General features: G+C 31.0%; 1 protein-coding gene across 3 annotated transcripts; it reads left to right on the forward strand.

The window, feature by feature from the left end:
- Positions 1–5,720: 5,720 nt before the first annotated feature.
- Positions 5,721–57,483, forward strand: LOC134708543 (homeobox protein Hox-B6b-like). Of its 3 annotated transcripts, XM_063569173.1 has the most exons (4): positions 5,773–5,844; positions 32,485–32,547; positions 53,730–54,274; positions 56,285–57,483. In XM_063569173.1, exons 3-4 carry the CDS (start codon positions 53,803–53,805, stop codon positions 56,521–56,523), a joined length of 711 nt encoding a protein of 236 aa, XP_063425243.1. In that variant the 5' UTR covers positions 5,773–5,844; positions 32,485–32,547; positions 53,730–53,802; the 3' UTR covers positions 56,524–57,483. The 3 variants fall into 3 exon arrangements, with proteins under 3 accessions (XP_063425242.1, XP_063425243.1, XP_063425241.1); XM_063569172.1 differs by lacking the exon at positions 32,485–32,547 and having other exon boundaries at positions 5,721–5,844; XM_063569171.1 differs by lacking the exons at positions 5,773–5,844; positions 32,485–32,547 and adding an exon at positions 40,339–40,468.
- The last annotated feature ends 2,930 nt before the right edge of the window (positions 57,484–60,413 follow it).

Genomic DNA, 60,413 nt, shown 5'->3' on the forward strand with positions numbered 1-60,413 from the left:
GTATTATTGTGTATATATGTAACAATATTTTCCTGTGAAAAACTTGTGTAAGGGTGATCAAATAAATGATGACAACTTGATAATAAATCTAATACGTGCTGTTCTTGTTTTTGAGTTAACCCCCTCTATGCACATGACACTTGTTTCTCGAATAAATGTCGAGACGGTTGCGAATATCAATAACAACATGGACCAAATTAATACAACCAAAAACTGTGTATGAAAGTTTCGAAACTTGTTTCTCGAATAAATGTCGAGACGGTGGCGAATATCAATAACAACATGGACCAAATTAATACAACCAAAAACTGTGTATGAAAGTTTTCGAAGCTTTTGTTATTATTTGACTTTCATTAACGGTCTACTCCATGAATCTTCATTTTCTAAGTTGGTTGCTTATCATTCTGTAAATTCTTATTTTTTATTTTTTATTGAGAAACTTTGATAATCATTGATTAAATACTACATTCAAAATATATCTTTCTTGAGTGTGAAGTAACTATAACATTTTTTGACAGTCACTACATCTCAACATTCCATTATAGTTAGTCTATATAGATTTTAAAACTGGTTGCACAATAAAATTAAGAAGAGAAATGGAGAATGTGTCAAAGAGACAACAACCCGACCAAAGATCAGAAAACAGCCGAAGGCCACGAATTGGTCTTCATTACAGCGAGAAAATCCCCAGCTGGTGCCTAAATAAAATTGGGTACTAGTTTAGTGAAAATGGACGTCATATTAAATTCCTATATATACAAAAGAAACTGAAATTAAAAATCATACAAGACTTACAAAGGCTAGAGGCTCCGGACTTTGGACAGGTGCAAAAGAAATGAGGCGGGATTTAACATATTTTTTTGAAATCTTAACCCGACCCTTATACCTCTAGCCGACGAATGCTTTACATCATGAATTCTATCATTTTCAGGGTTTTGGGAACAGTTTTTATTGCTTCATATATTCACTTTTTGCATATAGTAATATTTACTATTTTAAAAATGTGTTAATATATCAAGCTGTAGTCCCAGAGCATTTTCAAATGCAGCTTTTAAAGAAGTGCATATATGTTGGAATGCTTATAGTATGCGAAGAGTTTTGAAAAAAGTCCCTTTTTTAAAACTCCTTGTACTTTAACTGTGCGTGAAAGTCTTCAATTTCAGAGTGCTGATACACCTTATTAAATTTTCACGTATTTAAACATTCAATTAAAAAAAATCATTTGAGTATTTTTTCAATCAAAAATTCGCTTATGAATATTTGACTTTGTAATTAATTTATAGTCTGTGTACTTTACATAGCTGAGATATAACAAGAACACAAATCATTATGAACACCTTTAATTTACTGATTGTATTATTTATAGCCAACATATACTTCCACGTAAATCAAGGAAAGAATACCACAATTTAATTTATGAGTATACAAACAAACCCAAACACTTAATGAAATTACGTAGAACTAGTTGGTTATCATTTGATCAAGTCAAAAGGTATTTTGGAGCGTATTTTTGTGATAATAGGAGATTGCATTGGTGTTTTTCAACGTTTTTCGTCTCAGCAGTATTTGCTTTGATCACAAGCTTACAGGCTCTAACTGGTCTCGTAAATCAGATCAGAACGTCAGATACTAAAACAGGACCAAATGGCTATATCAATTTTATAGCCAGTCAATACGTGTTACATATGCTATTCTTAATGAAATATTTCTGTTTTGCGCTGTTGCACTTGTTTTTATTAACCGTTATCCACAGTTGGTCTATGCTTTCTGTTTGAACATACTTGATAAGAACTTAGATGATTTGTCGGTCTTTAAATGAAGTCCGAACCTGGCAACCTCAATCTGCTGACAGAATCTTGAGCTTACACAGAAAAAAAATATGGGTCGAGTTTCTATGTTTGTGCATGCCTTGTGAGTCATCCTTCGCAGAAAAAAGTAACTTTAACTTAAGTTAACTAAATGGAGTTTCAAGGGGAACATCTTGAATATCTATTTGTACTTTCGATTAAGCACTAAAGGACTGGTCAGGATTTCCGCTGCCTTAACTAATAGATAAACCCATTGGCAAGTCACTGCCATATCCATTCTGGGTATTGTAACATTCAATCGAACGTAGTTTTCTGCTTCAGTTTGCTTCACCACCCTTGATCAGAGAACCACTCTAGATTAAGTTTATGGAAGATGTGTCGATATAATAAGCCGCTTCTTTCATGCCAGCTATCTGTGATTTATGACCTCAAGTCGTACGCAGCATCCTTTAAATCTTGGAATGATCAAATTATAACAAAATTAAATTTGAGTATATATTCAGTTATTTCTACTCAGAGTTTATTTCTGATAAAAAAAAATATAAGAAATACTAACAATTTATAAAATTATCTGTGCTTAAAATTATACAATTATAGCTTAAAATTATACAATTATAATTTTAATGAAATTAATGCTTGGTAAAAGTTCGAAGATGATTCATAACAGTTGTCTTGAACTGACTAAAAAACTTTAAGGCATATTTAATAAAAAAAATTAAGCAAGAATGCAACATCAAAAATTAAAACACAGATAAAAAGTGATAAAAAAAATGAATTAATAGAATCAATAGCCTGCCAATTTATAAGTTTTATTTTATTATTTTTTGTAAGCTATGAGGTGGGTATTTGGACAAGAAAAATACAATGGCATGGTGAAAATAGAAACCAAGAAACAAAGCGTATTGATTGACATAAAATATTATATAGGTTTTATATTTAAATAAATGATCGACAATATTTTATAAAGTGTAAACTTCAACAATTAATTTTACTTAGAATATATTATGATCAAATTACAATCTATGCACCTAAACAGGATTAAAACAATTCATGCGTTATCAATTTCACGTAAAATGTCGTGATTCTACCACTTTTACACTTTAAACATGAGAGAAAATTAAAGCATTTGAAATTGACCTTTAACAACAAAAAGTAACATTTGTTTTGTTCTGTGTTCAAATATTTCAAATAACGTGTCAACGTGGTTATAATTTGACATTTAAGTTAAACAAATGGGTTTCTTCACGAAAATAACATGTTTCTGAAATATTGTCAATGAAACTTTTAGTTCCGGTTGAAAATGAAACTTCGTGTTCGACTATTGCTAAATTAATTAAGCTCAAAATGTATTGAAGCGCGTGATAATTTGTTTGTTTTCAAAATCATGACAGTTTCGTCAACAATGGAAACTTCTATTTTCCCTTTTTCGCAAACCTACTGAATGTAACCGCAATTTGTACATTGATATTTGTTTTCCACTTTGATGACTCTTTAAGTAATAAGTATATTCAACTTTGGGTTTTAGTAGATATTACTGCCCACCTCAGTTTTATGACCTTTAGTACTAAGTTTATTCTAAAATGTATAATAGGTTAATAAAATATCTAATGCTTTAGTTTATTTAACTTTAGGTTTGAAGATAAAGAAGGGTAAATCTAAATGATTGAAAAAATTGGTCCTGCGCTGAAATGCAAATGTTAAAAATAAGCAGAAATATTTTTCCACTATGCATTATGGAAAATATCATTCATTCGATTGTACACAACTTTATCGTTATCTGATGAAATATGCATCAGAGTATGACGTATGGCTTAGATTAATATCAGATGCTGGAAAATTACTTCTCAACGGAAACCTACATAAATTGGAAGCTATATTGTCCGGGTAGTAAAACTGTCGCAATAGACAGCTTTATGACAATTTATGTGATAGGGCTGTAACCAGATGCGTTTTTCAACGTTCTTACACGCAAAACAGTTGCAAGTGATAAATGATGAATATATAATTTTCATCTTCAGCTGAACATCTTTTCAATTTTCTTCATGAGAAAAAGTTTTGATGTTTTTTTCTCTCATCTCAAGAGGCATCAAAGTAATTGCATTATGTATATTCTGAACAATTTTTCTTTGTTTATTTCCGCCAGTAAATTACTGTGTTATAATATTTTCGCTGCACTAGCGTGAGCGCAATTTACTCAAGTGCAAAAGTCCTCAGCTTGAGAAGAAAGGATGCAGCGACCATTCATTGCATTCAACCATACTACAAACTAAATATCTCCAATACCGCACACAATATAACAACTCCATATAAACGGGTATCTTTGTGAAATTATGCAATGTATAACGATATAGGGGGCTTTCTTTCGTTTACTTTCTCATTTACCTCCCCTTTTCATCAGATAAATGAGAAAATAAATGACCATTATTTACAATTTAAATTTGCAAATTGACTGTAATGGCATGTCTATAGCCCTTTTATGTGCCGCTTGAAATATGTCTTCAAAGAAAGCCTTGAATACTGATCAGTTTTAATATTTTCTAGTTGCACAAAACATTGTCAGGTAAATGTGTTTTGCAGTATTTAGTGATCTTAAGTTTTTGCCCGCCCATAAAGTATTATCATTATTTTGTATGACTAGTTATGTCTCCTGGAAATTTTTGTTTGTGCCAGATAAAAGTCAAATAGGAAACACAACTTGCCAGAGAAGGAAAATATAACTAGTTTATTTACTTTCACCAATGTTGTGAAGACGGTCACATTAGAATAGAATCAAACTCATAGAAAACTATCCGTGAAAAAAACCCAGGCTTAATGTGTTGTCCTACACGATTCGATCCGAATCTTGGACGAACATTGAATCGACAATCGTTTAAAAAAACATTGTATCATATAACAATTATTACGAAATTCATCACTAACAATAATTCCATTATGATGGCTAGCTCAAAAGAAGTAATTATTTCACTGTTGAATTTGATATTGCAAAGCAATAAATTTGCCAAGACGCGTAAGAAACGTGAGCATTCGAGACAGATATATACATGAGATAGATTATGAATGGCAGGTTTGAATCTGACTGACGGGATTTATGGATCATCCACCAGGGATATAGTTTCTGCACTGTCTATCTTTTGTACGTTTGCTTTAAAGTTACAAGAGAGGTTCCCAATGCGGACATATACTCCCTCTCCAAAATGATAACAATGTTTTCTATCATATACGAAAATTTACGCAATTAACTCAATTCAAATGTATAATGATTAAGTGAATGGTTTTTTAATATTTGTTCAACGATACCTATGACGATACCTATGACGATACCTATGACGATACTTAAATGAATGGAAAAGAATCCAAGAACAGAATATACATTTTTGATGTAACTTTTCCGGATATGACTATATAAGAAGTGCTCCCCCCAAGAACCACTTAATAGCTATTTACAAAAAGGAGGTGCAATGTATACAACGAAGGTGTTGAAGACAATAAAAGTGATTTATCTTTTTTAATTACTCTTTTAAATCAGTTTTAAACAGGAGAAAAACGGCAACAACAACATTGCAAAAAAATCATCCATTTATGTTTCGCCTGCTCTCCGGTTCTTTGATTTGGATAAGATTGACTATTTCCGGTACTTATGTTACCGTGCATCGTTTTACAAACCTGCTAAATTTACCCTGTATTTATTTTCTTACATGCAGAAATATACGTTATTTTTACCTCTTTTTAATGACCTTGTTATTACATATGCATGCTGCGATATATTTGTATCTTTTCGTTAATATTCAATAAAATCAAGTATTAGTGTCAATAAATTGTGCTTTAAAAAAAAGTAAGCCAGATGGCGTTTTATGTCATTTGAAACCATAATTTTGATTGGTTAAATGCGTGTTTCTTCTGCTTCTTGACCTGGATTGACCCACAACTCTTTAATGAAAAGGGTCAGTGTTTTTTTGATAATATGATCCTGCTTTTAAAATATTTCCTTTCCACTAAAATTTAAGCAGTAAAGAAAAACGGATCTGACAGACTTTAGGTGAGTAGAGTTTATTTTTACACCGGTTTATGGCAATTTTACGACATCTTCTCTTTCCAAAATGATAGCGATAAGCGATTGTATATGAATTATTATTATTGCGTGTTAATGGTTATTACTGAAGAACTTCTTAATTTTATCTTAATTTTATGCTACAACTGTTAAAATTACGTCGACTGTGAAAAAAGTCATAAAACGTAGTTTTATTTTATTTTTATTACAGCAGAAACATATAAATCCCTTGAAATGAGATTGAAGCAATTTCCCGCTTTTTTCACGCATCTAAAAAATATGCAATTCTCGCAGCAAAATGAAATAAAATCTACAAGCTTGTAATTTGTTTAGAATTGAATTGATACGAAATTATGGCACAAATAAATGAATTGAAAATGATAGCTTTAATAAATTAACTGGTTATATATTATTTATTATGCATAATAATTAATTTATAAATACATACCTATCTTAGTGCAAAAACTAATAACATACCTGTAAATAAGATTAAATGAGAAAATAAAAACAACATGAAATATGTTTATTATTCATAAAGGCTATCAAAATCCGATATACCATAGATGTATATAATCTAGAGATAATATACCAATAAATATAAAACAGTGTTTGATTACTTTCGAGTCGAATATTATTCTTTGAATACACACACATATACAAATGTACAGGTTTGGGTAAGTATTAAGAAAAAATGAACAAAATATGTTATATAATTTTCAAATATTAAAATAAGTAATAATAATAATAAATGGAGAAAATATAGTAATGACATTTTCATTAAAACACATATGAAACAAATTAATGATGGAAAGAACAAATAAGTTTCTTGAAGATGTTATTATGATAATTTGTTTATGAATATTATTCAACTACATAAATCAATTTTTTTTATAAGAACATCAATGCGTCTGTGTGGTGTTACTGACCCTGCTTCTTACGACAGACGAAAAACCAACTAAAGCAATGTTCCCTTGATCATTCGTTTGATGTGTTTGAGCTTTTGATTTTGCAATTTGATTAAGGACTTTCCTTTTTGAATATACGTTGGAGTTCAGTATTTTTATAATTTTACCTTTTCCCATGTTGAAAATCTACCCTAACATGTTTTCCCCGCAGTTTTGAATCAGATATTGAATAAACCCTTTTTGTAATGATTATCATTTGTTAAGATGATAAGTTGTTTTAAGATTAAACCTTTTAAAGCCCTGATCAAATGATAAAGTTAATATACAATGACATCTTAGTGTTAGATTATTGTTTGTGTTTATAAAACTGCGAGTACATTTTATTGGTGGGAGATCTCTGTGTATCCTAAAAGGACCATCGACTTTCGGCAGGAAAAGTGGTGAGCCTTATTATATCAATTTAGAAGGGAGGTAAATGCACCTCGCTTCAAGCGGGTGTCGAACTATAGCGGTCGCAATATTGATTAATTGATTGTTGCTTTGTTAAGTTCAGTTGAATTCATTTTCTGCATAATAATTACATTAGATGTATGTTTCATTATAATACTTTTTTCTGATTGGCTAACTGCACACCACGTGTTATTCCGTTAGCAATTGCATCACTCAATAAAACTTTTCATTCATGTTAACACGTGGTCCCACAATCAAGTGCACAGATGAATAATTTGTTTTTTTTATAAAATTCGTGTTTTCATGATCATAGCTAAAAAATGTAATTATAAGTATTGAAAGCTTCTTTTTGTAACTTCATAGGGTTGTAAAAGCGTTGACCGTGCGCACATATTTAGAAAATGTACTTCGGTCAACGCTTTTACACCCCAATGAATTTACAAAAAGAAGCATTCAATTCTTAAGTACATAAATTATTTACGATATTATAATTCTAGTCAATGTTGGACGTAATGGATAAAAGTTGGAGGATCTGTAGTGCCATTAAAAAAAAGTTTGTTGTAATAGGCAATCTTCAGATGACTCAAAGAGTTGTTACAAGGATGCTTCAGAATCAATCCGCCATTTTCTACATGAGAACATGCCTGTACCAAGTCCGGAATATGACAGTTGTTATCCATTCGTTTGATGTGTTTGCAATTTTAAATTCGCCATTTGCATAGAGCATATTGAATTTTCCTCGGAGTGCGATATTTTTTTATTTTTTTTTTTAAATTTATCATATTTTGATGAAATATGTACATTTGTTAGTTTCAAACATCAAGTACCGGTACCTTATCCCGGCCTCGTTAACATTAGTAAATATCATATTTATACAGTTGTTAGTATTTGTTAGTATTATACATTCAATTTTCAATATTTGAAAGAAAAAAACAAAAAAAACTGAACGAAGTTTACTATTGAGATTTTCAAATATAATTATTTGTATAACAAATGCACAGGTTTTGAAAAAATATATATACTGTTTTCTATATTAAATTTCTTTTTTCCTTATTTGCACATGAACATAATAGGTTACACACATTTGTATGCATAATAGTTATATACACTAAAAAGTAGTTTGATACATTGCAGATAATGATTTTAAGACAGAGGCTGTTTGGATATGAAATATATACAATATATGTGGAGTCTATTTTTTTTTTTTTATGATAGTAAAGGAGTCCAGGGGTTCCAGCAGTTTTCAGCCCTACTGAGTAATTTATTTTTATAGAATATATTTTTTTCTATCAATAAGTTTTCCTTCAAATAATTTTTAAGTGCTATTATATTGGTTTGTTCCATAGCTAATTTGCTTCTATAGATGTAGACTTTTGTTAACAGAAGTATTATGTTTCTTATATCATTTTTATCTGTTTTTGTTTAAATACCAAATAAAACCAAATCAATATTTAAAGTTAGTTCTATTTCTGTCTTCTCAAATATTCAGAAGTTAAGGTCTTCCCATAATTTTGATATATATGGGCACGTCCAGAATATATGTTCTATTGTTTCGACCCCTCCGCACCCAAAACTGCAAATATTTGTATCTTTAATTTTTATTTTAAGGAGGAGTTCATTTGTGCCTAAGATTCGATGTATTATTCTGTATTGAAACCACTGCAGTTTTGAATTTTTTGTTATATGAAAGGGAGGTACATCTATTGAACCTTTCTGGGATTAAAAAAAACCCTTTAACACTGAGGGCAAAACAGGACCGTTTTCTCTCTTTAAGTCATTTGGACATATTTGATATTCTTTTAAATACTTTTTGATTGACGAAATTAGGCCTTGATATGTGAGAAAATTAGTTTTAATATTGTATACCTTATTAAAGTGATCAAAAGTCATAAAATTTCCATCGGAGTGTGATATTTTTGTGATTTAACCTTTTTTCTTACATTTTTGGCACTCTTTGTACACGAGGCATCGGATTTAACATCCCCATTCTAATGTACGTATGTGAGAATTATAACCTTCACCCAAACGGCTGCCAAACCTTGTCAAGAGTGAAACTGTCGCGACAGAATTCAAATCAGACTTATATCAATATACCTAAGTCAATTTGGGAAAAAACTCAGCAATCGTGGTTGTTCAATATATAAATTGGGTTCTCTTGTATAGTTTGTAGTAAACGTGTCTTAGAACTTCCTTTCTGGAAATCAAACTATATTTTAGTTTGTTTACATTAATTCAGTGATGGCAATACCGGTGCACCAGTTATACGTAAGCCAGATTTAATCCACAATTTCTTCACAAGGAAATGCTAGTACTAATCGGAAATATGACATTTGTTTTCCAACCGTTTAATGTGTTCATGCATTTGATTTTGCCTTTTGATAAGGGACTCTACGATTTAAGTTGGAGTGCGGTATTTTTGTTTTTCTAATTTTTTCAACACGCCAGTTTTTGAATATTTGTTTACGAATTGGAGTACGTAAAAGTTTCATTTGACTCATGACAAAGAAAAGAATAAATAAAAAAGTTTAAATCAAACAGCTGTATACTAAAAACTGAAATACATAATCTTTCGCTTGATATGTGCTATCTATTTCAAAATCCTCTTTGGATTATAACGTCAAGTGTTTACTGCCGAAGCTAATCTGAAATCAAAGATGCGATACTTTAATCAAAACAATTTTAAACATAAGTATATGATACATCAAATGAATAACAGGAATAACCGAAACTTCGGTCATCCAAACAGACAACATCGACCACCAACAACACGTGACCTGGAATGTAAAAAGTAAAATTACAAAAATACTGAACTTAGAGGAAAATCAATTCGGAAGTCCATAATCCCATGTCAAAATAAAATAAACAAAACGCATAAAAAACGAATGGACAAGAACTTTCATATTCCTGACTTGGAACAGGCATTTTCAAATGTAAAAAATGGTGGATTAAACCTGGTGTTATAGCACCAATCCTCTCACTTTGATGACGCTCTCATAAAATTAAGTGTATACTCATAATCGGTATCAGAAAACATATTATTTTAGCTGTGAATAACTGTTAGTAACTGCTAGTGACTGTAACATATTATTTGTAACATTAACAATATATGGTAAGTTAAAACCGTAGTACCTTTTAGCACGAAGGGGGCACACGTGATGCAGGATCTGCTAAACATTCAGGAACACCCGGGCTAACCACAGCGCATTGGCTCATTTGTTTTCGTACTGTATCTCATTTTGTCTTAATATTAATTTAAGACTTTAGTACTTTTACACATATTAAAAATGTCACATAATAGCATACATTTCAATCTGAGCTTACATCTCATATGTCCAAGATAACTTGAAACTATTGATACTAACGAATGTAGATTGTCTGCTTCATTCAAATCTTGACCTTTTCCTCGATATTGAAATAGACGAGTTAAAAATAAAATGTATAACACGTGATGATTTCAACTTTCCAATTGTTATCTGCCATTTGTCATCAGTAAAATAAATCAATATCTGCTCCATCGTATGGCGTTTACATATCTCATTTAATATGCGACGGTCGTGCTTTAACAGGGATGTTACTTATACAAAACAGTGATCCAACAGAATTATGAGGACGAACTACTGTAATTGAAACTTTTTTTTAACGGATTTATGGTTAATCATTGATAGTTTGACAAATATGATCAGTCGGTGTTGCAACTCACTTGCGGCAAGTTTTCACGGTCTAAGATCTTTAGATACATTTAGAGTAGTCTGACGGATGTTTTCCGATATTGCAATTTTGACTGAGTATAAACAGGAGACGTTTACCAAGTCGATGCACCCGTATTAACGATATTTGAACATCGGTAAATTCTATTCATACATTCATACAAGCGAGGAAATCACTATGTGATCCTTGTAAACTCATCGAACCTTTAAACAAACTTATAAGTAACGGTTATCGTACCAATATTGTAATTAGATCTCTGAATATAGTTCACATTGGCACTAATATTGATTTTGTCATTAGCAAATTAAAACATAATTAAATTTCATTATCGTTTGAGGCGATATGTATAGAGACACAGACACGTTAATTTTTATTTCTATAGAAGTCGCTCTTCACTATACTACTACCTGTCGATACATTTATTTTTGGCATTGCACAAGTCATGTCTTCTTTGACTATTAATGACGTTAAAATACTAAATCCCTGTGATGTGTTTTAATCGATTTTAGTCTCTGATGCATGATTTTTTATTATTAATTGGTTTTGGCTTTTAACTAGCTGTCAGTAACTGCGAGTACTCTCAAATCGTATTTTCTTGTTTATTCGACCTGTTGATACTGTTTATAATGCTTTTTTGTTATTTTTTATTTATATGGATCTTGTTTGTAAACCAGCTTTGATTATTTGTAATATCTTCAATTTTTCACTTATTCTTGAAACATTTGTATAAACTTCAAGATTATAAAAAACCCGTTTTTTTTCTAAAGTGATCATTGATTGGTTAAATATTTCTCAGTGATGTCCTGTGTTTGAATTTGTTTGTTAGCTTTTTGGTCATGAATGTTTGTCTCTAATATTTAATTAACTGTACATTTGTATTTAGATATCGCAGATCAAATTTATTCGTTCATTGTGTAATCATACGTTTTTTGATTGAGTTAAGTCTGCCAATTGATATTTTATCGTATTTTTTTCTATGTTGTGATGTTATGCTATTGTTTCAGGAAAAGGGAGACGGTTTGGATCCATTAAAACGTTAAATCCCGCTACAAATGTTTGCACCTGTCCTAAGTCAGGAATCTGATGTACAGTAGTTGTCGTTTGTTTATGTAATATATACGTGTTTCTCGTTTCTCGTTTTGTTTATATAGATTAGACCGTTGGTTTTCCCGTTTGAATGGTTTTACACTAGTAATTTTGGGGCCCTTTATAGCTTGCTGTTCGGTGTGAGCCAAGGCTCCGTGTTGAAGGCCGTACTTTAACCTATAATGGTTTACTTTTTAATTGTTATTTGGATGGAGAGTTGTCTCATTGGCACTCACACCACATCTTCCTATATATATCGATAATATTCCATGTGTCAAGTTTTCAATTAAATGCTTTCAACTGCATCCACGGTCGGACACGTCTAGAAAACCTTCCTTAAGATTTTATGAACCATTTTAAGTTTAAATATTTATTCAATAAACATTGGTTTATGTGTATTTTGCGATACTACATTTATTTTTGCTGCCCTTTTAAAGTTCTATTGACGGACTGTTCTTTTGTTATTTTTACGCTAACATTTGATATGCAATATTAGATAAAAAAAAATACGACAATAATATATTTATTGTGTACCGTTGTTTCGTGCATTGCTCGTTACAAAAATATCGAGCTTTTTTCTGAAAATGTTTAGGCTTAACCACATCTAAACACATCTTTCTCAACTTAGAGATATCGAAAGGTAATACCGGAATGTTTTTAGGTTTAGTTTCTTTTTAAATTTATTTGGTTTTAATGCAATACATTTCATGTGTTATGTTTATTTTTGTTAATGATGTTATTTTGGTGATAACTTTTTATTTATATTTACTCCGAATATTGGTGTCGTTGGGAAGCTGTCAAATTCACGCATTATATAGTATTTTTCATTTAATTCAAAATTACAATAAATTGATATAAAAATATATTATTAATGTGGTGGATTTTGCTGTTAAACTGATATTTTGTATTTTGGTGATTAAACATTGAATATTTATTCTCATATAACAAACTTTCTCATCTCTGGTTGTTTTCAACTTACTGGAGGTAAGCAAACTCATAAAGTCATGTATTATACATATCAACTAGAACAAAATACAAATGTTCACCGTTTTGGTTCATTGTCTTGTCATGTGATGTATGTACAACAAGCGTAGTTTATCCAGTCGCAGCATTTAGGTTATCAATACCTCTAAAGTCTAATGCAATTTTGATTTCACATTCACGAATTGAAGACTGCATGTGTCACAACTCATGAGAGAGATTTTTTTGTTTTAATACCAGACAATTCGCCTAATTCGTTAATGTTCCTATTGGATCGGGAAGATATTACGCAATATTTATTCTGTCAGTCACTCTATGCCAGTCCGTTTTGGGTTCATACAATTTCCTTACATTTTTGTTCATCTTGCTTGTATCTTCACATTGGACATACAAGAAGTGGCAACATGTAGGGTAACAAAAAAATTGAACCCCAAGGAAAAACGGTCATCGGTAAATTACACTTGCTGCTTATTGCTCTCATATCCTTATCTGTGTATTTATCTGGAATAGTGATATTTAAACCATAATTTGTAGTTCTTCGATTTATTGAAATAAAAATAACTTGACATAATAGGATAATGATCCAGGAAACAACCATACAACGGAGAATTTAATAGCTCATTTTCAGGTTCGAAAGATAGTTGAAGTTTTACTCCTTATACCTATTGTTTTTCCTCTGTTGATCGTTAACTTATACTTCTTTCACTCGAAGAAGGTTTGTAAAGAACTATTCAAATAACCCCCAAAAACGCGCTTGTGAAATCACGCATTTCAGATTTGATTATGGAGTTCAGTATTTTTGTGATTTTATTTTTTCCTGTTTGCTTTCAGTTTTATCCTTGTTTTGTTTTTCTAAAAGCTACTTCAAACAATACTTTTGCTATACTGATTATTTTCCAGACACTATCACCAGTTTGTTTACTGGATAAAGAAATCAAAACAGAGACTTAATTCATATACCAAAAACCCCTAAAAAAGCATGTTATATTTTTTAAGTAATATGAGTAATTGCATGTAAACGTTCTGATACTGCTGTGTTTTACACCTTCAATAACTTTTAACCATTGTTTGATATGTTTTAGCTTTTGTTTTTTTCATTTGATGATGGACTTTCCGTTTTGAATTGTCATCGGAGTTCAGTATTTTTGTGATTTTCTTTTATTTAGGCAAGTATTCCTTATATCCCTGATGTCTTGTTCCTCATTTAAAGATGATTATTTTTGTAGTTTTTCATATATGTGTAGGGTAACTTATCATTATATTTTCCTATATATTTTTTATCTGGTACTGCTTGCTTCCGATAATTATGTTAGGTATCAAATTACCAGTACCCCATTATAGGACACTTATTAATTAAAATATCAAATATATTCACTGAGACGTATCATTCATCTCTGTCAATAAAAAAAGTTAATTTAGTATTGATTTTTAATTGAATATGAACATAAACTATACATGGCATGTACTCCCCTCTGCTTCTCTTCGAGCATGATTGTTAGTTTACAGATTTTGTCAGATATTTTGTCAGATTCAAAGCTAAAGGACGAAAGAAACAAAGAGGCACTAAGATTGCAATTTCAAAAAAAATATTTAATCATAACTGGTCATGGCAATACACCCTGCATATGCAACTCAGTACATAAATAAAAATATATCTTTTTTTAGTGAATAAACAATGCCTTTAATTTAAACACAAAACAAATCTTGTTCATGCATCTCAAATAACGTTTTTTCTACAAGTGATTCAATATACCAATGCTATTATTTGAAATACATGAAAAGCATATTCTTAACACCTTTTTTTAAAATGTAAAACCACTATGGGGATTCATACTTTAAATTCAGTAATCTCATTTTGATCTTATGGGTCCTTAGTCATATATATCTACAAAGTTTCCGTTTCTTATAAAATCATTATCATTGGCTTTTAAGAAGTCGACTTTGAATGTTTCTGTTGACGCTTAATCCCAAAAAATTCGGACACATGCATGTAAGTGTTTTCATTTAATGCTTTTCCTTTTACTTCACTGTGGATGGAATATAAGTCCCCAAGGGTATCAGCAGGTCGGCTGACATTATTTAAAACCAACTTTTAGAAGTTGATATGAAATCTGGAAATGTACAAAAAAATACATTCTGATTAATTCGATTTGGATTTTCCATGTGACATGTATTACTCAAAATTTATCATATCAATAGTTTTCCTGAAAAATACGTCTCTAAACAGAAATGGATTTTTATCATTTTTTTGGCTCTTTGTTTTCAGGCTTAAACGTAAATTCCATTAAATGAAAGTTGGATGCGACGAAAATTTAAATATACCAAACAAATATTAGTGCTTCTTTGATTTAACATTCTTGAACCAGAAAACAATCGATTGCTATGGAAATATTGTACTTCAGGTGTTGGTAAATAAAAAAGACTAGGTTTTATGTGCTTGGATTATCATTTCCTTATTTTTGACGGAATGCTTGGTGCTGAAACTTTTCCCGCCATATTTCAAAACGTTGCACAAATTTGTCGTAAATTGGTACTTTTTACAAGTTATCAAAAAAAAATATGACGTCTCAAATGTTATGTCGTAAGCAGTGCGTTTGGCGTGTTTTATTATACAGAATACTCTTTTTTCTTTACAAAAGCTTTTAAATTCAAGAAGCTGTTTTGATTATGTTAGTGACTCCCCCGAGTGATTTGGGTGCTGATCATTATCATTGCCGCATTTGGCTATACTGTAGGACCTTTTTAGGTATGAACCAATCTTCTACATATGTACTTGTTGTTGGATATTCAAATAATGTGGATCGGGCATCACTGAAGATACCTAAATTGTCAATATGCGCAGTTGGTGCATTTACATTTGTACGTTTATCGTAAGTTTGAACAATGTAGTTATGCATTAAAAAGGAGCGAATTTGCGCGACACTGTCACAAAATTGCTTACCATTCATTCACAGATGAATTATTTACAGAAGCAAGAAATTCAAGTTAAAAGACTCGATTTATTTTCAACGAAAATTTATTAACATAATTTTGATGAAACGGTTGTAACTGCTAGTGGACAAACTGATGATATTCATTCATAATTATTGTGATGACAAGGTTTAACACTATCTATCAAAGTTCCCCCTACTCTTGTCCTGTCTTGACAAATTATGATCTTATTATTATTGTACGTATTTAACTTAAGGTGACTTCACAAGATACTGAAATACGTCTGCACCCAGAAGCATATCACAGTATAAGTTTTCTTCCCTTGTTTGTATTTTCTTCGTTTGTGATTTTTCCCAAGGCGTTCCTCGTTTCAGACTTGTGAGTTTGAAAACACTTTGATATCTTTCGTCCCTCTTTTTCGAATAAAAAACATTTCGCTCTCTCAAAATATTTGTTTCTAAATGCGTTCAGCAAATCGCTCCCGTTGGTTTATAACGTCATAAACAATGACAATTTTACCAATGATGTGATGATATTTTCAAAATTTACGAAACATTTTGAATTTTTGAAATACTAAGGTTTTTCTACCTCAGGCTTAGATTATCTTAGCTAGATTTGGCAAAACTTTGAGGAATGTTTGTCCTACATGCTCTTCAACTTCGTACTTTTTTGGCCTTTTAAACTTTTTGGGATTCGAGTGTCACTGATGAGTTATTTGTAGACGAAACGCGCATCTTGCGTATATACAAAATTTTGTCCTGATATCTATGATGAGTTTATTCATACTTTGGTCAAAAAATAACCCAAATTGTTTTAGATTCCGAAACGACATTTCCTGAATATTAAATATCTTCACAGAACATCATTTATCTCTGTCAATAACAAAACATGAGAAAACATTTGGTGCTTAATTGAATATGAACATAAAATACATATGTCATGTTTTTCCACTCTGATTTAATAGCATTTTTCTTTATCAATTGTGCAAATATTTAAGCAGATTGAATTTTTTATGAAAAAAAATAATAAAACTAGACATTTTCAAGTTGTTAAAAGCATGTGGTGTCCATGAAACGTAACTTAGAAAAAAACGAAATCATGTAAAGAATTTCCTTGAATTATTTCTTTTAGTAAGGGAGAAAAACTAAAATGAAAGTAGAAATCTTTATTTTGTGTGCATCACATATTTTAAACCATGTTCATGACGACCATTTTCTTCGAAATGCTACAGTTTTTCTACACAATGTCTGAGGGTTATTTGTTATTATCCAAGTATTTCTTGGGGTTTAGTGGTTGACTGGGGTAGGTATTTACTACTGTAATCACTTGCCAGTCAACACTGAGGTTGTGAGTCCGAAACCCGCTCGTGCGGATGCACTCGACTCCAATCTTAATTGACTAGGATCGAAGGTCTACTGTTCTCTTCGGCTTACTCAATATTCACTAGATACCTACCGATGTAGATGTCAGTAGGTAACTGTAAGGCCTACATAAAATGAGACAACATCAAAACCACATAGCAAGCTATATAAATGTTTGCATCTGTCCTAAGTCAGGAATCTGATGTACAGTAGTTGTCGTTTGTTTATGTAATATATACGTGTTTCTCGTTTCTCGTTTTGTTTATATAGATTAGACCGTTGGTTTTCCCGTTTGAATGGTTTTACACTAGTAATTTTGGGGCCCTTTATAGCTTGTTGTTCGGTGTGAGCCAAGGCTCCGTGTTGAAGGCCGTACTTTAACCTATAATGGTTTAATTTTTAAATTGTTATTTGGATGGAGAGTTGTCTCATTGGCACTCACACCACATCTTCCTATATCTATATATAGGTCATAAAATTGAAAACAATTCAAACCGAACACACAGCGATCTGATGTATGTACAAAAAAACAAACCAGGAATAAATATGATAAATATTTTATTTTTACAGTTTAATTTCCCTCGTATGTTTTGAAAACCTGTATCAGTAATGTTCGAGACCAAACGTTTTGTAAGACTAAATATAGAAGCCTTTTTATTATACAAAACCAACAAAGAAAGCTCACAACAGCTGGAGCAGAACAGGAAATCGTTTAGTCTGTTTTGCATAAGAGTTCCAATATTATTTTACGTTTAACTTCTGCAGGTACATTTTTATTCGTGGTACCCATTTTCGGAGTTTGGTGGAATTATTATATTTCGTGGTTTTGCATTATCTGCCTATTAACCTATAAACGAATGTTGACTTCGTTGAACATTTAGCGTCGTAGTTCACCTATAAATACGTAATTGTACAACGTATGATCCCACGAGCAATAACGAATTCCCTGTACATTACGAAATAGAATGTAAAAAGAAACAAAGTGTATCGTGTATATTAAGCTAGTGCGACAGCACTCGATTATATCAATAAGATATATATTCAACACCATTAAAGTAATTTTTTCAATAAATGACAGATGATTAATAATCTTAATCTGTGACGTAAACTATTTTTTTATGAATGAGAACTTTTCGGGGTTACCATTTATTTCTAGAAATTGTATACGAATAGAAAACTTAATATTAAAGAAAAAATATGCACGAAGTAACAAAACAAATATCAAAAATATTGGAACAACAATTCAAAACAGCAACTCATCCCTTAGGAACAACACACAGAAAATGATACTCCGACTTAGAACAGGCATATCATATGGAGGAGTTAATCCAGTTTTACGATCCTTTACCTTATATTTTTAAGACACGCATTCAGTGCCTAGTTCATGTATACTTAGTTCATAATTTGGTATTTTAAAATATTTGTGGTAAGAAAAAGATTCTCAGCGATATGTGTGTACGCATTGACTTTTACCTATTGCTTATCACATTCTCACATCATAATGTCCAATATTGTGCTGAATCACAAAGCGATACGGGGATCACGGGGCAGATCAAAGTGACCGCCATTTAAACCTGTCAACCTTTTGACATATTTACAAATTGCTTTTATATATTACAAATACACGAATTTACAAATATTACTTGTCATATCATATCATAACATAAATTAAAGAAAAATGATTTATTTTATATTTTTATCATTATAAAAACGTGTTATATTGATGTTGTTATTGTATTGTGGACGTGTTTAATGTTAGTGAGCCATATTTTTTAAACGCATCAGGAAAAATGAAAAATGGGAAATGTTTGTCTTTACACATAATAGTAACGTAAAACGGAATCATAAGTTTGATCTTAACGTTGTAAAAGCTTTTTTGTCCAACTACAAAAATGAGTGATCGATTTTTTCGTCCAATGAAAACAAAATATTTTAACCTTTATCTAAGTGCAAATTTAAAATCAATGTTTACTCCAATTAAAGAAATGATAAACAAAAAAACAAGAACGAGAACCAATTAAATTGTATTAAAAAATTTCCATAAAATGAAACAATAAAAAAATGTTTAACCAATCACATCTTTTAAAACAAATTGATCAAATGGCAATGCCCATATACGAACAGGAAATATTTACGTTGTTGACAATATACCAAAGACAATGCCCCTTATTAAATGGAGTGAACAAAATCGACATTTTCGGCATGAATTCATAAACCACGAAATTAACTTCTTTGGTAAACTTTAATTGAGTTTAATACTGTCAAATGAAAAATCATTTTATTGGTGTTAAATCTAAATATTGAATTGTTACCAAGACAAACATGACAATATTTACAAACATACAATAATTAAATTTAAACAACATTCATTTTCTATAAGGATATATTTAGATGTTTTGGAGGAAGTGATACTTTTGCAAATTTATGTTGCAGAGCATGGGACCTAAATGTCTTAACAGTTTTGCCAAAATAAACAGCTAAGGTAATGTGTTTGGCGAAAGACAAGCCGTAGTATTTACAAAATGAAAAAAAATGAAAAATAGTTAATTTACAAACCTGATCAATTCATCTCAACTGACTACTGGGCTGGTGATACCCTCGGGGAATAAAAAATCAACCAGCAGTGGAATCGACCCAGCGGTTGTAAATTAACTCATCATAGATATAAAAAAGTATATCCGAGCAAGTTCCAAATTGTCATATTTTTAATGAAGATATCTATATATTTACATTGATTAACTTTCTTTCATTGATTCATTTATCTTTACTATCAGATCAAAAAGAGGCACCACCTGGGCTAAGTGCATTTTTTTAAAGTAAGTTTTCATGATAATGTAGCTTTCGCGTGTACGTGTATCCATGTTTCTGGAGACAAGTCCATTACACTTCTTTTTTTCTCGTATACATTTAGTAGACAATGATCGAATGTATTAAAAACGAAATTTTGGTAATTTTATAAAGTAATTGATGTATTCATATATTAATGGCAAAGAGGGCTGAGTACTGTATACATTTCACAATTTATTCATTGCCTTTCTGGTATCCTTTTCAAAATTTCTACTTTTATCCTGCATATTTTTTTTTTTTTAAAGATTAGATTAAATCCTATTTTGCTTAATATATATCAGTTAACGTTTCGATTCATTCACATTACATTTTACCCTAAATAGTCCTACTGTACACCAAAAAAACATCATAGGTTGATAAAAACAATAGCTGCATACCCATGTGTTGTTTGTTGAATTAATTAAATCAAAAGGTGTTGAGGGTTTGACTTTTTTGAAGGTTGTTACTAAAATGCATTTGTTATTAATTAAAAAAGATTTAAACATATCTGCGAATGGAAAAATATTAAAAGTGTAAGGTTAAGCTAGCTATAAAACCAAGTTTATCACAACATTTACCTTAGAAGTCACGAATGTGACAATTATCTTCTAATTATTCCGTTGGTTAATGACTTGGTTGAATGATTTTGCATGTTTTTAAGGATTTCCCCTTATTGAATTATCTCGTACTTTGGAATTTTTTAAAGAACTTATGTTACTTGTTTGTATTTCCCTTCTTTAGCAATCACTTATGTAGTTTTTTGTATAAAACATTATTTTTATTTCAACACTCTAAACATTTACAACAATACATACAATCATACATTCGTATTATACTAATATATATTTTAGAATAAGTATTATTCAAACAATAGTTAGAGCAATGTTTATTTACTTTAAAGATATATAAAAAAACAACACATTCAACAAATTTGATTTCGAAAGTGAAAAGTGTGATACTTTGAAGCTCATCCATGTCCAGTGTGTTAATTGATGCCTTTTTAATTTTGTTTGACAAAGACTTACAGATATAACACAGTTATCTTTGAGCAGTAATTTGATTATATATAAATGGTTAAGTTCTAACTTCTTGGCCCTCATGTCCAAACACAACAACAATAACAACAACAAAAACGAATATAAATCAAATCTCCGAACCTTCTGACAAATACTAAATTTTTAAGTATCATAGCTAATGTTTTAGGGTCCTTTTACTGAAGATTATCAATAAAAAGTTAATTGTCCGTTTTCGTTTTTTTCCTAACTGGAATAGGTCACCTGGAAATTGTTTCAAATGAATATTCATTAACACATTGATCACCTGATTTTTTTAACTACTAAAAACTGTTGCTTAGTCTTCCTTTTTATGTGGAATATTATTTGCCTTTTCGAGTTTTTCCGCTTCTTGTCATTATATCGTGTCAACCTCCCTTCGGCTTTTGACTTGATATTTTACCTCTTTCATTTTTTTGTAGTGTGTTCTATGTGGAAAAAATGTCAGTTCAGTGAAATGAGAAGCTACTATAGATCACTTTACTTCTGTTGTTAATTTTCTGGATCACCGTTGTTTGGTTGACGGTTGCTCAATCTTTAGCTTTATACGTATTGTTTGTGAACAAATAAGTCTTTTTATTTTTTCCCATGGCGACGTAATTTTTTACGACTTGTGTGTTGTGAAGGTCCCCTTGTTATGTTTTGGCCTTATTACTTTGAATAGCCGTAAGTTCATTATAAAAATTCAACCTTGTAAGAACTTGGCTCTCCAAATCTGCTGTCCAGATTTTCAAAGCTGTTGTCTTCGAAATACAGAAATTTTATCGAAAACACGTGTCACGCATTCTTCAAATCTTATCAAACGTCTCATGATAAGAGAGCGGCTAGTTCGTGTACCTATATTTTGGTGTCAAGTGGTCAGTACTGTTGACCAGGAAGACAGTACAGACAATATATAACATTAACGTTTTTATGACTTTCTTGTGTCTACATTAACATTTGGTTGACAGGTCTGTGTTATAAATGTATGTTTGCTTTAAAAAGTCATGCAAGTACAGTTTAAAATAAACCAACATGATATAGATATATATATTGCAGTCATTGCAAAGAATAAGCTAAACCTTCTATTTTTCAAATTATTGTTTAAATACATGTACTCAAATTGCTCAAACATTCCATTACATTAAGGGGTATAATTAAAATCCTTATGATATGGTTGTCTGTTCATTGATTGAATATGTTTTGTCCTTGTTTAATTTTTTCCCTTATTGAAATGTAATATTATGCATATGTTATGAACAACTGTTATGGTAATGTTCAAATCAACGAAACTCATTAATTACACAGAAAAAGAACTGCAATTTGCCAAAAAATATATTTGAGGGGAAATTCCTTAAATAACTAAGTTTTATTGAACAATATATCAAACAGAATTGCTTACTTTTTTATTTGAGCGTCACTGGTAAGTCTTTTGTAAACAAAACGCGTGTCTGGCGCAAATACAACATCTCAATTCTGGTAAAAATGATGAGTTTATTTATATGACGTTTTTGTTTGTTACCCCGATTTTGTTTTTTGTCCATGGATTTATGAGTTTTGAACAGCGGCATACTACTGTTGCCTTTATTTACAAATTCACTTATAGTTATTATTCAATTCATTAATTTTATATCAGAATAAGCCTACGATATTCCTAACAAATTATAATGTTAATGATGTTTATGTTGTATATATGTTTACATTTTGGTAGAAAATATGCATTTGAAATTAAAACTGCAAACATCATTACAGTAATGTATATATAGTTTACATACACGTTTTTTTGGTCCTCGAACGAGAATGGCACTTAATTCATTATTTCGTGCTTTTGGTGCACTTTTCAGAGACCACCTTTATCACGTACGCACGTTGCCAAACTTGTGAAAGACAAGGATGCATAAATATATTAAAATATGAAGAGCAATATGACAAAAAGGGCTTTACTGTATCATAACTTATTATACCGATGAATGATCCTAGTTAAATCAGAGTAAACATTATGTAGAGAGTAAAAGCAAAAATCTACTCTGAACTCTGACGAAAATTCAAAACTGAAAGTTCTTGGTACAATGGCAAAATCAAAAGCTCAAACACATCAAGCGGACGAATATCAACTTTTAACTAATGACGTGGTATGTGGCACCGTTAAAGTCCACAATTCCTCTAAAGTCCACAACACCGCTAAAGTCCACAACAATTTTCCGCTAAAGTCCACAACGCCGCTAAAGTCCACATACTTTCCGCTAAAGTCCACAAAATGACCTCCGTTAAAGTCCACAATAACAAGTTCCGCTAAAGTCCACAAAAAAGCACCGTTAAAGTCCAAACATTTTTTTTTATTATCAAAAGTTCAATTCGCTGTTTTTTTACTCCCAATAGTATATTTATCTAATAAAAAGCATGAACCCTTGTTTTTTCAAAGTATTTTTTACGAAAGCGTATTAGAGATATAATAAACATAAAATTTGTAATGAAATATTTTTCAAAGTCGAAACTTTGACATTCCAAATTTTAAAACTTCGACTTAATCTCGGATTTTTTACCTTTTCAAATTTTTGAATTCCGACCAAGTAAAAATTCAAAATTTTTTTTTTTTTAAACTCGAACTTTCGACTTTTCGCAAACGCAAAATTTCGACTTTTCTCAAACTCAAAATTTCGACTTTACTTCAAACTAAAAAAAATGACATTATAACGTACACGTGAGTGATTTTGATAAAAAAGCAGACATGCAAGATTTTTCATATATCGTTTTATTTAGTTTAAAAAAAATAATTTCAATATAAGCAAAAGGTAAATTACCAAAAATACTATGTTCAAAGTTAGCCACGCTCATCACTATCTTGAAGACCTCATCACGACAGTGATACGACTTTACTGCGGTCGTGGCCTAGTGGTGTCACAGTGGAAAAATGGACAAAAATTGATTTTGATACTTTTTGGACGTTTTGTTACAAATTTTGTAAACCAATGTTTTTGTTATATTTGCAATATATCACTAGGGATTTTGATATTTTTATTGTGCAAGATTCAAGTCAAGAGTAGAAGATTAAGCTAATCTAATTTCAGGTGTTAATTTGTTTTTCAGTTAGCGACATTTTACTTCAAAATGATCTATTATTCGTAAATGTTTGATCCCATAAATAAGTCCGTATGTTCTATTGTTGATTATTATCTATGTGCTTATTTTTCTGTAATCCCTTAATTGAATTTTCTCACTCATTTAGAGAAATATTTGTCAAGTCTATTCTAGTAATTTTAAGTTTGTTATATAAACTATGTTATTATTTTGATGTGGCAGATTGGATTTAGTATTACACTGAGCAGTTCCAACTCTGTACAATTGTATTCCATGCTGAACTAATTAAATTATACATCGCGCTAACCAGAGTCGTCTTTTGTTACAAGAGCTAGTCCCAGAGTCAGAGTCCGTGCTGACTTGTCGTACTGTTTATTGTGTGTGTTTGGTTCCAGGCCAACACATTTCCCAGTCACAGATAAACCCAGAATTTATTTGTGACAGTGGGACTGTGGTATTAAATTTTTTTTTAGGTCGAGGTGAGCGTGGTGCAATCGTGCTCAAGTGGGCCTGGGGCTTTACGTTCACGTTTTTGTACTGCCGTCTCAGTTTGACAGGACCATTCCCGATTACAATTTGTCAAAAGTCTGATCAAGATCCTGTGAATCGTGGAAGGAAATTAAAACTTTAATTAAAATTTGTAAAACAAATAATTTTGAGAGAAATTTTTGTGAGAAAAGTCGAAATTTTGCGTTTGAGAAAAGTCGAAATTTCTAGTTTTGAATTTTTACTTAGTGGGAATGCAAAAGTTTGAGATGGTCAAAAATTCGAGATTAAGTCGAAATTTTAAAATTTGGAATGTCAAAGTTTCGACTTTGAAAAATATTTCATTACAAATTTTATGTTTACTATGTCCTTAATACGATTTCGGAAGAAATACTTTGAACAAACAAGGGTTCATGCTTTTTATTAGATATATATATACTATTGGGAGAGAAAAAACTAGCCAATTGATCTTTTGATAATAAAAAAAAATGTTTGGACTTTAACAGTGCTTTTTTGTGGACTTTAGCGGAACTTGTTATTGTGGACTTTAACGGCGTTTTCTTGTGGACTTTAGCGGGGGTCATTTTGTGGACTTTAGCGGAAAGTGTGTGGACTTTAGCGGCGTTTTGGACTTTAGCGGAAAATTGTTGTGGACTTTAGCGGTGTTGTGGACTTTAGAGGAATTGTGGACTTTAACGGTGCCACATATATGTAGAAAATGATGAATTACTAATAAATTTAACGGTACCAATTTTCTTGCACTAGATGCGCATTTCGACAATACATGTCTCTTCAGTGATGCTCGTGGCCAAGTTACGTAGTTGCAGATATTTTTATACTCTAAAAAAAACTTATATTTTCCGTCGAAACAGACTTCTTGAAATCATTTATCTTATTATTTAACTCTAAGGTCGTAAATGCCTGGTCTATAGTTCGATATGGATCAAAGAAACCGTTAACCTCTGTTTCATTATGTTGGCATTCTTCCCGTTCGATCAAGAAGAAAAGAGAAAGGAACATACATTAGCTGACCATATGGCCAGTTAGCACGAACTTTCAATCCTACTTTATCTTATAACTATTTTATTGAAATTAGGTATGTAGATATTTATTTGTTCATTAAGAGATCACTTGAGATAAGTCTGACAATCCAGTATGACCCAAAATACGGACATAAACTAAATGAACCAGCATTATAAAAGTTGGAATAAATAGCATATCAAGAATAGGCAATTTTACGAATGCACGTTCCAATTTTAATTTCTGAATCTGAATGCAATCATACGAATATTTGAACATTTGTAAAAAATATTTATATAATTAAAAGTGAAAACCGACATTTCAGACGAAACCAAATTCTAAAAGTTTTAAATATATGCAGTACCTTTAAAAATTCATTAATCATTAAGTTTCAATTGTTTGTTTCGATTACTTTTATTAAAATGTATTTTACAATTTATCTTCAGCAATGCATAGCCCTGAATAAAATATTTTTAATCTTGATGCATGTTAGCTTTTGAAAAAGTCTGTCAGTTAATATTTTGTGATCTTGATATACAAACTGTAATTGGTTGCTATCGGTTATAATTATGTGTCGATTATTGTTCTTAAAATAAGCTGTATCTGTGGTATCATTAGTTAGTTTGCTTTGTATTCCAATTGGTTTATATTTTGCCACAGCAACCTAATAAAACTATCGTTACGGTATGCGTTTTCCTTATTGGCGCAAGCCGAACAGTTACATGTAGTCATGTTCCTCATTGGTGCAAGCCAAACAGATGGTCATTTCCTTGTTCAGTAATGTATTATTGGCAAATACCATATTTTAGTGTTCAAATTTATATCATCTTTTGGGTTTTTAGTCTCTGTATGAAATAGAACAGGGATATTTATCTTTCAAAGCTCAAATTTATACTAGCATTCCAATATTTATATTTTCTTTTTATATATCTATCCATGCAAGCGGGTTATGATAGTTACGAAGATACATGATTATAATTCAGTACGCCAGACGCGCTTTTCGTCTACATAAGACTCATTATGAAACCTTACAATGACCACGATATTTAAACTGACAGAGGTTACAAACGCAACTGACATTTTGTGTTTTTTCCTATGGGAATGTGACGAATGCTGTTCATTTTTTTGATGTGTTTGAGCTTTTGATTTTGTTGTGTGATTAGGGAATTTCCGTTTTGAATTTTCCTCGGAATTCAGCACTTGTTTGTGATTTTACTTATTTTTTTAAACTGACAAAAATATAAGTTAAAAGACATTCTAATATCAAAGCCAATAGTTACAAGAGCAGACACACAACAGTTTTAACAAAACACCATACAGCAATTTAAATAAAATACAGATCTGGTTTCCAGTTTCGCGTGTTCCTATGTTTATTGTGACAGTTATTATCGGATTATATGAAGGTTTATAATGACGATGCAAGAGCCGTTTTCCCTGTCTTATCGCCTTTTTCTAACTTTCTTCTTTTTGTATACTCTATTTGGCATAAATAATGAAACGTAATTTGTAGTAACGTTGATGTTTTAAAGTTTCAGTCTTTTATCAAATTGTAATTTACATGTTTTTACTCTGCTACACATAAGAAGTGAACATACAATGTCTATTAACTAGTACAAATATGTTAAAAATCAATTTTAACCTTTGAACACCTGAGCACCAGTATACTACTATTGCCTTTGTTCATGCATTCATGTTTAATGTCAATTAATTAGGCCAAGAAATTTAAAACAAAACAATTAGGAGGTGTCTTATAACCATTAAGATGATTGGAATTTCTGATTTTGACCCAAAAGAGATGATTCATTAGTTTCAAGTAGGTGAAGGCCGATTAGTTTTTTTCATATTTCCTGCTGCATTATACAAATTATGCAAATTTGTGGATTCATATACATATGCAGATGATGTATATTTTGACAGCCATCAAACATTTTGACAAACGGTGATAAGCAGATGTCTTAGGGAATATGATGAATTAGTTTATATTCGGCTTAAATATGTAGATTGAAATCGTTGAATGTTTAGAGCCTTTCAAGTTGAATATTTTTCCTCATTAATATGCAAAATGCGTAGTGCAATTAATGTCAAAATTTATCAAATTTGTTATTTATCATATACACAAGGTTATACATGACATGAATTGTGTCATTTGCAATAAATTATTTCTTAACCAGACACTGTCAATGATAAGTTATATTACTTCATTTCATAATTTTACACACACTATACATGTACAGATATACGTATGATATTCTGAATATTCAACTATGTCTCCAAGTTATACAATAAGTCACCCTTTAGCTTGTTTAAATTAATAATGATAAATTGTTTTCAGAAGTTGTATCTCATACAAATATTTTTGGTAAAAGAGTTTCAGACAAAGGTGTATGCTTTCAAGACAATCATTGTGACATAGTTCCATACATCTTTATGATACAAGCAACACAAAAGTCTATCCCAAAAAGTGTCCTGTTCATACTATATCCCGTATCTCATCACCATTTGGTGTTATTTTCATTGCATCTCTACATTCCTTTCAGTTTGTTTTTATTTTTGTATTTATTTACAGCAATAGCTTTCAGTTTGAATATTGGAATAATGCATTCATTAAACAAATAGTACACCAATAATGATATTGGCATACTTGTAGTAATAAAGAGATACTAGGATGTCTTGCGGATATCTGAGAATACAGGTGAGAGGTTTAGCTAGCTATAAAACCAGATTTTATCCACCATGTCCTACATAAGAAAAGCCTTTACCAAGTCAGGCATGCGAAATGGTTATCTATTCTTTTGATGTGTTTCAATATATGATTATGCCTTTTCAATGTGAAAATTCTATTTGAATTGCCCGTGGAGTTCGGTATTTTTGCGATTTCTTTTTTACTATGCTGTATAGACATTTTGAATCTTTAGCAGCCCCGGTGGATATATGCTTATTATTGATTTTTCATTATTTGAGTTTTACTTTCATTGCAGTGTACTTTCTTTCAATCGTATCGATCTTGTATTATTCGCATGACCTTTTGATTTTTGACTCTCTGAGTGTATCATTATAGATGCATTTCATTTATAATCTTACATATATGGTTCCTTTCTTCGCGATGATAGATAGCCATTGAGTTTTCACTTATTGTTCTTGTCGGGGATCTTTTTTAGTCGACATTACGGTCAGGTGGTTATTTATGTCAAAGGCCATAGGGATGCCTATAATTGCTTACATCCAGATCATTTGAACTGTGGTGAATAGTTGTCTCATTGGAAATAACACCATAACCCCCCTTTATATAGACATATTTACCTACGTGTTCTCGCTGTTGTATCGGTTTAAACCTTTACACATTTGGACAATTTCTATCTGACACCTTTATTTGTTACTTCTTAATCAATTGTTTTTTTTTAACATTGGAAAATAACTCTTTAATATACTTTGATTGCATCATATATACGTTGTATTCGTCACGTATACCTTTATTTTTGATAAACATCAAAGGTACCAAGCTTGTAAAAAACATAATGACATAGCCAAAAAAGTACAAATTTGAAGAGTTGAGAACCCACAATTCCTAAAAGTTGTACTAAATACGGCTTATGTAACATATGCCTGGGATAAGAAACAGAGGACAAACAATGAGAAATATTTGAATATAAAACAAATAATACTATATCCAGGTTCCAGGTATACCGTAGAATATTTTTTTATTACTGTTTTACCATCGTTTTACCTGTGAATTTGGTTTACTTCTTATTTATACTTTTGTAACTTAATGAAGTGGAAAAATGTTGACTCTTTATAGACTCTTCTCCGAAATGTGAATAAAGGCAATGGTAGTGTATCGCTGTTCAATGTTTATATATTAATTTTACTGAAACAAATCAAGATCACAAAACAAAACAAAAACTGAGGGAAACACATCAACTATAAGAAGAAAAAAACCGAAACAACAGTCACTGCTCCAACATGTAAATCCTCTAAACCTGATAAACACTCGATAGCAACAGCAGTGCCATATGGTCATATTTCTGTCCAACTTGTACGGTTCAGAATATATGTCATTTATAAAGTATTATGATATTGATGATAAATTAACAAACAAAGATCGTCTGAAATTATCATCCTGAAAAAAAAGTTTTTATTAAAAAAATCGTTTATGTGTTAAGAATTGTTTCAACTTTGACCCATTGACCTTACTATATAGATTATATTATACATGAACTACAATAACGGTATAATTTCTTAATTGTGAAAATATTCGAAGTCGCATCATGAAACATGTCAAGTTCTGCTTATAAGTGTTACGTTCACACTAAGTGTAGATCCTTTTGACCTTAACCTTGCATACATTATGTGTAGAAACTATCAGGGTTTGGACAACTGGAATACATTCAATAGATCTGACCCATTTTTCTGTAATATTTGTCAGATTCATTACGTAGGAACAGTATTCATCAATCACCTTTCCTAATTATTACATCTCCTTTGTCATCATCGTTTCAAACAGGTGTATGTTCGTCTTTCTAGGTCATTGGCTTGACAATCCTTTGTAACATTTATACATTGCTTTCATGTATACTCTGTTTGTGTAATCTTTTAAAAAACATGTTTAATATTTAAAGCCACTAATAGGGAAATACAGCCGGTATTGGTTTATAATACAATGTTAAGTATCTTATTTTTTTTTAATTTTCAATTAAGGCCACACCAATTTGATTCCTTGTTCGACGGACCCGCCCGCACCTATTTTTTTCAAAACAGATTTTTTTTATTTTTATTATATTCCCGCTTCCCGCATCCGGAAATGAAATCATGCCCATTTCCCGCACCGTTTTTTGTAAATATTATATAAAGATCTCAACATTTGTTTTTTTTTAAATCACAGTCTAGCCTTTATATAACGATTTAAAACCTATCAGCACCCTACAACACTGTAAATATCTGTGAGCATATTTGTTTCAGCTTCATACCAATTTATGCCAAGCGGGAGTGCTCCGATATAAATAGAAATACCAGTACAGAACAAAAAGTTGGTTTCTTTACCCCCTAACTTATATTCCCATTAAAAAAAATGTTCGTTGTTAAAATAAAGTACAAAGAACTTCTGAAGGATTTGCCTTCAACTGCAATTATAATTTATGGTGACAGTCATACCCGCTGCAGGTTTGTGCACCTGTCCTGGTTGATTCAGAGACCTGTCGTTCAGCAGTTATCGTTTGTTGATGTGGTTCATTGGTATTTTCCCGTTTGGAAATATAAATTAGATCGTTGGTTTTCCTTGTTCGATTTGTGTACAATACTAAGCTGTGGTCCCTTATAGCTTGCTGGTTGGTCTTGATCAAAGCACTGTGTAAAAGGCCGTACTTTGACCGATGTTTGTTATTATCAGGTTGGGACCAACCCTCCCTAAGACAAGGGCCTTGAAGGGGTCATTTTACCATGTTAACTGATCTTTACTAATACTGTTCAGTCTGTTGTAGAAAAGAAAATAGAAATATTAAGGATTTGTACAGTGCTACTATACAAAACCTTTGACAACTTAAGAATTTTTTACTCAAGAAGAGGAGAAATACTTTATATTTTAATCAACTTTTCTAAAAGAGGGATGGGTCCACTTATTTTGAATGATATCAAACTGTTAAAGTTAATGTGTTAACATAGTTAAAGTCCAGGAATATTACAAAATTCTTGGACATGTTTTGACCATTTAATACCAAATATTATAGTTCTTTGGGAAAATATAAGCCCTTTTGTACTTAAAGTGTTTTTACAAAAAAAATATATTATAACTTTAATATTTTGACCCCTCATAAAAGGGATATTCATAACATTAAGGCGTTGTTCTGAACCTGATTATGAGTGTGATGGAGAATTGTCTCATTGTCAGTCACACATACATAGACCAGATTTAAATATTCAATTATTTCTTGTTGAACAGGGAAAAAATACTTCATAAATTAAAGAAATGTCAAGGTACAAGTGATAAATCAAGTTTTAATATAGTCAAAACCTACTATTTTAGGTTTACAAAAAAAAATTATAATCGCTCGCCTTTGCTTTTTAAGCTTCGCCTTAAAAATTTGCAAATTAAATATTTTTTTATTAAAATTTTCAAATCGCTCGCTCGCCCCAATTTTTGGAGTCCAAAAATCCGTAGAACAAGAAATTAAAGAGTTTTCAAAAACTAGATTTTCCCTTCAAATCATGAGTTCATTCACTCCAATTATTTTATCGTTTTGTTTACCTAGAATAAACCAACGATAAGTCAATTTGATATTGAAAGGGGGAAATTAGACCCAAAATCTGCAGTCAGTGTCCATAGGTTCGATTGCAGTGAGCTTCTGCTGTCAGGATCAGCCTAAACATAAAGCACTTGTGGTTTTGAATGTGGTTCATGTTGCTCAGTGGTTATGTTTTCTATATATGTTTTGTATTCTGCTGTTTGTCTTTGGGTCGTTTATCATTTTTGTCATTGTGGTGTCGGTTTGTCATCGACTTATGAGTTTGAATATCCTTTTTGTATCTGTAATTTTCATTTTCATTTTCTGCCTAGTACACTTCGATGGCAAATAGCAGATTTTAACTAATCATTCTTTCCTTTAGAAAGGCTAACATTTGCAGTTTTATTTCTTGCATATAATAAGTTAGTATGAAATAGATACACCATAGAATTTTTATAGAATTTATTACGCATTGGAATTTGTTATAATGATAGGCCTGGAAGGTCAAGATATTAACCTGGGGATACCGTTTTTTTTGTTGTAAAAACAGGTAGCTACCCTGCGGATCATTATACAGATGTGCTTTAACCAATAGATTGACATACTTTTGCAGGTAAATATAGTAAACTTGAAAGTAATCCGCGCAAGAGCAGGTATGACGGATACTATATATATTTACGAAACAGCTGAGTCATTCTTAACATTTTTCTTCATTTCAATTTCAAATGAGTTAAACAATATATTTGATACTCTCAAGATATGAATTTTTGTCTATCGTTTGACCATCTGACATATTGCAAGTAATTCCTTTTTTCCATGATAAAATTAACGGTACCAATTTTCTTGCACCAGATGCGCATTTCGACAATACAAGTCTCTTCAGTGATGCTCGTTGCCAAAATAATTGTTATCCAAAGCTTATATAAAAGATGAAGAGCTATAATCCAAAAGGTCCAAAAAGTATAGCCAAATCCGTGAAAGGATTTGCATGAGGGAGATACATTCCTTAATTTATAATAATTTCTAATATTTTGTAACAGCAAATTTAAATAACACAAAAAAATCCGTGTTTTCATGCCAGTACCGAAGTACTGGCTACTGGACTGGTGATAACTTCGGGGACTAATAGTCCACCAGCAGAGACTGCATAAGAAATATGAGCTATATAGGTTAATTGGTATATATGTAAAAAGTAAGTTACCTTTTAGTACTAATCTGGTTGATATAGTGTTTTTGTTAATGATGACGTATTTCTGTTCATGTATTTAATTGTTGCCTAAGTTGATCTATAGAAGAACTACTTAATGTACGACCTTTAAACATTGCGAATTGATGAAAAGGTGAGTTTCTCCACTACTTTTCAGGTCTCGGGTCATGTATCATATCCAGTATCAAAGTCATTATATAAGTTTTAAATTCTGCTGCCCTCATTGTACTTCAGGGAAATCCATATTCTTTGTTCTGGGAGAGGATCCATATCAGGTTCTTTCCGATAAATTGACCTCTAAGTTTCCGAAACAAGTAGAATTGATGACATACGCTTTATAAGCAGCAGTATATTGGGAGAATGGATAACTTACCGCCTCAACCATTATATGAGTATAAGGTTTGCCTGTGTACAGTGCATCAAAATGGAATACCAAAATGTTGTTTATCATTGCGAACAGTTAAATTATTAAAGTTAATGTGAAATACTTTTTTTTCAATATGTTTTAAAATAGCTTTCTTCAATTCATCCCTCAAGAACAGTAACGTACGTGAGAAACGGGAGACTTCAGTCCATGAATAGTCTATTTGCCAATTATCGTAGTTTACCTTATCCATTTTAGTTGTCTCCCTTAGGAAGGACATAAACTTTCATTAACAATGGAGGGCTAATGGAAAGAGAAAATCTATCTCTGTGTATTGTGTGTAACCTTTTAGGTTTTTAAACTTTTTAATTGAATTTAATATTTAATTTTTTATGGAGCTAACATGTTTTGTTACCAGTAGCTATTGTTCACTAAAAAGGGTTAAAAATCCGATATATCACATTCAATTATCATGCTTTGCGTGAAAAAAAAGCTAATTGTGTCAGGAATAGATCCAACTTACGATTGAAAAGTGGCATCAATTTGTGTTAAACGTTTGTAACAATATAACTCAAGTCGGTAATTGACAAATGGACTTTTGGGCAATGAATTGGCCTAAAACGAAATGCATTCCCTTTTAATTCCATGTACTCATTTGTTATATTTACGTACTTCATCTGTCGTCCTTACGTAATATATTTTGTATTTATATATGGGCTATTCTTAAAAGAAATAAAAATTACATTAGGTATGACCGATTTATTTTTTAATGTCAATCTAAGTAAATTCAGAACTTTTAAGGCACTGTAAGTTTCAATTTTTGTTCACCTGAAATTGAAGTTTGGTACGGATAAGCCTAATTTGTAACTGAAAGACGATTTCAGATATAGGTTTGTTTAAGAAAAAAAATGCCCGAGACATCAATTGACTTTGGAAATATTTTACTTAAAATTTGTAAAAATATATATAAAACTGCAGCCTTGAAGCACTTGTAATTTGAATCAGAAAGAGTTAATTATGTGGTAAGATTTCAAAATGCACATGAAACTGTTTTACTGTAATTTACAGTGAAGAGTGGAAGTTATTTTTGGCACTTCTTTGGACTGAATTCAGGGAAAATAACTCCTACACCTATATTGTATACTTGTTTGAATCAAAGGGAGAAAACCCCTTTAATTATTAATATATGAAATGTGATGTGTCTATCCTGTCTTTTTGTCTTGTCCTTTCAATCATTTTAATTTGGGGAGGTGCTTTGTGCTTTTTCTTTTCGTTAGGAGAAAAACTACCTTATTACATACGTACATAAATTTATTATGTCTTTATGTTCAACCATAGCCCGGACTGTGCAAGTGCTTATAGAACATCTTGTTTGTATCTGAGATTTGAAAAATACAATTATATGTCATAAAAATAAAACCTTAAACTTAAGTCAAAAAAAATGCTTGCATCGGTTGGAGCAGTATTCGTTAAAAGATGTCGATCATGTTATAACTGCAATCGGCAATCTTCGGTAGATTCCGCTACTGTAGAATGTTAAATAAGCCGAGATGAACCGAATGTCTACAACTGTGCATGGAAGAACACAGCTGCGAGATCAACAGATCTACCATAAATTTGCATAAACGTGTTCGAATTATGTGTTACAATAATTTTTCAGTAGCAAACATTTTTTTTTTCATAAAAAATACAACACGAACATAAATGTAACAAAAAACAAATTAAGTCGTTTCTGAAGAATTTGATGTCAAGGAAAACAGGTAGGCAGTTTTAATTGTCATTGGAACAATGTTGCATGTTGGGTCAGGATAAAAAGTTTGCCTTCTTATAATTCATGTGCTAGTTCTTAAAAAAGTTGTTGCAATGGCATTTCATGAAGAGTGCAGGGAACACAGTTTTAGACTTTCCACTTCTGTTTCGGTCTTACATAGAAACTAACAAAGAAGGCAAAATTGGTAGTTAAATATGAGAAAAAAGGTTAATAGAACATGAAAAACAAAATCATTTTATAATATGCATAAAATTGAGAATGGAAATGGGGAATGTGTCAAAGAGACAACAACCCGACCAAATAAAAAAAAAAAAAAAAAAAAACAACAGCAGAAGGTCACCAACAGGTCTTCAATGTAGCGAGAAATTCCCGCAAAATAATACAAGATATATGTTAAAAGTACGTTGATCAGTTTTGAAAGAGTTTTGAAAAATTAGTTTTAAGAGCTACTAAAACTTAAATGCTTTCCTTTTTCTTTTCTCTTAAATTAATTTTGTTTTCTTGTCTATGTTTTGCTTTTTTCTCATAATCTCGATGCAGATGTTGTCGTTATGTAGTTTTAGCCGCATTGGTGGCTTATACTGAGAACTTTTTTTTCTAACATTTGTTCATTTGAAATTCTTACATTCTGTGTGGAGCTCAACTGATTTTTTTCCCAAAGTGAACCTAAAGAGTATGGTGCACCATTTTGTTTGTTAGACGTCTTGCAGTATAACTGGTAAACACAATATGTTTTTTGTCAGGCATGGTCGTTAAACACTTCCATTGTCTCCTTTTTCTTATCTGTCGTGCATTAGGGTTGATGTTTTTATGATGCTTATGTCTCTTTTGAGATGTAAAATATGAAATTGAGTTGTCTCACCTTCTCCTGAATCAAATATTGCAGAATATCCGTTTTTGGGATGTTTTCTAATACTTATAAATGTACGAACATTTAATAAATATTGTCAAACATTTTTTATTTAATTGAAAGAATTAATAAGATGGACTTATTCTCATAATCTATTTATAATGAAGTAAAGAAAAAAAATGTTCAAAATGTCGCTAATCGGGGAACTTTTTAAAACTGAAAAAAAGAAGTTGACATTTGTGGTTTGGTCAAAGTGGCGATGGTCATCAAAAAATGTCTTATTTGCCTCAGTTTGATGCAACATTGATTGTTCTGTTTCAGTTTAAGTTTGTAGCCCGGATTTGGTTTTTTTCTCCATCGATTTATGACTTTCAAACAGCAGTAAACTATTGATGCCTTAATTTGCAATGTACTTTAATATTGTATAAACGTAAGTAATTTTTTTACAAAATTCCTTTTCTATCTTCATCTGTATTTTTTTTTGTAAAGAAATGTGACGGTACAGTCTCTTTATTTAGTATCAAAATGTTGCAATGTTTTTTTTGGTTTGTTTTAGGAATGTTTTTGTCTATTGTCAGTAAATCACCAAAAGCTTTCTTAAAGTAATAATGCTGATTCCGTATTGTTGATTTTTTAAAGTATAAACAGGTATTTTTATGATATATTCCTCCTAGTGTCTATCCCATATCCGAAGTATCGGAATTTTTATAAATCATGAAAAATCAAAGACTTAGACGATATCTAGAGTTAAAGATCCCGATAGACCTGAAAATAGAAAATAATGTTTATTAGTTAAAACTATGTTCACATGAAGACAAACAATATTATTTTTCTGTTACTAAATGATAAAAGGGGTTATGGGTTTATTATTTTGACTGTTTATATACCGCTTAAAGTAAAATACTTTAACCAAAACGATATATATTGATTGTTATTAACAAATGCACAAATAAAATTTAGAAAAAAACACATTGTGTTCAAATTTTGATGGATAACGCTCCTTTTTTTTTCTATATCTAGAAGTATTTTATAGAACAACTTGTTTACAAACTTAAAACCATGTAACACATAAAGGCAACAGAACTATACCGCTGTTCAAAACTCGTAAATCTATGGATAAAAAACAAAATTGGGGTAACAAACTAAAACTGAGGGAAACGCATCAAATTTAAGAGCTTTGAAAACCCATATATTATCGGATATTTTGTTAAATTCTAATAACATTATAATAGTTAAATATTTTTATTATTGAATTTTCTATTTTATGCTGTTATTATTATATTACTACTATTTAATATATACATATATGATATATAAAATTGAGGAGAAAACATGGGATAATATCAACACAAAGATAACTCCTTCAAATGCTGACTGAAGAATAAAATTGAGGAAAAAACGAATACAAATTATGACCTTTTGTGTTGTTATTTGTTATTTTTATTTCGACTTAACACATCGTATCTTTTAGGACTTTCCTAAGCAACTTTTTTACATATCCTAACTGTAGGACCAAATTTAGGTCATATCGCATTTCCAGAGACTTTCGTTAACCTGTCTTGGTGCTGCGATGTGTCATAAGACCATCAAAAGGCACGTCCTAGTCCTGGGACAGTTTAGTTGACACTGCCGAATGGGTCAGTTTAACGTAGCTATCATAAGACATGTCATGAGATATATATTAGGACATATCTCGTAGATATTAGCGGATGACATTAGCAAAGATATCCTACACTTTTCAAATATAAACATCATTTTATTGAAAAATTCATGAAAATGTATGTCTTTCCATTAAATTACTAAACATTGATTAGTAAAATAAGATAGTTATCAAAGGTACCAGGATTATAATAAATTACGCCAGACGCGCGTTTCTTCTACATAACACTCATCAGTGACGCTCATATCAAAATAATAATAAAGCCAAACAAGTACAAAGTTGAATAGCAATGAGGATCCACAATTCCCAAAAGTTGTGCCAAATACGGCTATTAAGGTAATCTTTGCCTGGGATAGGAAAATCCTTAGTTTTTCGAAAATTACAAAGTTTTGTAAACAGGAAATTTATAAAAATGACCACATTATTGATATTCATATCAACACTGATATATTGACTACTGGCCTGGTGATACCATCGGGGACGAAACGTCCACCAGCAATGGCTTACAAAATGATTTGCAAACATATAACAAAAAATGAATGTTATTAAAATAAATAATCTATTTATGACACCAATATACGTATGAAACATTAAATACAGATTTGAGAAAAAAATTAAATACAGAATTGAGAAAAAAAAAGAATACAATTTAGACATTTTGTGTTGTATTAGTGATTTGAATTTAATTTCTCACTGAATCGGTTTTAATAAGGTTTAATTATAAAATCGTGCATTCTTGATATTCAACCCATAAAGATTCAGTTATGAGATTGAAAATGGAGAATAGATAATTAATAATAATAATTGAATATTTTTTGGCAAAACTAATATTAAAAGTTAATGTAATTCATATAAATAGACTTATGACTATCCTAAAACCATCATAAGACGCCTGTCGTGTAGTCCTAACTTTAGGAGCAACTTTAAAAGATATGCTTTTTAAGCCCACATGTTGAAACTCTATGCACTTATTAGAATTACGATTTTTCGTGAGACCACCCTAATACCCGTCCTAGTCCTAGGAAAGTCTCGTTAACACAGTCTCAGAGAGTCCTGCCTTTAAAGGAGAAACTGGGGGAGAATTTAGCTAAGTTTTTTGTTGTCAAATTCTCCAAACCCTGATCTAATGATAAGTGAAGCTGTATCTTTTTACTAAAGGTCTAAAAAGTAAAATCACAAAAAAACCTAACTCCAAGGAAAATTCAAAACGGAAAGTTCCTTATCAAATGGCAAATTCAAAGCTCAAACACATAAAAGAAATGGATAACAATTGTCATATCCTAACGTGGTACAGGCATTTTCTCAACGATGGAAAATGGTTGATTTAACCTGATTTTATATCTAGCTAAACCTCTCAATTGTTTAATAAAAATCTAACGGCAAAATATGCCATTTAATCAAACAGATAATTCAAAATTATGTATTTAATTTAACTTCAATAACGAACCGTTATAGGGAGTCTCTCATGACATTAAATGTTGCAGTATTCGTTTTATTTGGCATTGGTTTGTAATTAACACTAACCCTAAATCACATAATTAAAAAACGTATATGTAAAACCTAAAAATAATGGTAATATCTTATTACGTTTTTTAATTCATGTATGTATTTTAAGGAAATTTTCACAGCAGTTTTAAATGCTTTTCAAAAAAAAAAAACCTAAATACTGTAAAGTTGGAATGCTTAGTCTACGGAACTTATTAAAGTGATTAAAAGTATACCTGGTAAAACAAAACCATGCATATATGAAAACCATTAAAAGTAAAGAAGCAAAAAAGAATAAAAGATTATATATTTATATATATAAATGCGATAAAAATTAATGATAATATGTGTTTTATAACAGTGAATATAAGAATTATAACCGATCAGAATAACAAAGGGCAAGCACTTATATATCTTGCTAAAAAGAAGATCATGATGTGAGATATATTTATATATATAAAAAAAGAGAAACACTTTCATTTTTATATAACGAGTTTAAGTTATTTTTTAGTTGAGGTGCTGCAGTACTGTGGCTAATTTGATGCGCAATATGCTCTTTATTATTTTCTTCATATAATAAACGACATACAGATGAACCAAAAAAGTAACGACACGGGTATCCCTTTCGTTGTCAACTTTTATTCATCACGATATAATGCTATGTGTTCATTGCTCAAATTTTCACTTGCTATTTATGTAGATTATGTTGATTTTGTTGAATACATAAAAAAAATTATACGTTCAAACTTGTAAATGTTTAATAAAAGGGTATGGTGATAATTTTCTAAAACATAAATGTAATTATAGAACATTAATATTAATAACAAATGTATTCTCATTGCAATAATAATAAATATATGACAAGGATCAAACAGTTTGTTTGAGTTTTGTGGTCTCTAAGGCTGTCGAAGTTATCTCCCTTAGATAACGAATTTGTCATTGGAAATAAATACAATTTTATTTTTTAAATTGAAATAAAAAAACAACCCCGTTATTATTTCTATCTTATGTGTCTACTGGTGATATGAATTTGAGAAATGAAACAATAAAAAGTTATAAACAAATCCTAGAATTTGAGAATAATTTCAAAATAAAATCATTTCACACTGAGTAAGCATATGTAACAAATGTATACTGTATACATAGTGCCGTGGGAAATAAGATGAGCCTTTGTTAGTAAGCCGAGAAGTAAACATGGTAAGACATTTCTTTTCTTAAATTATTTCCTATAATACATTTTTAAGATAGAAATTTCACTTCAAAATGGCAATCCGAATGCGTATCGGTAATACAAAAATCATTAATTATAATTTTTTCTAATGAAATCGATTTAAACATAACATTAACTCATTTCATTTTGTCGTTTTCAGTTTTTGATCCAATAGCCTAAAACTACAGAGATTGTAAACATATTCGCTCAAATAACGTATAAGCTTTAGAAAAGACTTATTTGTGTATTGCCATTTCCTCATTTTCTTAAGAAAATCAATAATTTGAAATAAAAAAACAAGAATTGTATTTACTAGATTATGTTTCATTAATTTAGTTTTCAAATTGCTTTATTTCTGTGTTTCGAATTTTTTTCGGAAAATGATTGAGCATTATTATTTAAAAATCATGTAAATAAATAACTTTGAGAGAAAATTGTTGGTATGTTCGTTATCATTGTTAAACTATAATATAAATATATTATTTCTGTGTTGTCTCTGTTTTTGAATTGAATTCATGACTAAAGTATCAATATCATAATAGAATATTTTATTAAATAATTTATTGTTAACGTATTAAATCTGAGATTTAGATTTTCTCGATTATCTTGTTTTAATTAAAGAATTTGTAATACTTTTATTTTTTTTATATTATTGATTGATAAATTTTGCTTTGCTAGTCATATTCCAAACGAAAAAACAAATGCGTTGTATTATTTTTTTTACGTTATCAAAATACATTGCTTTTTAATTTTGTTATATAGTCAATTTCTCAATTACGCGTAGTTTGAAACTATTATTTGTTTTATCATTTGAATGTATTTGGCATGAGTATAGTATTTTTCAATCAAAGTTAATTGTAAAATATTGACTGTTTTTAATGGAACTGAAACTTAAATGATTCAAAAAAGATTATAATAATAAGATTATTCATTTGTCAAACCAAGGGACATTGATTGGCACCATATATACACACAAAAAAATACATAGTAATTTGTAACAGAAAAACATTTTTTGAAGTATCAAAAGTTCATGTACATGATACCATGATAGATCTACGTATATTTTTTCATTAAATTAACAAAAAATAATCAAAATGCATTGCTTTTCAATTTTGTTATTTTTCAATTTCTCAATTACGTGTATTTGAAAATACCGAATTGATTTTAGGTTACAAAGTATACCTTCTGACCACCCTGATTGAAATTACCTAAAAATCATTTATCTAAACATCCAGAAATATCTCCTGTTTCGTAACTTGAAAAAATCATTCATTTTCTGATAGAAATTCACAGCATGTTGTCAATTTGATAACTGTCCGGTGAGGAAAAAAACATGTAATAGACTTAAGCACATATCTCCTCCGGGCGTCAAGGAAACGAAAACAAAATAATCACAACATCAAAAGGAAAAAACTGTTGCAGCAGAAAATGTCCGGATTGTACGGGTTTCGTTGTCTACGTGAGCGAAATAAAAGCAAAAGGAGTTTTGAGTGTGCAATTGTTTAAATCCGGAACACAAAGTCATAAATATATCAAACTTAGTCCCCAATCGCCACGGAAAACGCATTAAACAGTAGATATCCATTAAGCATTGTTCTTTTATGGCCCATAAAACTCTCCCGGCCTTCTTTCATCTAAAACACTCAGTAAATGAAAACAAAAACTGAACGCATATTTCAACTTTTTACTTTATTTTAAAATATTCTAGCTGCAAGAGCTTAGGCAGTAAATTAAAAATTATTGTCTTTTTTCAAGAGGCAAGTTATTCGAATCGAACAACAGAAATACCGATAGGAAATTTTCATAACTGGTGAATAATATATTATGGTTGATAGACTTTAAAAAATGTTTGCACCTGTCCTAAGTCAGGAATCTGATGTACAGTAGTTGTCGTTTGTTTATGTAATATATACGTGTTTCTCGTTTCTCGTTTTGTTTATATAGATTAGACCGTTGGTTTTCCCGTTTGAATGGTTTTACACTAGTAATTTTGGGGCCCTTTATAGGTTGTTGTTCGGTGTGAGCCAAGGCTCCGTGTTGAAGGCCGTACTTTAACCTATAATGGTTTAATTTTTAAATTGTTATTTGGATGGAGAGTTGTCTCATTGGCACTCACACCACATCTTCCTATATCTATTTAACAATATTTTGTTTATAATACACAAAAAATTTCTTGACTAATAAAAAAAAACATGAGCAAATTGTATCGTATGAAAATAATAAATAAGGCAAGTATTATTTAGCAACGTTTACTGTAGAAAACACTTTACACAGTAGCTAGTAAACACAAACTATTTTTTTTATAGAAGCAATAAATATTTCATTTCGTATTTTAGCTAACATAATTGTAAAAATTTAGCAACTAACACACCTTTTCACCAGTTATACAAATATTTTTTAGTTTCATGATTTTATTTTCTAAAAATGTATACACACAATCTTCCAATTACGAAAATGAGAGGATATAAAAGTTTTCGTGTTACAAAAGTATCGCTTTAAAAAATATATATATCTCCAATGACATGGCTTATCAATTATGAAAAATAAACACAAGTCACTTCAATGAAATTTAACTACATGTATTTGAGAAAATTCGAATTACATTGTAGCGTGGTTGCCAAATATTTGTGTCTTATGTTTTTAGATAAATAAATACAAAGACAATTTTGTTGTTAATTTATGTTTAATAAATGTGAACTTTCGGCTAGACATTGAAATTTTCAAAACCCCAACCTTTCTACTCTTTATGAAAAAGCAAAATTCCTTTCCTTCGAGAAAAAATTGTCTACTTACATCAACGGACATTTCATTTGTACATCGAACTTATTCCTAGTTTAAACCAAAGTTGTTTTAACGAAACCACCTTTCTCAAGATAAGCAAAGAAAATAATGAGGAAATTTGATGAAATGATCCTTTATTAGTATTATGGACGCTAATAAATTAACAATTTTGGCGTTTTATTGCCAATTTAGTGCAGTATAATGTCAGATAATTCTCAAACAAATGCCCAACATAAATAATCTTTTGACATTTTATATGATCATTTTACCTGCTTAATTATCAACTGGACACATTTAAGTTCAGGGCTATTAAGTTTAGAACACAAATAAAACATTAACATTATTTAAATTAATTGAAACAAATAAAATGAAAAAGGGTCGCGTGAAGGCGTAAAGACAGATAAATTATCTATAAATGGATGACAAAAATGCTTAAACTTGAATTCTTCAATGTTTAAATAATAGTATATAAACAATATTGTTTGCAGATCTTTTTCAAAGAAAACACGAAATAGTATCTGTGTATAATGATAATAGATTTCATCTATTTTGATATGTAACATATCGTATTATATTGAGGTATTTGAGTAAAACACAGATAATAACAATTTATGAATTTTACATAAATGTCAGTAAGTAAACAAAGCCACAAACTTTTATCGTTGATAGAGTGATACAAATAATGATAAATAACAGTTCCTAAATTATACGAGTTTTTTCCCTTTGAACATTAAGACCATGGAATAGATCACTGCTTAAACGGATTAGCGTTACTCGAAAGGCTTACACATCTAAATAGATAATATAAATATGATGTAGTGCAATGCGAAAATTTACTTATTTCATTCTTTTTAACCAATACTCTCTTCGTCTAATATCACTTTTAAAAACTTCAGCTTGCTTTTGTCATAATGTAGACGCATTGTTGCCAATGCATTCCCTTTATCAGAATGCAAATACAAATGTAGAATTTAAAAATATAAATGTTAGTTGTAAATATTGACACATTTCTTTTTAATTGACAGGTATATATGTCTGAATAACTTCAAACTTTGACTTTTAAAAGGTTTGGACGCCGAATCTCAGTACGTGGCGTCATACTTAGAATGATTATTTGACAGTCAACTCGTAGACTTCTTCCTCGGGTTGGGCAAAAGTCACGAAATGCTTTGTCAAATTTGCTGTCTTGTTATTGATCTCAAAAGCCAAACCCTAAATGTGTTATGTACCAAAATGACCCCTTTACTGGTTCGTATCCTCAAAAATGTCAATTCCAATTAAATTCATTCTTGACAAATTAGCACACGCTTGACGAAGTACCAAATATGTTCTCCTTTTACTCCAAAATGATATGGAATTTCATATAATGAACAGGAACTTATATATTGCCTGTATATATAATGTTCCCAGCAGTAATTGATAACTTTTTCATAATTTATAAGAATATAGTTTGTATTATTGTATAGTTTTATTACTACCACTGGGTCGATGCCTCTGCTGGTGGACTATTAGTCCCCGAGGGTATCACCAGCCCAGTTGCCAGTACTTCAGTACTGGCATGAAAATACGGATTTTTTGTGTTATTAAAATTTGCTGTTACAAAATATTAGAAATTATTATAAATTAAGGAATGTATCTCCCTCATGAAAAGCTCTGATTCTTTTCGCGGATTTGGCTTTACTTTTTGGACCTTTTGGATTATAGCTCTTCATCTTTTATATAAGCTTTGGATTTCAAATATTTTGGCCACGAGCATCACTGAAGAGACATGTATTGTCGAAATGCGCATCTGGTGCAAGAAAATTGGTACCGTTAATTTTATTGTAGTATTATTGCTGAAAATTTTGTGGTGACCATGGATTTTTCTTTTTATAAACATACCCTGATGAGATATTAACAGAACGTTGAAGTCACTTTTAATTGTTTATGGTCGTTTAAGAAATAAGAAAAACTAAAACCAAAATAAGTAATTGCATGCAAAAGCGTGAACTCTAAATGAAAACGGTCCAATTTTGTTGTAAATAGTTATCAAAGGTACCAGGATTATAATTTAGTACGCCAGCCTTTTGATTGTTTGACTCTTTTCTTTTCAATCTTTTTTATATATATATTCTTTGGATTCTTCGGTTCTTTCCCATCAGCCTTTTGATTTTCTCTGAACTCTTCGTTTCTTTCCGATCAGTTTTTTTTTTATATTCTTTGGACTCTTCGATTGTTTCCAATCAGCCTTTTGATTTTCTCTGGGCTCTTCGGCTTTTCTGATAATTGTTTTTTGTATATTCTTTGGCCTCTTCGGTTCTTTACCATCAGCCTTTTGATTTTCTCTGGGCTCTTTGGCTTTTCCGATCATTTTTTTGTATATTCTTTGGACTCTTCGGCTTCACCATCAGCCTTTTGTTTTTCTCTGAACTCTTCGGCTCTTTCCGATCAGTTTTTTTATATTCTTTGGACTCTTCGATTCTTTCCCATCAGCTTTTTGATTTTCTCTGGGCTCTTCGGCTTTTCCGATCAGTTTTTTCTTTGGACTCTTCGATTCTTTACCATCAGCCTTTTGATTTTCTCTGGGCTCTTCGGCTTTTCCGATCATTTTGTTGTATATTCTTTGGACTCTTCGGCTTTACCATCAGCCTTTTGGTTTTCTTTTGACTTTTCGTTTTCTATAGAAACATATGCAGCAGTTATAAAACACAATTTTCAATTCTGAGCAACTGTTTATTGTACTTAGTTCAAACAATTGCACATATTATGTTCTTTCTTTCTCATCATCCGTTTGAATTTTTACCCTCTTTGGACTCTTCGGTTCTTTCCGATCAGTTTTTTTATATTCTTTTGACTCTTCGTTTCTTTCTCATCAGCCCTTTGATATTTTTAAAACTTTTCGTTTTCTACAGAAACAGATGCAGTTATATAAAGCAATTTTCAATTCTGAACAACTGGTAAGTTCGTAGAGTTCACAAATTAGGCCATCTGATTAGATAAATTAAAACAGCATCTGTCAATTATGATGGAAATACTTCAATCCATCTACTCTTATGATCAAGAGTTTCGCATTTTGAAGTTGGTACTTGTCTCTGATCTGCATTCCAAATATAAAACCATCTATGATTGCATAATTGCTTACATACTGCCGCATGTCGTAGATCAATTAAAAACGTCAAACTTTAACATCGTGGCGGAATATGATATCTTTATGACGTTCCAAACACTAAATTCGCTGCAGGTTTAGAAAAAAGCGTTTGCCAAAACATTTAAGTGACCTTGCAATCAATTATTTTGGTAGCAAAAGCGCTTACATAAATTTTATTGTTCTTACAACACTTAATATGATACCAAAAGTAACAATATATCAACAAAATTGTTCTTTATATTGAGTGTTAATTGTTGTTTATGGTGAAAATCATCATAAAATTGAATTTAATGATAATCACCGTTTAAGAACTGTGAGAAGATTTACGAGTCAAATAGAGTTTTAATGTTGTAATTGTCTATTCAATATATAAATTAACACTTGAATTAAGTATAGATGTAAGTGTTTGTTTACATCTTAAATTTTTAACTGAAATTTTTTAAATGATTGTAAGAATGAATTAAAATAACTATAAATAGTTTATGATAATAATAATAATAATTATTATTATTAATAATATATAAATAATAATAATAATAATAATTATAATAATAATAATAATAATAATAATAATAATAATAATAATAATTATAATAATCATAATATTAATAATAATATAGGCTTATTGCATAAATATTGGGGAACATTGTCCCCAGTAGAATTTTATATTGCACGAGCTTGCGAGTGCAATATATGTTCTAAGAGGGACAATATTCCCCAAAATTCATGCTATAACCCTTTTATTGAATGGCAATATAATATTGGAAACTAAAATTGGTTTAAACTAAGATTTTGTCGTTGATGACGTCATGAATTTTGAAGATTTATTGCGCTAGTGCAATATTATAAATGTATTGCACGCTTATTTTTGGTAACTTTCTGTGGGTATTATTATTTTGCAATGATAATAATAATAATAATAACATTAATAATGATGAATAATGGCAATATCGACGCGAGTTTTAAAGATGTATATACAATATAGAAATGACACTAGTATTATAGTTGATTCCAAATCACAAAGTATCTTTAAAATTAAACATTTAGAAAACCCAATATACAAAGCATTTCAAAACAACACAAACAAAAGGACACAAATAAGGGCAACAGTAGTATACCGCTATTCAAATGCATAAATCGATAGAGAAAAAAACCAAATCCGGGTTACAAACTAAAACTGAAGGAAACGTATCAAATATAAGAGAACTATGACACAACAGAGACACAACACCGAAACGTAACACACAGAGAAACGAACTATAATGTCACAATGGCCATTTTCCTGACTTGGTACAGGAAATTTTCTGAAGAAAAAAAGTTACGTGAAAAATTAGTAGTAGCACTAAGTCTTATACTTACAAGAATAAAGTATTACTTAAATAACTTACGCTTACGGAGCACCTGATATGATTCCCGTGTTGCTCAGAATTTAATTTTATGTGTTGTGTTTTGTATACTGTTGTTAATCGTTGGTCTTTTTTTCTTTTTTGATATGTCGTTGTCAGAGTTAGGAATATGGCAGTTTCATTTGTTTGTTTGATTGAAAGCGTATGTATTGCCTCCCTTGTTTATTTGCATTGGAGTTCGGTATTGTTGTGATACGTTTTTACAATTAAACGTATAAGCACTATCATACTAGTTAATCAACAATTTTTTATATTTTCTAGAAGAAAGCAGTAAAGGTATTTGAATACACGTGAGCGTGACACACAAAAGTTTAAAATGGCAGACATTCAAATAAGGAGAAATCGGGCATGCAATTCGTTGTTTTCTTACTTTATGAATTGCCAATAATCAGTCATTTAGAAAATAATAATCCTTATATTACGTCTTTAGGTGCTAAAAGCGACATCTTGTATAACTGAAAACGTATACTTTGATTAAATGATTTCTCGACTAACATTTGATTTCAATGCACTTTAGATAAACAATGATAAATACGAGATTGAAAGGACACAAAAATGTAATACGAATTAACTCTATGGTTACTTCGTTGATACTTCAATGTAGCAATCGTCCTACCTAACTAACATTTTGAATCGGATACTATTCGAGGATCGCAATGACTCAGTCATTTAAAAACCATTCGTAAACATAGGCTTTTACTTAGGCAAATCAATTTCACATCAGTTTCACTGATTTCAAAGCTTATCTAATTTCTTATTCAATAACACAGCATCAAGTCCAAAAGGATAAATATTTTAGAAGCGTGGCGCTATGATCATAAACGTAATATTTAAGCATAAAATTGACCGGCGCCGGCTTCAAAGTTGACAAACAGCGAATTATGAATAAAGTTATCAAATACCCATTTTTGGACAGGATTTCATTTAAGGGCGTAACAATGCTTATATCTACACCAACATGGCCTACTGTGGATCAAATCAATCATTCCTAAATGATCTTTGCAAAACTGAACATATTAAAACGTCATAAATTGTCTTCTTTTTCCTTTACGTTTGTTTTCTCTTCGATCAGATTATAACCTCAGAATAAATTTCGTTTGATTTGTAACGTGTAATCATGCTGGTGTCTACTGCAATACCTTTAAAAATTAGTACCCAACTTTATTCTTTGTAGAAAATCTACTATTTAATGCATTAAAAGGAGGCAGGAATTAAAAATTTACTTTATTCTTTTGCACATATTTCGAAATAGAAAGCCAATTCTTACCTATATATATTCAATTAAGTATTTCTTTCAGTATAAGTATGACAACCATGATCTTGCAGTGCTATAAAACACAAGGCTATTTTGTAATGATATATCTTCATTAAAAACTAACCGAAATTAAAACAATATTGTTCCATTCTGTTCCTCAAGCTCTTGAAAATCAAAGCATTCTACCATCTTCTTATTTCACAATAAATTCCATTCACATATTTTCCTTTTCGTGTTACAATTTGTTCTGGTCTTGAATTTGAATCTCTATTTGGGCATCTGACATCCTAAACATGCTACAAGGGAAATATTGAACTTTCATGAGATAAGAAAACAAACTGAAATAAATGGCATAATTTTCAATCACTGCTTAAAACTTAGACATAAGGGACATGGCATTTCAAATGTCTCCAAATGAAAGAGATATAAAAAGGTACACCATACATGTATTAATTAGGAAAAGCTAAATTTAATGTATAAAACATATAAATCACATAAGAGGATTATGCAGTCAAAAGTAAGTTTAAAGAGGACGACATCGAAAGGATTGCTAGTGTAAACAAAAGGGGGATGAATAATGTGTGATCAAGTGCAAAATTTATAGACTTGTCGACATAATTTAGCTTATAAAAAAGAAGATGTGGTATGATTGCCAATCAGACAACTCTCCACACAGGACCAAAATAACACAGAAATTCACAACTATAGGTCACTGTACCGTACCACCTCCAACAATGAGCAAAGCCAACACCCCATAGTCAGCTATAAAAGGCCCCGAAATGACAATGTAAAACAATTCAAACGAACTTGCGGCCTAGTTGGGAAAAAAAATTGTGACGGCTTATGTTCAATATCAGATTTTAAACAGACAACATTAAAGGTTGCAAATCTAACTAGATAAGCCAGTAAGCCAAATTTGAGGATTTTTTTTTCATAACAGCCTGAGATCAGGAGCAAAATTAATGTCACCACCTAAATAAATTTAACATACCCTTTTAGCTAGGCTCATTAAGTTATTGGACGGTGTGTGTATGGTAAAGTGTCTTCTTTTACACAGGTACCATTTAAAGTTGGCCTATTTCATGAAGCCAAAAAGAAATAAACATTCTTTACAAACTGCATTTTGAGTCATTTCTTGTCCAATGACGATATATATACGGTTTTGGTTGTTATGCAATGCTGACAATTCTAGTAACAGGAACAGCTACCCATTTTTTCTTCTAGTTTGTATACAATTTGGGAAATAAAATATAGAACAGAACTGCTACCCTACGGAAAGATCTTAAGAATAATTGCACTCTTTTAACTTTGAGTGTCGAGGCTACACCACATCTTTCTTTAAAAAAAATACACTGCTTATGCATAAAATTGATGAAAAAAGGCAGAGAATTAAATAGCCAACATCAATAAAGTACATGTAAGTGCTATATTGAGATCTTCCTGTGGCATTCTGTTAATTTTGAGAAAAGAAAATAGATTATAAATTGTTTGGGAGGGGGGTGCTTTTATAACTATCAGAAATAAATGCTTAACTTCCCAAAAACCTCACTATTGAATCTTTTTCAACAGTGGTAGACCCAGGACTTTTCACAAGGGGGGCCTGCTGACTGACCAAAAAGGGGGGGGGGGGGCTCTCCAATCATGCTTCAGTGATTCCCTATATATAATCAACCCAAATGTTTCCCAAGAAAGGGGGCAGCCCCCCCCCTCCCCCCGCCTAGATCAGCCTATGTTCAATAGTAAACAGCAGGATTAAGGACGCAATTTTCGATTGGGTATGGTAGTTCTCCATAATTTACTCAAGGAACAAAATAATAAGTCAGATTTCATTGTTTACATTGCAAAATTTAAACTTATTACTGTGCATTCTCTTCTCTTCAGTTGCAGGATTTATATATATCTAAAATTTGAGCAGGTATCCCAATATATTAACAACAAGAAAATTACCCAAATTGTTCTTGCAAGTGAATTCCATGTGGTTTTTCCCTCCTGTAATCAAGTTTACTTACATGCAGGTACAGCTAATGACCCCAAAACAATGATAATACCCAAAAACAAAAAAATAGTTAAATTTTTAGTTAACATGATCAGATTGCATTCTTTAAATTTCTACTTCATCTTCTGATAATTCCAAGTGTTTTAAATAAGCACAGTACATTTAATTTGGAAAAGATTCGACAAAAATTTAACAAAGCCCACAGAACTTTTTCAGTGTATTAATATAGAACTATTAGACAGGATGCTGAACCGGATGCATTTTTCCTTTTTTCCTTGTTGACCTCAGTAAAACCTATATTTAGAAAAGGGAATTCTAAAAGATATGCGATAAATATAGCATATATTTTTATAGCATTGCAAGTATGTTTGTGATTAAAGTTTCATTATATTGTACACTGTAAAAATGGTGTTTAGATCCTAAACACAATTCTAAGCACATCTTTTGTGCACTTTTAATGACATGTTTAGATCTAAACGTGTCTCAGTACAATGTGTTTAGGATTGTGTTTAGAATCGTGTTTAGCTTAGAAAAATGTGTTTAATTTTTATACACTTTCATTTTTAAACGTGTTTAAATTCACGTCATGTTTAAATATTATGTGCTTACTGAAAAATGTTTAGAAATTAAACACAATCCTAAACACGTTTAGACCTAAACATGTATCACAAGTGTTTAAATTCTAAGAACGTTTTTCACAGTGTATATTTTTTTTATAGATAAATACAAACAGTTCCACAATAAACTCAATCATTATGACATAAACGCTTGTTCTTGATTATATTCCAAACAAATAAATATGTTGTCTTAAATTTGAATATAGAGGACGTCGATGTCCATATATAACTATGATTCGAACCTATAATACTAAAATAACGAGGTCCAATTTGTCTGCCGTCATCGGGTAAAAACGACAAATCAAAGAAGAATCACCTTTATATATGGTTAATATAGGACAATGGTGTTGATTAAAAATTACACCACTCCAGACACTTTTGTTTTCCACATAATTGTTATTGCCGATAATTAACAAGTTCCGGAGCGAATCCGATACCGATACCAATAGTATAATCACCTGTACGTTCCGCAACTGACAGGCGGCCACATACCACGATACATTGCATCATTAAAAAAATTGCACCATGCGCTTTTGTCAATTTCATTTCTGTGTGTGTAATGTGTAGTCCTAGTCCAAATTTATATTCAAAATTCAGAAAGATTGAACCAATCACTTTTTCAAATTTAGCCAATACACATCCATACCCCTATTTACAAGTCAAGAGATGTTCCGAAAACTGTAAATATTACCTTTTTGCGCTTGGCCTAACATACAAAATCAGTTAAAATGCAAAATAAAAAAAAATATTTCACCTCTCTTCTTTAATTTCCACCAAAAAAAAATTAATTAATGAGCGAGGAAGGGAAAGATTTTTTTTCTCGAAAAAATGCACTCTAATTAAAAGTAACTATAACGAAAAGCGGGGTCATTAATTGTGGTCTTGGGCCAGGCGCACCACGAATATTTTGCTATATGCACGGGTTATAATCAAAGAATTCAACTGTTTTTATAACTAATTTAGGCCATTCCAGGCCCTTTTGTTTTTCCAAATAATTAATATTACCTTTAATTGATAAGTTCAAGGTCGACGGGTTCAAACAGAAAGATTTTTTGAAAGCAGAGACAACTGTACATCTTATAATCGCAATGACTTTATTAGATGACAATCCTAATACTAAAATAAGGCTTACACATAGTTATATACTTTAATTCAGTCATTAACCCGCGATATATTGGGTGTATTCTAGTAGTGTTTATGTATCAGTCTTAACAAGGAACGCCCTGAACACTTAAAGCAATCTAGGAATTGTCCGGCTTCCTCTATCAATACAATTACTTGACACTACGATTATGCCAATATTACCGAAAGTGCGTTAAACAAAAAACTATCAATCGATCAATCTCTTTAAACATTGCAGATGTTATGAACTATTATAAAATGACGTACTTCCTTCGCTTTGTGAATAAAACCATGCTCTAAACCCAACAATTGTTTTTTTTCAACATGCGTATATGGACTACTACAGAATAACGAATTATATCAAATTGGCATGCATTTAATATATTTCGTTAACTTAAAACACTTCTAAACTCTTAAATGATGAACATGTTGTTACTAATTTATTTATTATGACTGTAATGTGTTGAATTTGGAATATATATCTGACCTAGATACGACAATCGTTCATGCTGGCTGTTCAATACTGCTCCCCGTAATAAATCTCAGTGCCAGTCATTTGCTTCTTTACAAACAAAAAGGGAGGTTCATTGAAAAGCCATTGAAACAATGGCTCTACGCTTATTCACATCGGACATAAAAGTTACCTTAATTGTCCAAATCAGAATCGAAATAATTGATGCAAGCAATACTTTATTGTAGTTTTAACATGGATAGGCATTATACTCCGGATTATTTTTGCCCGAGCGAAAGTGAGGAATTAATTTGCAATACCGAATCCCGACATTCGTCACGTAGCTTCAATATTTTGACGGATTACATTGTCAACGTCCCCAACAACAGAGACGGTCTGTGCGATACAGCTCTGAAACTTGTAACTGAACAAAATAAAAATCGCTAAATCAAGGTTCTAATGAATTAAAACATATCTAAACATTTCATTTCAGGACTTGAGGATAAGCAATGAACAAGGAATTGGATAATACGAAATAATTTACATGAAAATGGCACCAGAGTAAAATGTTTCCCGCTATGAGCACTTTTGGAAGCACAGAACTTCAACAAAATCTGTTTGATAAATATATTTCCTGTAATCACTTGAACGACAGAAATATATCAGAAAGTTACAGAGACTATCAATTTCACCCGACTATAAACAATGATATTAGACCGGGCAATAATTCATATGTCCGTAGGTTGAACAGTGAGTATAAATATCGTGAACAGACAATCAAAAACCCGTCTGACAATGGTACTAATGAATCAATGGATTATGATCCAGCAATAAATCAAAGATGTTGTAATCAAGAGTTGGACAGAACTTTATATCATTCTATGGGGCAAAAATACGCTGTTCGTAGGATAGAAGACTCAACTGTTCAAAGTACCATCGCAAAGACTAATAACTTACGAGTAGATCCAAATAGCGACGAGAGCGATGATGGAGATGCTATGACACGCCGTATGTACCCTTGGATGAAATCAAACGGGGGTAAGTTGGACGTAGAGTAACATCTTTAGCGATGCTTCAGTTTACCTTGACTTATATGAAACATGTTTTTGTCAAACATAATTTTTAGTTTTCTGGGTTGTGTTTTGTGATATGACTGCATTCTTCGACTTGTTTTTTCCTATACCCTTTTAAAGTCTTATTAGAAACTATCAACCATTATTGGATGTTCGTTTGTTTGTTTACACAATTTATAAACGATTCACAGATAAATCACAGTAGTGTGAATAGACTATTGCAGTGATTGCACTAAACCACCAGGCTTTAAAAATGTCTTGTTGGCATGAATTACATTAAAAGTACACATGGTCTCGAAGTGGTAAATAGCGATAGAAAGACGTTCTTAAGTGAAGATTCTTGTCGGTGACAGACAAGAATAAAGAAGACTTCTTTTATGTTACTGAAACGCCTTTAATTGTATTTAATATGCTAAATCATAAGGGCGCACCGCAATGTAGGGAGGCACAATAAACAAGTTGGGAATAAAGTACGGATCTGTGACATCATAACGAAACTTGTGTTTAGATTGGAATGTCTTGAAACAATTGCTGACATGTAGCCAGCCAATAAATATCAGTTATGCTTGTCAGATTGTAATTTACTTCCTCAGTAAATCATGGCACTTTAATTTATTCTAGAAGAAAAAAAAATAAAAAAAAAAATTCCAAAAGTACAAATATAGCATGTCAAGTTTATCATTGAATAACAATGAGATCTATACATTTATAAGTACAAACGAATGCAAGGCAATGCGGAGTATACGTCAATGACAACCACCCAACGACAACAATAACCATACAAAGCATGCATATGTTATATTACACCCTTAAACAATAGGCAGGTGTTTTTTCCACAATGTCAAACTCTGAATCGTCTCTATCCTATAAAAACGGTGAATAGTCTCACAAAATTTACAGAAATAATCAGAGTTCTGCAATCAACGAACAATGAAAAACATTCATATGACATCGGCTTACGGGGTTCCTGACTTGGGGAAACTTGTAAATATTGCGGATTGAAACTAATATTTATACTCAATCCGACACATTTTTATCAGGAGGTTCACAAACGGTACATGCAATATGTGATAAAATCTGGTACAGGAAAGTCATATGACTTTAAATCAGCATTCTGTTTGAAATTAGATTTAATTAGAAAATGTGAAACGAAGTTTAAAAAATGGGTTGCATTGTCTTCGATGTTGTTCTGCCATTAGATCTTTCATAACCCTGATGTTTTGCCATTTTTTGTTCGTTTAATAATTCGTTATTGTTCAAAACAGTTCCTTGTTTTTAATTTCATCAAACAAAGTAAAATATGAACAGATTTTATGAAAAGACAGAGCAATGCAGTTAAAAAGTACTTTTAACCTATTATAACACATTTAACAGTCCAGCAGTACCAGGTAACCTAATATAATAAAAACAATTCTGCATTAATGCAATATCTAAAAAACCATGAACAATAACCCATAAAATTACAACACAACAATGGACAGAATCTATTACATTGTGCAAGAGGCGGAAAAGCCTCATCTGGAACAATACAGAACTGATAATGTTATGTTTTATAGATCTGTACCGTTATATCATAGGAACGATTTTATGTCCAATTCTAACACTGTAAACTTGTAGCTTTAATTACAAAACGTAGCAGGTTTAAGATCCCCCTGCAATAAAATCTGCTTGTTCTGTCATTATAGAGATTTCATTCATCAGGAAAACGGAAATTTATTTCATTTCACTGCATTTAAAACAGAAAATTTATAGGAATTCTTCAGTGAAGTGAGTAAGCTTGTATCACAATTTATGAAGTGACATTTACGACTTGATCGGCATATAAACTTCCCGTTTTTATTACCAGAAATTTTCTTAACATAAAAATAAGGAGGAGCTACTTCCGTTTTACGGCAGTAGGTGGAGAATTTGATGTCGTTAAAAGGTCATATAACTGTCATGTGATACTGGAATCTTTAATTTATACTTTTTTCAGGATTAAACAGTAAAAGGGGAAGACAAACTTATACCAGATACCAAACTCTTGAGTTGGAAAAGGAATTCCATTATAACAAATATTTAACCAGACGACGACGGATAGAAATAGCACATGAATTGTGTTTGTCTGAAAGGCAAATCAAAATCTGGTTCCAGAATCGTCGAATGAAGTGGAAAAAAGAAACAAAACCAATTAATCAGATACCAGTTCTGCCTATATTGAAAAATGCACATTAACATGTATTTACCTGCTATTTATATCATATATTAATATATGTTGTAGAGTTTTTATGTATAATGTATATATTGTTTAGCATAGATCACTTCTGATATGTCCGAAAATTGTATATTTGGCAATGAATGAACATGTTATGTCGGCACCCTGTATTAACGAGAATTTGTATTGTAAATAATTCTATTATATTTTTGTATAAGTGTTCTTTTCTATATTTTGCTGCTGATTGTTACAGTATATTTTGTATTTTATAGAAAGCAGTGTTAACGTAACAATTGAATTCCATTTCCGATGTTTTTTCTTTTCATTTTAATAAGAAATTTGTTAAAGCATTTTTGATTGTCGAAAAACTTTTGGCATATGACTGTGTAGCCTCAAGTGGATACTACCTTTCGAGACTCAACAACGGTTTGTTAGGTGTTCCTAAGAGTGGAATATTTTGAAAAACAAAACTTCATTTTAACAAGCTTGCAATGATTTGAATCTTAAAAGAAAAAGTATTCGAACTGTATATTTTAATATAAATAGCATCAATTCGCTGATTAAAAGCTTATAACAAGATCAAAGGTTTCTATTGGTTTTTTTTTCTGCATTGGAATCATGTGCGCTGGAAGTTTGTGCATTGCCAAATACTTCGATTTTACAATATTGAAGGCGTTTAACATTAACAGTCCAATCACTCTAAGCATGTTGTCAGGAACTTTGAGCATTTCATATTTTTTTGCTTGTACTTTTTTTTGGCTATCTATTATGCCAATACTATTTAAATGTATCCATTTGTATATCATTATTGCATGTTTTGCTTTGGGGTCAAGTATATACCGCGTTATTATAAATTAACGGATTTATGTCACTTAGAATTAGTTTGAATACAAAGGTTTACACGATTGTGTACTATTGTACATTCATATTCTTATTTGAAATTGAATGAATGGATTTTTTTGTTATCTTGGAATTTAAAATATAGTTTGGCTAGACAACATGTTGACTTGTAAAATAAATACAGTCATGGTGAATCTATTCCTTGTCTCACAATATCCGATATTCTGTGCAATTTGACAATTGTTACATACTTCTTCTTTAAGAATTTATTTTTCACAACTCAAAATTACCAGACCATTCCCGGCCATTCAACCAAGATGGCTGCCACGGCTAAACATAGAAAATAGGGAAAATGCAGTGTTTTGGCTTATACCTCAAAAACCAACGCATTTAGAGCAAATCTGACGGGAATAAATTGTTTATCAGGTCAACATTTATCTGGCCTGAAATTTTCAGATGAATCGGACAACCCGTTGTTGGGTAACTGTCCCTGAATTTGTTATTTTAAGAAAAGGAGAAGGTTCAGTAAGACCCCCGTTTGGCCCCAAAATATAGCAGTTTTAGAAAAGTGTGAAAATTTTATCTTTAAGCTATATTTTGGAAAGTAAAATGCTTCTGCTTCCTAATATGAGGTGTTGTTGAAATGCAATGCACAAATATCGCGTTCTAGTATCAATAAGTCATGATAAATTACTGAAATTTTCAAAAATTTAGCATTTGGTTAATTTTTAGACGGTTTCCGCATTCGTGTTCATTTGTTATATTGAAATGTAAGTTGTATTTTATGATAATACAAAACATGTATAAAGTTTGAGGATGAACACGAATGCGGCCACTTTCTTTTTTGACAAAAAACATCCGAAAAGTGACTGTTTTTGGCATATCTGTAAATTTTTCATATTTAAGCTTGAATCAGAGCGTTTTTAATGACTCTGTCAGTTAAAATCTGTCACATAAACTAATCGAATCAATTGCAAAAGATACTTTGCTGTTTAAAAAATTTCCAAAATCGTCCCTTACCGGACCTAATACTTTTGCAGTTTTTTGTTATTATCTTGAATATTTTTAGATTGATATAAACTGTAAACAGCAATAATGTACAACAAAGTAAGACCTAAAATTAAGTCAACATGATCAAAATGGTCAATTGACCCCCTAAGGAGTTATTGTCCGTGCTTGCATTTCCTATCATGATTTTCTTGATAGAGGGTTGCTGCTCACAAGGAAGCTATTTAACCAAGAGTTCCAAATGGTAAAGTTGAAATCATCCCTTCGTAAATTTTACGGATGCCATCACGAGTTGGTTGACCGTTATGGAATAACCGTTTCACAAATGATATCGGATATGTTCATTACGTCATAACTACAATTCCCTTCCGTTTCATAAATGTGACCTACCGAATTAGACTATTTACCGGATTTGTAAACACATCAGCAACACGACGGGTGCCACGTGTGGAGCAGGATCTGCTTCCCCTTTGGGAGCACCTGAGATCACCCCTAGTTTTTGGTGGGGTTCGTGTTGTTTATTCTTTAGTTTTCTATGTTGTGTCATGTGTAGTATTGTTTTTCTGTTTGTCTTTTTCATTTTTAGCCATGGCGTTGTCAGTTTGGTTTAGAGTTATGAGTTTGACTGTCCCTTTGGTATCTTTCGTCCCTTTTTTATAGTCAATTTTTATCAATTTTCATAAAATTTGTAAATTTTTAATTACCTTTTCCACTGAAACTACTGGGCCAAGTTCATTATAGATAGAGATAATTGTAAGCAGCAAGAATATTCAGTTAAGTAAGATGTACAAACACATCACCATCACAAAAACACAATGTTGTTAAGAATTCATTGTTTAATATTCACATAGACCAAGGTGAACGACACTAGAGCCTCTAGTTTATTCTGCCTTTTTGACACATTTCCCATCTCAATCATATAATGTGAAACAAGGCTTATTGATGTCTTGATCTGTCGAATTTCTGTCCTGGCAACCTAATAATTTTACAAAATAGGATATTGGCTAACTATGTATTGGATTATATATCTAAAAAAAAAGATGATGTAGAAAGATTGCCATTGTGACAACTCTTTACTTTATTTAAATGCTTAGAAGTAAGAGGTCGGTTTTCGGCCTACAAAATTTAGAAAATGCATACCGTATAATCTATAAAAGGACCCGAATTCACAAGTGTAAAACATCCACCGTGCAAGGACTGTATAGCCAGGCAAGGTCGTTAATAACTTCCATTTGTTGTTCGAACTCACAACATCAGTGAATTTATTTTATTTTATTAACCAACTTACTACAATATGTATAGGAATGCCCATGCTTTATAAGAGGAAAACTTCGATATCTGGTCATTATGAACGGAGAAATTGCTACAGCCAGTCATTACGAAATCTCAGTCATGCATTACGAAATCTCAGTCATGCATTACGAAATCACAACTCGTGCATTACGAAATCACAGTCATGCATTATGAACAGATGAAACGGGACATCGATTAAACAAAATGGCGTTTATTTCTTTAAATAAGTGTGACATTTTTTTATTTTTTTTTAAACTTAATATCATAAAAACAAGTTTAAATGATGTTCATTGACATCGTTTTGTAACGACTTGAAACGGAAATATTTCACAGCCTTTTTCGAGTACAACTTTCGATTATTATTACTGTTTCATTTCCGTTGTTCAATCCTCAGAATGCAGACTTTAGTATAGTTAAACTGTTTGATTTATTCTTCACAGCTACTTTTTATTTGCTAGATAAAATGAATTATAATAGCATAAAATTAAGTACTTGGATGAGAAATCAGAAATTACATCTGACAGTCACAATGTTGACCAAAAGTCCATGCGAAATTGAATGCGAAAAGACAAGTTGTAGTTCAGCTATGAAATTCCTGTATCTTCTTCACGGTAAGTTTCTTACTCTTTGTTTAATAGAAGAATTAATACATTTAATAAAAATGTTATGAAACCGGCTTTTCTGTATTGGTCCTGTTGTTGTAGCTTGTGGATAGCTGTATAATTTTGGATCCGAGACTCGAAGACTGTTCTTGAATGAAGTTACCTTT

The sequence above is a fragment of the Mytilus trossulus genome, chromosome 2 (genome assembly GCF_036588685.1).
Source record: "Mytilus trossulus isolate FHL-02 chromosome 2, PNRI_Mtr1.1.1.hap1, whole genome shotgun sequence".
Taxonomy (NCBI): Eukaryota; Metazoa; Mollusca; class Bivalvia; order Mytilida; family Mytilidae; genus Mytilus; species Mytilus trossulus.

Coding starts and splice junctions, on each gene's coding strand:
- LOC134708543 (XM_063569172.1), top strand. CDS start 53,803: ATGTTTCCCGCTATGAGCACTTTTGGAAGCACAGAACTTCAACAAAAT. Junction 54,275..56,284: donor TTGGATGAAATCAAACGGGG/GTAAGTTGGACG, acceptor TACTTTTTTCAG/GATTAAACAGTAAAAGGGGA.